This window comes from Homo sapiens, chromosome 12 (genome assembly GCF_000001405.40).
Source record: "Homo sapiens chromosome 12, GRCh38.p14 Primary Assembly".
Taxonomy (NCBI): domain Eukaryota; kingdom Metazoa; phylum Chordata; class Mammalia; order Primates; family Hominidae; genus Homo; species Homo sapiens.
Genome location: NC_000012.12, coordinates 91127439 through 91199527, shown reverse-complemented (window position 1 = coordinate 91199527; position 72089 = coordinate 91127439). Strand labels below are relative to the sequence as shown.

Genomic DNA, 72089 nt, shown 5'->3' with positions numbered 1-72089 from the left:
AAAGAACAAAGTTGAAGGCATCACACTTCCTGATTTCAAAATACATTACAAAGCTACAGTAATTAAAATAGTATGATACTGGCATAAAGACAGACATATAAACCAATGAAACCTAATAGAGAGTACAGAAATAAATCCATATAAATAAGTTAAATTGATCTTTGACAAAGGTGCCAAGAATACAGAATGGGGAAAAATATTATCTTCAACAACTGGCCTTGGAAAAACTAGGTATCCACATTCAAAAGAATGAAATCAGACCCACTACCTTATACAGTATACAAAAATCAACTCAAAATTTTTTAAAGACTTAAATGTAAGACCTGAAACTCTTGTCTTGAAGAAAACATAGGGAAAAGCTTCATGATATGTCTTCACAATGATTCTGGGATATGACAAAAAAGCACAGGCAAAAAGAGCAAATATGAACAAGTGGTAAAACATAAAACTAAAAAGCTTCTGCACAGCTAAGGAAATAATTAATGGAGTGAAAGGACAACCTACGAAGTCAGAAAAAATATTTGCAAACTACATACCTGATAACATGTTAATATTAAAAATATAAAAGGAAATCTTCCAAATCAATAGTAAGAAAACAAATAACCAGATTTAAAAATGAGCAAAGGACTTGAATAGACATTTCCCAAAGAAAATATACAAATGGCCAATGGATACATGTAAAGATGTTCAACATCATTAATCATCAAGAAAATCTGTATCAATACCACAATATTATTAGGTTGGTGCAAAAGAAATTATGGTTATGTTATTACGTTTAATGGCAAAACTGCAATAACTTTTCCACCAACCTAATACTTCACACCTGTTAGGGTGGTTGTTGCCAAAAAAAAATAAATAAATAACAGATTTTGGCAACCGTGTGAAGAAATTGGAATCTTTGTGTACTGTATTTGCACTCCTATGTTCATTTCAGTATTATTTAAAATAACAGAATGTGAAAATAACCTAAATGCTCATTGACAGATGAGTGGGTAAAGAAAATGTGGTATACACATGCAATGAAATATTATTCAGCTTTAAAAAAGAAGGGAATCCTGCCATATCCAACAACATAGACAAACCTTGAGAATATTATGCTATGTGAAACAGGTCAGACATAAGAGACAAATACTGCTTGATTCCATTTATATGAGGTGCGTAAAGTAATCAAATTCTTTGAAATAGAAAGTAGAATTGTGGTTTTCTGGAGACAGTTGGAGGCAGAAATGGAAAGTTGCTATACAATAGATATAAGTTTCAGTTATGCTAGGTGATTAATTCCTAGAGATCTGCTTACAATGTTGTGCCTGTAGTTAACAATTCTGTACTGTACACATAAAAATTTGTTGAGAGTAGATCTCATATTACATGTTCTCACCACTATATCTATATCATCTGTATCTATATCTATATGATCTATCTATTGATCTACCTAGGAACAATGAAAAGAGGAAAGCAGACTATAGCAGTAGAATTTTGGAAGCTAAAAAGAAAGACAAAGTTCACCAATTTAAAATAAATGGCATTTATGGTTTCAGCAACAGCATGTAAAGAACTTGGAAGTAACTTCCATCCTTACAATTTAAAAAATCTGAAGAAACTGAAATACAAATAATCTTTCTTGGCTCCAGGCAGAAAACTTAGGTTTCAGGGCAAAATGCCACCTAAAATATAGATAGATAGGTGAATTCGGAGAGTCACAGCTGAGATCTGCTTAACTGGAGCAAAAGTCACTGGAGTCCAACCTGGGTATAAACACTTCAATGGTAATTTTGATTGGTTGCTGGAAGCTGAATATGGACTAACATGAAAGTGAGAAACTCCTGGGTTCTGTAGTCTTAGGGGTAGACTGCACTTTCATGGGTTTTTCCTTTAGAAACTTTACCAAGTTCTCAAGTTGAAGATGTAAGTAAGTGTCCCTCATGGCTCTGGAATGGGCAGAAGATGGTCATTGTATAATAAATCTGGAGTTTTCTCTGTAACAGAGAACTACTATCCAGCGGAGAAGACATTACCAGGGTTGTATCCTAGCTGAGGGTAGTGGTTTCCTGCCAATCCAGCTCCTTTAGCCTTCCTGTTTTATCAAGGAGGTAGGAAGCTATACCAGGAGAAACATACTTGAGAAGTCCAGTAAAACTAAGAATTAATTGTAGAAGAGAATGATTTATCTCCCCCATTTCTTATTAGGCTTAACAGTGGATTACAGCTGTAAGCTTTGTGAGGCACATACCCTCTTGGAGGAGTAGTATTTAAGCAAAGTCAAGGCCAAGCAGGGAGACAAAACAAGGACAGTAGGGGAATTGAAAACGTCGTCACTTAAAGCCAAATCAAATATTGATACAGTTCAAAACCTAAGAAAATTTACATATATCCTCACACTAAAAACCTATTTACCTTCATTCCTATTAATCAATAAAAAATGCTTAGTTTTTAATAAAAAATGACAAGGCAGAAGCAAAAAAAAAAAAGTCTAAAGAGGCAAGTAAGCATCAGAACCAAACTCAGACATGACACATATGTTGGAATTATCAGACAGGAAATTTTTTAAAAACTATGATAATGTTACAAGCTCTACTGGAAAACATAGACAACATGCAAGGACAGTTAGGTAATGTAAGCAGAGAGATGGAAACCTTGAAAAAGAATCCAAAAGAAATGTTAGAAATTGCAAACACTGTAACAGAAATGAATGTCTGTGACAGGCTCATTAGTAGACTAGATACATCTGGGGAAAGAATCATTGAGCTTGAAAATGGGTCTACAGAAAATTCCTAACCTGCAATTCAATGAGAAAAAATAATTGAGGAGAAAAAAATAAGTAAGTTTTAAAATGTGGACAATTTTAAAGGTGTAACATACACATAATTGGAGTACCAGAAGAAGAAAGAAATATTTGAAACGATAATATCTGAGAACCTTCTAAAATTAATGATAGACACCAAATCATAAATTCAGGAAGCTCAGAGAACACTAGACAGGATAGATACCAAAACAAAACCAAAAACAAATCTAGGCAAATCATATTCAACTTTGAACCCCTACTTCCCCCTATAAAAGACAGAGAAGAAAAAATATCTTAAAACATTTCAGAGGAAAATGCTGCATCCTACCTACAGAGGAACAAGAGTACAGTGGAATTCTTGTCCCAAAGCAGGTGATATGGTTTGGCTGTGTCCCCACCCAAATCTCACCTTGAATTGTAATCATCCCCACGTGTCAGGGCCAGGTGGAGATAGTTGAATCAGGGGGGCAGTTTCCCCTGTAATGTTCCCATGTTAGTAAATAAGCCTCATGAGATCTGATGGTTTTATAAATGGGAGTTCCCCTGCCCAAGCTCTTTTGACTGCCATGTAAGATGTTCCTTTGCTTTTCCTTTGTCTTCCACCACGATTTTGAGGCTTCCCCAGCCATGTAGAACTGTGAGTCCACTAAACCTCTTTCCTTTATAAATTAGCCAGTCTCAGGTATGTCTTTATTAGCACCTTGAGGATGGATTAATTGAGTAGGCAAGGAAGAATGTAGTGGGATAAATATTTAAAGTGTTGAAAGAAAAAAAAAAAAAGCTCAGACAATAATTCTATATCCAGCATAATTATCCTTCAAAGTGAATGAGAGATAAAGACTTTCTCAGACAAAGAAAGATGTAAAGAACCCATGGTCAACACACCTGCATGCAAAAACTGTTAAAATTTTTCTTTAGGCAGAAATAATATTATATGAGTCACAAGCTTTGATTACATACACAAAAGAAAAGCCTCAGAGATAACAAAAAAGATAAAAATATTTTACTTTTCTTATTTTCATTTGATCTAAAATTAACCATTCCTTAAAAATAATAATAGGCACAAGTTATTGTGTGATTATAGCATATGGGTAAGTGCAATGAATGAAATGAATATCATAGGGAGAGGAAGAAGGATTTGAGAATAGTCTGTTATAAGGAACCTGTACTACAAGTGAAGTGTCGTAGTGTTATTGAATGAAAATTAGATTAGTTAAAAATGTATATTGAAATCTCTAAGGAAATCATTAATTTAAATATATATATATATATATATATATATATATATATATATATATATATATATATTCTAAGACAGGAGATTAAATGGAATTATATAAGATGCTCACTTAAAACCAGAGAAAGTGGGAAAGGAAAAAAAAGAAAAAAGGCAACAAAAAGACAAAGTTACAAACATATTAGATCTTAACCCAACTATATTAATAATAATTCTCAATATGAATGATCAAAAAACCACTTAAAATACAGATTGTCAGAGTGGATAAAAAAGCAAGACCTAACTTTTTGTTGTGTAATATAAACCAACTTTAAAAATAAATAGATCGGTTCAAAGTGTGGGCATGGATGAAGATATATCAATGCCAACAATAATCAAAAGAAAGCTAAGGTAGCTGAATTAATTTCTAACAAAGTATACTTCAGAACAAGAAAATTATCATGGATAAACGAGGGCATTACATAATGATAAAGTCCATTTTAATTTTTTCTAAATGTGTATATACCCCAAAACAGTGTCAAAAAAACATGAGGCAAAAGCTGACAAAATTGAAAGGAGAAATAGACAAATATACTATTATAGCAGAAACTTTCAACACCTCTCTCTTAATAACTGATAGATCATCAAGCAGAAAATCAGAATATATTTAAGGTGAACATCACTGTCAATCAACTTGGGCTAATTGACATTTATAGAATACTCCAATCAACAATAGCACAGTATACATTCTTCTCAAGCTCACATGGAACATTAATCAAGATTGACCACATTCTGGAACATCAAATATGCTTTAACATGTTTAAAAGATTAGATGGCATGCGAAGTATTTTCTCAAACCCAATAGGATTAAAATAGAAATGAAACAGAAAGATAGTTGGCAAATTTCCAAATATTTGAAATTAGATAACACACTTCTGAGTAACATTTGAGTCAGAGAAGATATCTAAAGAGAAAATTTAATAAATATTGGAAGTATTTAAACGTAAATGAAAAGACAACATATAAAAATCTGTGGGATGCAGTGAAAGTGCTAAGAAGGACATTTGTAGCATTAATTGCTTAATGAGAAAATAAGAAATATCTAAATTCAATAGCCTTAATTTTGCTTTAGGAAACTAGAAAAATTTTGCTTCTTTAGTTTGACTAAGAGCCAAATAAAAATAAATTGACATGATAAATGTAATTTTATACATTTTTTATATATTCTATTTTATATTGTATCCCTTCCTTTAGAGATGTTTGTAAATGTGAGAAATTCATATATGCTTTCTTCGTATGTATACTATGAAATGACTGTTCAGAACTATTATATCTTTATAGACCTTTTCTTAGTGGTAGGAGGTTTGGGTAAGAATCAGCCACATTTTCCTTCAACCCTCAAAGGGTAGCATGTTTGAAAACCCCTACAATATATTACAATTCATTATACTTTATAATAAAATGCTATAATATAGCCCATTTGGCATTTATATCCTATGAAAAATATATAAACACTCATGTATAAGTTTGTTAGCCAAGTCTATTATTTCAATATACTATCAATACAATGTAATTTGATAGTATATTGAATATAAGATGAGTTCCAATTTGAGATGAGTTCACTTCCAGATCAAAAGGTAGAACTGACCAACTGTGAGATGAGAAAGCATCATGTATTTCTTTTTGTCCAGATCTCCCATCTGAGCTTTGGGAGGCTTTTCCACTACCTCCTGCTAGTTCTGAATATTTCCTTTGGATCTTCTCACCCTCAGAGCAGTACTCTTCTAAGGGATGCTCCTCTTTGTAAACAAACTTTGTCATTTTGCAACCTGGATGGACCAGGCTATGCAGAGGGAAGTGGGATGGTGGGAGAGCACTAGAAGTTTTGTTTTATTTTTATTAATATTATTTTAATTTATAGATTATAATTCTATACATTTTGTGGTATGATGTGATGTTTTCACTATGAATAAAATGTGAATGATTGAATTAAGTGAATTAACATATCTATCACCTCACTTTTGTTGGGAGACACTAGAAATTTACTCTCTTAGCTATTTTGAAAAATATAATACATTATTGACTATAGTTACACTGCTGTGCAATATAGCTCAAAAGCGTAGTCCCCAATTGAAATTTTGTGCCATTTGACCAACATCCCTCCATTGCCTCCTCCCCATAACTTGCACCCCCAGCCTCTGATAACCACAGTTGTACTTTCTACTTCCATGAATTCAATGTTTTTTATTCCACATACAAATAAGACTATGCAGTATTTGTCTTTCTGTGTCTGGAGCATTTCACTTACCATAATGTCCTCCAGGTTCATGCATGTTGTCACAGATGACAAGATTTTCTTCTTTTTTAAGGCTCAGTAGTACTGCTTTGTGTATATATACCATTTTCTTTATTTACCTGTTGATGAAAAATTAGGTTGATTCCGTATCTTCCATATGTATAGTGTTGTAATGAACATGAGAATACAGAAATTTCTTTGACACACTGATTTCAATTCCTTTGGATATATACCCATAAGTGGGATTGCTGGATTGTATGGTAGTTCTATTTTTAGTTTTTTGATAAACCTCTATACCATTTTGAGAAGTTTGAATGTTCGGGGTCCATATGTAGTAGAAGTAACACATAAGACATAAGATTAGTATAATCTTTAGATGGCTTTTTGTATTAGGCTGTTCTTGCATTGCCTCAAAGAAATACCTGAGACTGGGTAATTTATAAAGAAAAGAGGTTTAATTGGCTTACAGTTCTGCAGGCTTTCCAGGAAGCATGGTGCTAGAATCTTCTTGGCTCCTGGGGAGGCCTCAGGAAGCTTACAATCATACAATCATGGCAGGAAGTGAAGAGGTAGCAAGCACTTTGCATGGCTGGAATAGGAGCAAGAGTGAGAGGTGGGAGTGGCAGGAGAGATGTCACATGCTTTTAAATGACCAGATCTCAAGAGAACTCATTCACCATGGCAAAGACAGAACCACGACACGAGGGATCCACCTCCATAAACCAAATAGCTCCTACCAAGCCCCACTTCCAGGATCAGGGATTATATTTTAACATGAAATTTGGGTGGGAACAAATATCCAAACTATGTCACTATTATTGGGAATCTTTTGTGACATTAAAGATAGAGGTTTGAATGATCTCATAAGGTTGGTGAACTAAGACTATGTGTCTGATATAATCCCAACAAACTAAAGGGGTCTTCAGATAGAAACCTTCCAAATATCTATACACCTGATATGTTTTAGGAATTAATTGTTACCAATGTTAAGTTAAATACAGTGTCTTGGAATTTGGTTTTAAGAGCATCAGGTTAAAGGATGTTAAATATTTTTCAAAAAAAGTAAAATCTATACAATTGGTAGTAGGTAACATGAATTTAGATGATACATAGATAAATAGTTTCATAATTATTACATATGTATTTTAACGTATCACATAAAATATAACTACTTTATAATGATAAGATTTTGCAGATTTTATCATTTAGAATACTTGAAAAAGGTTATGAAGTTGTTAACTGACTGCATTTTGAGGATTACCCAGTTGTGGGGAAATCCTGCTTCTGGCAAAAGCCTTGAGGTATGGAAATAAAAGTGGAGAGGCAACAGGAAGTACAGACAAGTAGGGTTTTGCAGTTTAATTGGTGGGTGCCTGGGGGATCATTTGTGAAACTTTGAGCAGAGCCAGTTGGTATGGTGAAATCTCAACTATGGGACCTGGCATGGCACTGGATGGACTGAGATGTCAAAAATTGCCATTCTGAAGGGATATTCAGCTTGAGTAGAGCTTGGACTTGAACCAGTGCCAAGCTAACAGGCTTTTGCCAGCAAAGACAGATTCTTCTAGCTGCTTAAAGGGATGTAACATGGAAAAATTGAATGTATATGCCTCGGGGTTTGAAGAATCTTGACCTCTACAGGGCTAATAATCAACAACTATTTATTTAGGTTTACCATGTGCCATGCCTGTTTTAGGCATGCAAAATACAAAAGTGAACCAAAGTGACAATATCCTTGCTTTTATGGAGTTTGCATTCTGGGAGCCACATCTAAGAATGCTTAGCATGATTTAACTGTGGGGTGAGCTAAATTATGGTTTTAAAACTGCAAATGAAAGTAACCTTAGGCAAATTTTGTCTGGTACTGATTTTTTTCTAAAACTCTTTACATAATATTTAAATTATTTCTGTTGCTTAAATTTAGACATTTAAGTCATTTGTTTTTAATTTCAAAGTACTCAGTTTTTGTGTTTTTTTTTTTTTTTTGAGATGGAGTCTCACTCTGTCGCCCAGGCTGGAGTGCAGTGGCGCGATCTCGGCTCACTGCAAGCTCCGCCTCCCGGGTTCATGCCATTCTCCTGCCTCAGCCTCCCCAGCAGCTGGGACTACAGGCCCCCGCCACCACACCTAGCTAATCTTTTTGTATTTTTAGTAGAGATGGTGTTTCACCGTGTTTGCCAGGATGGTCTCGATCTCCTGACCTCGTGATCTGCCCGCCTCGGCCTCCCAAAGTGCTGGGATTACAGGCGTAAGTCACCGTGCCTGGCCCAAAGTACTCAATATTTAAAAAAAAAACAACAACACTGTACAGCAATAGATATTATTATTTTAGGAAGATATTTATTAAGTTGTTCCATAAAATAGTTTTTTTTTGGAAAATATTTCTCGTAAGACCAAGATTAAAGCTTTTATTTGACTATGACAAGTTAGTTAAACTGTATAGTCACAAGATATATCCTTTCCTTTTTTTCATAAAACTGCTGTGACAAGACAGGTATGTTACTGAAGCCTTATTGTGAATACTGATTAGAGAACTTAAAATACGGCCTGTTAATAGGGAGTCAGTGTCATCCCACCACATACCTTAGCTGGTCTCCAAATTATGTCCACAGTGCATATTTTGTAAACAAACATTTGGTGACATTAGAGCTTCTTTGATGAATTATTTTTACAGAACAGTTGTACATTTTAATTGCTATGTTTCTGTGTGGTACAGATTTTAATAAAAAAATGTTAAGCCTCTCCAAATTGCACCTTTAAAGAACCATAGCAAATTCCCAGTGCTTACTGACTAAAGCCATGCCTGTCTTCCTAGAAGTCTTTCCCTTGAAGCCTCATAGTGCTGTCTCCTCCCTTGCCTCTGATAGTTTCTTCCCATTTCACTCTCCTCCCACTTAAATTTGAAAAAACAAATTCTAGCACAAAACAAAGAAATGAATACAGAAAGCTTTTTTTTTTTCTAAATTGAAAACCTCTATGATTTTACTCATATGGGGTATCTGAAATGGGCAAATTTATGAAGACAGAAAGCAGAATAGAGGGTATAAGTGGTTGGAGGTGGGAACAAAGGAAATCTGAGGTTATTGTTTCATTGATGCAGAGTCTTTAGGATGTAGTGAAACTTTTGGAAATAGATAGTGGTGATGGTTGCATGATGTAAATATACTTAATTCCACTAACATGAACACTTAAATATAAAATGGTTAAATTCATGTTATGTATATTTTTACCACAATGAAAAGCACACATACACAAAGGAGTCATTTAAACCACCGCATTTGCAATGGCATCATTAAGCACGAGTTAATGTAACATTGGTACTACCACATTTTAATTGTCAGCTAGCAGCAGTCAAGATTTGCAACTACATGGAATAAAAACAAAAAACCTTCACAGTATTTCCTGTAATCTCTCAGCAGCTTTCCCTATGTGGTTTTACTTTCCAGTGACAGGCACATAATGTTCTTATCATTCAGAGGGTTAACAAATCACCTATTTGGAGAGTGTTTTGATAGCACAAACTTCTATGGTTCTTGGCCCATGGAAAGAATTAAATACTCTGTTTCTAGTTGGATTTGAATTGTCGTAGACGATGAGTAATGCTAGAAAAGTTATTGAAAATCGCCTCCAGGAATGAAGATGTTTCATAAGAAGCCAATCTTTTGATGAAGAAAGCTCCAAAGAGATTTAAACCTGAAACACCAAATGTGATCATGCCCCAGTTTTCTCTTCTTGCCCCCATAGGCTCATAATTATAAAGGAAGCTTGCATATTGGTGATTTAATGCTTTTATAAATGATAAGCTCAGACATTATTCTATAAAGAATGGGCACATAAATTATTTTCAAGCAGCCTATTTTCTCAGGTAGTAGAAAAGGATCTATACAAGATACAGGATTATTTCCAAAAATAAAAACACTCATGATTCAAATAGCATGTTTTACTTTGTTGTCAAGTTAATATATATCTGCATCAAAAAATCATGTCATGAATTATTAGAGAAATAATCTCAAAAAGGCAAATTGCAAGGGATGAATTATTGCCTTTGAAGGAGCAACTTGAATCAAATCAAATAGTTCTCAAGGGGCTGAAACTATCTCAGAAAAAGTTCCTAAACTAAGTCATTATTTTATACTACCAACATTAGAATAAAACTTTTCATTCATTTGCCTACTTAAATTCTGCAAGGCTGTACCCTGTGGTGGAGCATTTACTTTTCCTAAGATACTGGGTAAATTGAAAGGAGAATATTTACACACCAAATAGGGGCTCTACAGTAAATACATGCTGCACAGACATGACCTGCATTTGAATGCTCCAAACTAAACAGGACATAACTTTCAGGTTAGAGTGTGAATAAAAGGCAAGTAGAAAAAGAAAACAATCTCTTAAAATCTTCAATCCATCCTGAAATTTTATTTATGTGTCATTAACTTAACAGAGTTTGTCTTATATGACAGTTCTGTTCTAAACCTTTACATATACTGACTCATCTTATTCTCATCTGAAGCAGGTACTATCCATGGAGAAGGTCCCTAAGGTCACACAGATAGCCAGTGGCAGAGATGAGAATCAAGCATAAGCAATCTGGCCCCTGGTCTGCATGCTGAACTGCTGCATTATGCTACCTTCCTGAAAAGCTAGTGAAGAGAAGAGATCTTTGTTGAAGGAAATCACAAATACAGGGTCTTTTTTGTTTTCCATATGTCAGGCATTCCACACTATTCTATTATATCGTATCTTGTGCTTGGCCTCAACTTCCGACTTCACACAGGGCATTTTTCTTTGTTGGAAAAGGAGGTAAGGCATTGTTAAAGGGTCTATTTTGGCAGGTATATGGTGGCAGGCCTGGTTTCAGCAGCATATTCAACTAACACGCAAAAAGGCAGGAGCAGGACCCAGGAAGGAGTCTTCCAGGTAATGTCTGGCTTTTATCATTCTCTTTTGTAGTTTTCCCTCACTCCCAGTATACGCAGTTCCAAAGATCACCTCATCTGTAAAATGTCAAAATTTTTGCCATCACTCAGTGCAAGAAGCTTTCATTCAACACAAGGTCCTTTCCCATGTGAAAAACCAGCCAATCGGGAAAATTCCATATGAACCTTTCCTTCTTTCTGTCATTCTATAATTCAGATTGTGTGATTCTCCAGCATTGCTCAGACCAGAGTCCCTTTCAAGACGATACATTATTTTAGTACCCTAAAAGTAAAGTTGAACTCACATAGAATGAGTAATTTCTTATAATTTTCACATACATCAAGAAGTTTAGTTAACGTAATCATTTTTGTTTGTTCTTCCTTTCCATTGGAAGCATCCTTGGAGATGAAAATGCAAACAAAGAAGTCAACTTTTCCTGCTATCACTTACAATGGCAGAAGTGTTGGTTAGAGTGGTGCAGAGGGCAGTGTTCAGAGTACGCTGCCTCATCACACATTATTTGTGCTTTTAAAATTGACTATGTACCATGGTGCCTGGTGCAGAATGAGTACTCCAAACTTTTCTTTTTAATGTATTACATCATCTTCCTGAGAAGTAGCTCTATTTTCGCCATGCTCATCTATCTTCCTTCCCCTTACTAAGATATTAATATACTGAGATTAAAACTACAACCTTCTAACTAGTTTCCTTGACTCTAGTTTCACCACTCTACATGTGCTTGCTAGATTTGATTTTCTAAAATAATAATTGGATCATGTTATTACCTCATTCAATTACCTTTGATAACATCTAGATTCAAGCATAATAATTGGCACATATTCATCAACAAATTAATATTTGATGAACAAATGAATGAATAAATGTATAAGTGCTCCATGGGAGAATTTCAAGTCCTTCCACAGTTAGACCTTACCCTCATTTATTTCATTATCTCCTTTTAGTTATTTCCATAAACATGGGACATTAATTTATTGTGTGACTTTGACATGTCAGATACCATGAGAGTTACTGAATGTTCAAAGAAATAAAGGAACTCAAGGCTTCTTTGAAAGAAAGTATCTGCTTAAGCCACATTGATTTATTTATTGTCTTCTGCTTTCCCATTGCCAAGGTTTGTTAGTGTCATTTTGCCAACATAAAAAGCCATTTCTTTCTTTTCTCTCCATGCATATTCTTTTCATCCCTCAGGATTTAGCTCAAATTGTACCTTGTTCATTATAAACACTTACCTAACCACTCAAATGTAAAGTGATCCATCCCTCAATCCCTTCTCTGACTTTCTAAGACAATTATTTTAATTACATCATACTTTACTTTGGCCGGGAATTATACATTATAAGTTTTCTGGTATGCTAAAGCTAAAATATTATTATACAAATCTATAGTTTATGCCATATCTCCTTATGCAACATATTTCCCTTGAGGCTATGCCCTTCACATCGTACTTTGTATTTCTTGGTATCTTCCATGGGGCCTGGTATAACACTTCCTCCCACAGTGGTTCCTCAGTCTATATTTTTTGATTAATTGATTGATGAGTTATTGTAAATTTCCTTGTATTTAACAGAGAGGTATGTACCTTGTGCAGACTAATGGATATTCAATAAGTGTTGATTTACTGTCCAAGTACAAACTAATCAATATTATGGAAATAATAATTAATCTTTTAATTAATTACAACTGACAAAAGAGATGCCCCAGAGCATTCAAGAAAAGTCAGGAAATTAAGGAACTGAATATCTCCTTGATACTTTTTAATCTATTTTAATTCATTACTTATCCTTTCCCTGTCTCTATTCCCATTTCTACTTTACTGCTCAGAGTAGAAATTCTTAACCTGGAGTCTCTGTTTCCTTATAAAGTCCATGAATGGATTTCAGCTGGACTTGGAGCCCAATAAAATGTTATGCATAAAGAAAGCCAGGCTGTTATGTAACAACACAAAGTCAAGGCTTAAACGAAAGCTTATCTAGCTCCAAACTATATCATAGCTTAGCTGATTTCTTCTGTTGTTAGGCAGAAAATCCACTGGACTATAAAAGATGTGCAGTCTGGTTATTGTACTGGAGTGTCCAAGGTAAAGTTTGTAATAACAAAAAACACAAGAGAAGCAGCAGCGGAAGCAACAAGTGTTGCTTGAGATGTGTCAGGCACAGTTCTAAATGTTTTATGTATTAAACTTCTTTGAACCTCACTATAAACTCATGAAGGGGATACCACTGTGGCTACTCACATTGTATAGGTTAAAAACCTGGAGAACAAAGAGGTTAAGTTACTTGTACAAGGTACCAGGACACCAAACACAATGGTAAGGGATGGAGGAATAGAGGCATGGGAAGATAGCCAAGGTAAAAGTTGTCTACACCAAATTTTCTTTCAAGCTATTCTGTATTCAAAGTGCCCTCAGTTCCACGCTAGTCATCTTTCTTGGCTAGGGAAGAACTCTGTCTACAGTGGCAACTACAGAGCCAGACAATTCACACCAGACCCAGATCTGACTTTGCAGAGTCAGTCTACAGACAAACCAGTCACATCAGGATTGTGAAGATAATCACTTGCCTCTAGACCTCTTAGAAAGTAAAGGGGTGTCAGAAGGAGACCTTTCTAAGCTCTGGCATTCTTCATATCCTTAATGGGCAGGTACAATTAAATACTTTGTATGTGATGTCAATGAGAGAGAATGGCCCTGAAATGAACTTCGACAATGTGCAGAATACAGTTAACCCTGTTAGCTAGTGGGTTGTCAGTAGAAATCAAAGTTTAAGTAGTTTAACAGTAGATGTGGGATGTGCTCTGAATTGGAATATTTCACATATCTATATGTCAGCCAGGGATTCAGGGAATCCTACCCCAAACATTCCAAGCCAGAATGACTTTAAGCAATCTGTGCACAGTGCTGTTTCTAGTCTTAAAATGGTTCCATTTCATGTTGGATTGCAAGAGACCTGGTTTCTGGTCATAGTGTCATGACCTCTTGGTGACTTAACTGCGTATGACTTTGTTGGGACATAGTTTCTTCTACTGAAAAATGAGTATGACGATAGATGTAACTTGTGATTAAAGATGCAGCTTTTAAATATGATGATGTTTGGTAAAATGCTTGAGATTTTGGAGGTGAGTTTCTTTCCAAACAACAACAACAAAAAGAAAATTTTTATTTGTTCCTGAACAAATTAAATAAAGTTTTAAAAGCATTGCAACTTGGTCATGGTTTGTAAAATAGTCTGAAAAGATGTTATCTCAAAACTTTGATAATTACTTTTCTATATGTAAGAATTTGCTTCCTCTTTCTTAAGATACATTATAGTTTAGTATAGTTTAGTAATGAAAAGTGGATTAGGCATGAGAAGACCTGGATATTAGTTTCTGCTTTGTTTCTTGCCAGCTCTGTGAACTTGGGCAAGTCACTGGGCTTCAATTTTCTCATTTGTAAAACAGAAATAGTAAATATGACTTATCTTGTCTAACTCAAAGGATTGTTTTGAAATATGTCAAGACATAATAAAAGCTTGCATTTACAGAGATTTTCACTTATAAGGATTAAGTTCTGAGTTAAGTGTTTTATATATATTGCCTTATTTAATCTCCACTCCAACACTATGAGTTAGGTAAGAATTTGTATCCATTTTTCAGATATGGAAACTGAAATTCAGAGAGGTTAAGCAAGTTGCCTGAGTTCATATAGCTTACTATCGGGGGGAAGGAACAAGATCTAAATCTTAACCATAATGGTTCTGCTTTTATAAAAGTAAAATTATCTACATAAAAAGGCATTATGTCTTTTTTTCTCCTCCTCCTCATTTTTCTTCTTCTACTTTTTCTTTAATACTTCCTTTTCTCTCTCTCTGTCTTGTAATGATGGCCATAATTTGTCATATACACTTTAGTAGGGTTAAGTTTTGATAAACAGTAAGCCAGGATTGGGGCAAAACACCAGTCCGGGTACGGTCCATAGCCAATCATTTGATTGTCTTTACTAATTTAGCAAATGTATCTTGGTAACTTAGTATATACCATGGCTATTCTGGGTGCAGGGATTCTACAAACATGAACACAATGTCATTCCTCCCTTGGAGTAAGACACGTACATAAATAATTATAATATGAGGCAGGAGTGATTATATGTCATCAAAAAGAGATAAATGCCATATAAGGAGAGTTCAGAAAGGAAATTAATAAATTCCAAGTAAAGGGGATCATGGACTTTTGCACCAATGTCCAGGGACAATAGTGCTTGCCTTTGTCTAAACTATCAGAATAACTAGATATGTGGTTATTAAATGTTAAGGAGATGCAGAGTAGGGTAAATTGTTTATCTGAGAGGCTGGGCTTAGGAAATAAGGCAAACTATAACGTGGTAACACGCCTCCCCCTCCTTAGATACCACTTGAGAATTTAATTTCTCTAAGTTTTTTTGAGGAAAAAGAATATTTACTGTGGAAGAATATACTTTGATGGCTGGAGGAGGGAAGGAAGGAGGCTGGAGGATGGGAGGGGGATCATCTCATGTTTCAAACTGTTGATTTCCAGTTTCCACCTGGTAACAGCCTAGGGGCCAGAGCATAATGATACAAGTCAAAACACAGAGACCTACACAGAGACAACTAACAGCATCCAGCAAGGGAATTATAAAAGCTCAAAAAAGATTTCCAGTGGCTAAATAAATACCTTTCCTTGTAGTTGCACTTGTTTTTCTTTTCATTTACTGAAATTTGGAAAGACACATAGACTCTATTGCCTTTTCAAAGTTCTAGTTTACATAAAAGTATAATCTATGAAAATCAAATTTTTCATATATAGAGGATGAAACTATGTTGTGATCAACTACAGGTTATCTATGTATTTTATTTAAAAACTGGTGGACAGGGAGAAAGATTTTAAACTATGATTAATGAAAGTGATAGATGACATACTTTTCATATAAAACCATGACTTTCTTTCAGGACACTTTAGAAATATGTCCAAAATATACAGAAAAACTCCACAGCATAGTGCTTGAATTTACACAAACATTCCAAGGCAAGTAGGAATCCGAATGAGTAGTTTCACATAAGGCTACTCATTTATTTTTGCAGTCCACATTTAAAACAACTACAAGATTAATTTCATTCCATTTTTCTGGACTTACACATCCCAAAAGCAAGAAAAAAATGTCATTTTGGAAGTATAATAAATGCTACTTGTAAACAAGGCTAGAAAGGGTGGAGAATGAAATGAGATGGGGGGTGGGGAAACAAACCCTTTAGTTACAATATCTTAGGGAAATGAATCTACAATAAGACAAATTTCAAATCAAGTTGCTCCACTATACTGCATAAGCAGTTTAGAATCTTAAGCAGATGCAAAAAGAATAAAGCAAATGGGAGGAAAAAAAAGGCCGATAAAGTTTCTGGCTACAATACAAGAGACATATCATTACCATATGATCTAATGTGGGTGTCAGCCGGATTGTGTTCATTGAGGGAAACCTTATTTTTTAACTGTGCTATGGAGTAGAAGCAGGAGGTTTTCAACCTAGTCACAGAGCAGCACCTACCCCCTCCTCCTTTCCACACCTGCAAACTCTTTTACTTGGGCTGAATATTTAGTGTAATTACATCTCAGCTTTGAGGGCTCCTGTGGCAAATTCCCGGATTAAAAGGTATGGTTTTCAATAATTGTCCTGAACTCTGCTACAGACTAATAAAACTTCGGTCAAGTTGCGAGCAAAAGGGATTATTTGGTGAGAAAAAGAAAAGGAAAAAAAAAACTGTTAAACTTTTATAGTTTTTATGCAACATTTTAAACAAGTATTATTTGAAAACAGAAGTTAAATATTTGATAAAATGATTGAATGCATTGTTTTATTTCTTTCTCTTCTGTTTTTGCAAAGATGCTTCTTAAAAAACTGTAACCTAACACCATGACTCTCTATATTAATGTTTTTGTGTTTGTATTAATGAATGTTTAGCTCTTCAAGAGATGGTAACCGAAAAGTATTCTGAAGTAGCATATCTGTAATTGACCTATATATTTAAAAAATGTATTTTTCTCCTGAATTTTTGATTGCTTTAAGGACTTTTAAAAGCCCAGAAGAACTGAACTCTGGTGATTAGCTGAAAATACCTAATGTATATTTCTTCAACCCCAGAAATGAACAGAAATTATCACCAGAGAAGTGAAAATAAACATTGAAAATATTTATGTTATTAAATGCCTAAGATACTAAAAACGCTGTATAATTTCTTAAATGTAAAGTGTCCCAGTCAGTATCTTCACTGCAAGTGAAATTTTAAGATACATTCACTATAAAATGAGGATGTGGGTTAATTTTCTAATTTTAAAACAGGGTAACACAGTGACCACTGATTAAGTGGGCTCCCAGTGATGTAAATACCTGTGGCTTTTTTTTTTCCTGTTGCTGTTTCTAACCAGAAAAGAGCCAAATGCCTCCTATAGTAACCCTTGTTTGTGGATAAATGCCGCCTTTATTCTTTATTTTAAAATTACATATATTATAATTGAAGTTTTTAATCATCTAGTGCTGTAGGATTTTAATTTTGTTTTGCATTTATAGCTTCACTTATCTCTTGAGGGTTAAATTTTGACTTTGAAAGTGACACCAGAGGCATAGATAACATAATGCAAATGTTGATCTGGATGACATACTTCATTTAATGGGCTTAACTAGTTTTAGGAACCAGAAATTATTATTTTTGGTAAAACATTTGTAAACTATGGCAACTAGCTTCAGTGGAGTAGTGATATTACATTAGTAATTAGCATCTTGGACATTGTCATGCATTTTTAGACTACTTAAAACAGTTTCAGTATAATTTAAACAGCATATCATCTCAATAACAATCTCTTTGGTTACTACTTGGACAGCTGCTCTTTGCTCTTTATATTTCTGATTAATTAAGGAAAGAAGGAAATGACGAAAGGAATTATCAGTATTGACAGCCCACATTAAATGTTTTAAGATGCTGGGTCTTGAAGTACCATGACACTAATTTAAAACAGATGATTTTATGGAAGATTTTGCACAAAGTTTCTGGACATGCAATTATTTTTTCACAGTACAGTCAGGGTTAAATGCACACACACACATACACTCTCTCTCTGTCACACACACATGAACACACACACATACATTCTCTCTCTCTCACACACACACACACACGAGCAAATGAAAATGAAATAAAGGTCGGTGATTGAAGTTATAAGCTGCCTGTCTATATTCAGCTTCAATCAAAAAGAATATTGTTTGGAGAATTTGTACCATTTTAACAGGAGTAAACAAACATAAATTATAATACTATTTCTCTCAGCTAATACTCAACATTTTCTTTTTGTGGGTTGTTAGTGAAACAACCAGGCATGTTCTGCTCTGGAGAAAAGATTTCAAAGTGACATCTGCATTAACTGTCGTTGCTATTTATTAAATCTGCAATGACTTTGCTTCATTTTTCTTTTAAACTTGTAAGACATTAAATATGCAAGGCTAGCAAGCTTGTGGTAAACCATAAACATTGCATTTTTAATGGGAAACAGATACAAAACCACTCCCTCAGATACAATCCAAAGGAACAGGCTGCCAAAACAAAAGTCTTCTCTTAAAGGGATACTCAGTAACTGAATGAGAGTGGGCTGCTAGAAGAAGCTTAATGTTGAACTTAAAGTGGCAGTGTGAATAATAATCTTTATGATATTTTGTTAAATGAAAAGCCACAAGCCTGTATTCAACATGTGCTGCCTTAGACACATATCAGTAGTAAATATAAACTAAGAACAAACATGTAAGAAACTGAAAAACATTTGTTTCTTCTCTAGAGAATCTAGGCAAAAATTCCCAGAAGATACCTTAAGGTTAGATCATACAAAGATCTTTCTTTTCTCTTCTCTTCTTTCTTTCTCTCTCTCTCTCTCTTTCTTTCACTTTCTTCCTTTCTTTCTTTTTCTCTTTCTTTCTTTCCTTTTCTTTCTTCCTTCTTTCTTTCTTTCTTCCTTCCTTCTTTCTTTCTTCTTTTTTTTAATATGCTACAATTGGATAATGACTCAAAACAGCTGTAAGATTCTACTTACGAACGTACAGCTTTAATATGGATTCGTCTAAGTGTACAATTCAAGGTAGAGATGATGGGACTAAATATCTGCTATGATGGGACTAAATATCTACTATGTTTTGGAGATATCAGAATGGTTTCAATGCAATTTAAAAAATATTTCATCTCCCAAATGACTTTGCTGCTATATAATCAAGTACTTTTGTTATTCAGATTTATTACGATTTTGTCACTCAGATTTATTTAGTGCACTTCAGTTGATTTAACAACATAGATTCGTGCTTGTGGAATGAATGGATAAATATGGAATACATTTATCAAAACAATACTTGTTTTTTTACAAAATGCCCTGTTAGCAAAATGAGATCATATATACATCACATAAAAATCAGAATTTTCCATATGTGTTTATTAGCTTATTAAACATAATGTTTGAGAAACTAGGAAATTGATTTATTTTTTAAAGCCGATCTTGCTTATACCAAGTTGAGGTTTTCAATCTGCTTTTTTTATATCAGAAATTCGATACTGAAAAAAAGCTAATTTTGTGTTTTAAAAAATCAGACTGATTGCTTGGAACAAATGGAATAAATCGTCTTGTCAATAAAGTGATGGTCAATTGAGTCATTTGTGTGCAAAATATTGTGCAAGGCCCGGGTACAGAACAAGGAATAATAAGACACGCCCTGAAGGAGTACATCGTCTAGTGAGGGACAGACCAAGCACGCAAAACAAATTGCAATATAATGTGATAAGTTCTTTAAAAGAGGTAAGAGCAACGTGCTTTGGGAGCAGAGAAGAGGGAGAAAGCAGCATCTTGCCTGGATGAGCCAGGGGACACAGAAGAGAAGCCCACTATCTCATTTAATCTTTACAACTCTCTTGCAAGGTCGGTATTCTACATGGCAAGTAGCTTTGATTGTCAGGGTTCAGGTGAGGACTGGGAATGGAGTGACAATGAAAAGGAATGTGGCTAGAGCTATTAATTCATACCAATTTATGAGTGGTCTGACATACAGCACAGGGACTGTGGACAGTATTGATAAGCCATAGGAAGTTAATAAATGGTTTATAGTAGAAATTAATAAGACAAAATTGAATTTTTAGACGATGACTCAGGCAGCAAAATGGAAGATGGACTGAAATAGAGGAAATATGCAAGGCAGAGATGAATTAGAAGCTCTTGTAGTAGTTTAGGGAGAGATGAGAAGGGCCTGGATCAAAATAATTGTGGTAGGATGGAGAGATGTGACTGGCTTCCAGAGATATTTCTGAAGCAGAAATTGGAGATCTCCTATGTGGATAGAGATAATTTTATCTGACCATGTGTTAAGTGAGCATTGAAAAGCCCAACATGATTTATTACCATGACAATTTTGCAAATGATTTGGATATATAGTATATCATCTTAGTTTAGACCCAAAATTCAAACAAGCAGATTTAAATAATACTCAGATTTCTCATCCTAAGTAAATAGCTGTGCAAATGATACTATAATGTACCTGATTGTCTTTCAATACATTTTTAATGCTCTGCTTCCTGATAACAAATGAAATATTATTTTGCATCTTTTCTCTGTGCTCACTGTATTGTGGCATATTATATAAGAAACGACACACAGATTAGGCAGTGCTACTCTTCTTAAATCTCTCATTTGTTTCCTAGGTTCCCTGGTTGTGAAAATACATGAGATAAATCATGAAGGCCACTATCATCCTCCTTCTGCTTGCACAAGTTTCCTGGGCTGGACCGTTTCAACAGAGAGGCTTATTTGACTTTATGCTAGAAGATGAGGCTTCTGGGATAGGCCCAGAAGTTCCTGATGACCGCGACTTCGAGCCCTCCCTAGGCCCAGTGTGCCCCTTCCGCTGTCAATGCCATCTTCGAGTGGTCCAGTGTTCTGATTTGGGTGAGTGGGATGCAGTTTCTCTTTACCTACCTTACTTGTTTTATTCTTGGGAATGGCAACTCTGAGAGTTTAGCATTTTCAGTTTTAATCTCTCTAAATTTGAGAGACAGTGCCACCTAATGAGGAGTAAAGGAAGCAGAACAGGATAGAAAGAAAAGTAGCGTTGTTGTTCTCTCTTTCTCTCTCTCTCTCCCTCTCTGTCCCTCTTCCTTTTTTCCTCCATTACTTTGCAATCTTGGACAAATCATTTTTAAAAATATTTCTGAGCTTTATATCCCTTCTTCTACAAAATAAAATTTTGAATTAAAAAAGTCTTATGTTCTAAAATTTCAGAGTAATGGTTTAATCTTAATTCTATAATATGCTTTTATAAAATATTAGATATTAAGAAAATCAGGTCAGTCTCTCTACTATTCACTTAGCCCAGACAACAGAGTTTCAACATTACTAAATTGTAAAATAATCAGTTATCAAAAGCAAAACACATCAAATTTTATGACAAAATCTTATCTTTCAAGTATCAAAATACTCCCTTAATCTCTGAGTCTTAGTTTTGTCTTTACTTTTGACATTTTGTAATCCAGCTGCTTATATTCTTTAGAAAGTTTCAAAGGAAATATTTATCACTAAGGTATGGTGTAAATATTCAATATAATTGTGTTACATATATCTTTAGCCTAACACCCTAAAGACAGTTTGATTTATCATCTTTTCAGAAAAATTTGGTCTGGAAATTCCAAGAGCATTACACTTAGAAGATAAATCTCCAGAAAGATTGAAGCTCAGTGGATGGGCCAAAGGGGAATGAACTCAGTTTACATGGCAGCTCATTCACATTCCTCCTTTTGAAGGGGTGTATTTTCTTACTGGAGATGAAAAGAAAAAAAAATCTTTATATCATGATTCCGCCATGTGTACTTCCTTCTGGAAGAAATTCCATACTATGATCAGGCACTTCTTTCAGAAGTCCTATATTTACTCAGAACATGCTTTCTAGCAGTAGTTTGCAGAAGAAAAATGCAACTTCTACAATTGGAATAAACTGCCTATAGGAACCCAGAAAAAATATAAAGTATATTCAGTAGTAACGACTGAAAAACACTTGAAATAGCTTCTTCAACACATATATTGTATAGCTATTTAAAACCCAAATACAAATGTTATATGAAGACTTTCAAAAGGCCGCAGGATAATTCCAATGGATCTATTTGTTCAGTCATTCAGAAGCTATATCGGGAACCCATCATGGATGAGCTCTGCTCTAGGCATGGGGAGAAAGGATGAGGAAGACAAATATGGCCCTAGTTCTTGTGGATCTTATGTTCTAGTGGTGGTGACTATTACTTTTTGAATTGTGTATTTGCCACAGGGGAGATTGGATTACTCTTCAGAAATTTTATAAGCATCTAGAGATGACCTGCATTATTGCCTTGGGCAGGAAAATAACAGGGTTGAAAAAAATCTGAACAAAGAAATCACCATTTGATGGATATACACAGGATAATCTTTTCTGAAGTTACTAAAATGGCGAAGTTCCCAAAAAATGTAATGCGAATTAAATTTCACTTTGCCTCTGAGAAAAAGTTAAAAGAATTTATTATTACTCTCGCTACATGTATTATCAAAAATGAAGGGTTGATATTTTTAAGGAAAGAAGAGTTGGCCAGTCACTTTAGTGAAGTTTTATTTTTTCGTAAATATAGTTTGCCTTTGCTTCCATGAAAAAATAGCTCATAAACCTTGACCCTGATGAAAGCACTGGGCCAGTTTTCCAATTCTCTGTTATGTAAAAAGGCATAAGTCAATTGTTCAAAGTGAAACAACAACAACAACAACAAAATGTAGTCTTAGGAAGCAGCAAGTTCACTGACTTGGGATCTTTATGACAGTTTTGTTGTTGCCATTGATATTGTTTTGTTTATTTTTTGTTTTCAGATGAGAAAGTTTTCTACATGTTATCTTTTTTCTAGGAGCTCAAAGTGTACATCATTCCTTTATTATAGCTAGGTTTACTGACTCATATACTAAGGAAGTAGCTAAAATTATAAAAATAATTTGTTTTTAAAACCATATTTAACTAAGGGAACTAAGTAAGTTCCAATGAGCAGTGGTCTCATGCAAGGTATTTTCAATATTTTAAAATTTACAGATGAATATTTAAATATATTATAAAAGTTTTAATCAGCTATCTCTAAGAAAATACATTTCTTAAAGGGAAATGAAATTCACTTGACTTTAAATAAAACAAATGAACTCATTTCATGTTTTTAACTATTATCTAACTCTTCCTTACTTTATGATGCTGGCAAGCTGTTGAGAGCCTTGACATCTCCATCTGCAGAAAAATCACAGTCTTAGAAATCCTATTAATCGTGTGAGGTACCTGGGTCATAGTAGCAGCTTCATGCAGTGTTAAAATTATATGATGATTATATGCAGTAACAGATGAAGAAAAAAAGAAAGAAAGCAGGAGAAATGCACCACCTCATTCATTGTAAATGCAGTATAGTTGATTTTTTAATTTGTTTTATGTCCTCTAGTGATCTAAGCATGAAGCTTGAATTATTATAATAAAGAAAATAAATGCAATGCAGTTGGGGATGGCAAATGTTAATGCTTATCTGTATCAAAGACTAACACTGTCTTCAGGATTATCCTTGGTGGATTATCCTTGGCAGACACTTAATGAGCAGAGAGAAGCTACAATGTTGAAGGACAAAAGTCCTTTGTCATCTTATTATCGAAATAATGTTTAATACAAATAAACTTTTTAAATTAAAATGTTTGACTACTTTTTACCACTAAGAAATATTCTTGGCAAAGTTAAACAACATCAAAATTTTAAACAATTCTTTCAAAGCTAAGAAGTAAAAACCTATGAAATTAAAATTATGTAATTACTCTGCAGGATAATTTGATGCCTCTGGAAAAATGCATGGACTGTTTTAGTCCCTAATTCTAATTTATCACAGTAGTATTAACACGTGCTTTTTTTTTTTTTTAAGAGGATGAGGGATTGAGACAGTAAACATGAATTCCTCATAGATATTGGCCAAGTTGTTTCATTGAACTTGTTGCAACTTACCTTGTAATTGGAACCACAATTTTATGAGACCCATATCTTGTCTTCTTTTATCTATCATGTTAAGAAATAAACCAGTTCCCTCTTAATTATAGCATTTATTTCAAAAAGCAATGTTAAAAATAAATGTAGAGTTAGCAAATTCAGAAGTCTTTCAGTTACTTTATAATAATAAATCCACAATGTAACTCATTCTTCTAAAAATCAAAAAAATTTAAAACGTTCTGATTTTGATGGGATTTTCTATTTTATATGCTTGGCATCCTGAAGAAGACAGCTTCCCTTACTTAGGTACTCTTTGGCTTAGCCATTCATCTTTGGATCAAGTGTCACCAGGTAGTATAATTTGGTATGGACTTAACACCTCATTACTGAAATGCAAATCAGTCCTGACAAGTCAAATAAGAACAAGTATTGTCTTTTGACTAGTCTCCAAAATTAAAATAATAATTCTTGATGTATTTCTTATAAACAAATTTCAGAAGAGTTAAAATGCCTCTTAAAACTATTTAATAGTGGAAAGAACTTGGGCTGTGCAGTTAAACACCTCTGATCTCAAATTCTGCTTTGCTGTTTACTACCTGTAACCTTGAAACTTTCAAAACTTTGTTTCCTCATTTGATAAATGGAAATATATCTTATTTCACTGGGTAAGAATAGAAAAATATATGCACAAATGTTTATTATAGTAACTTACATTTCACTTACCATTTCAGGCAAAGTTGGCTAAGAACATGAGGCTGTTTCTGATATTTCCTTTTATTTTTATGTATTAATGAGAATAATAGGTATAGGCCATATACTTATTAGAGACTCTCAATGACTTATACTTATTATTCTCAATTCATATTATATCATATTATACTCATTGAAAATAAGCCATATACTTATTAGAGACTTATTTAGAGTCTTATTAGAGACTTATTAAGAGTCTCTAATAAGTATATGGGTTGTCAAGCTAGACACAAAATAGTACCATCTCTCTCCACCTCTCTAAAGAGGACCACATCATCTCCAAATGTAAATAGACAAGAACAAAAAAAATTGTGCATTTACTAGGCAATTGAATGTTCTCCAAACCAATATTCCTTTGAACAAAATGAGTTTGTTTGATTTGAGAACAATGAAGTATTTGGCTATTTTATAATCATAAGTGATTCATACCCCCACACACTTAGCCCTCTAGAAATGGTGCCAGAAGATGAAACACATTTAATTTTGCCATATAGAAGCATTGCAAATAACTACTGGTTTCTAATAATGTACCTTATAATGCAAATAATGTTTTAATTTTTAAAAATATCAGAAAAAGTACAACCTTTTAAATTATGTAGTTGCTTCTTCTTCATAATCATTTTTCTTGAACTGGTGAAAAATTTTGTCAGAAGTTACCACTTGGGACATATTGTACTACAGCTTCTCGCTTGGCTGGAGAAACTGGTTTTCCAGAAGCAGACCTTATACAAGAGGTAAATGAACCATTAGACTTCTCCCATGAAATCAACCCAGAAAAATAAATTAGGACTATTTTGTAGAGGAACAGACAGAATGCTAGAGGCTCAGTTGCCTTTATCATTTATGTCTGGCTCTGCAGCAGCAGGGGTGTGAGGTGCTCCTCATTCAGAGTTTCGAATGCACCAAAAGGGTGTTTCCAAAACATGATATGGGAAGGAGGCTGTGCACAGAGTATGACCACTGGATTGCCTAAATTGACATTGGGTAGGAGTGGAGTATGGGTGATCTTCAGATGAAGCAAGAGTAATGCTCAATGTGACCTGGTTAAACAAGTCTCCTGAATCCAGGGGTTAAAGATGGAGAGGAGGAAGAGAGGGAGTCAAGAAGGTCAAAGGGAGCGTCTGTCTCCCTGACCTGAATGACAACTAACATAGCCCTTGTTTCCTTCTTGGTCCCCAGGAGGGAGAGAGAGGCAGCTGTGTGGGATCAAGGCATTTTGTGAGATTGCAGCTGTGATTCATTTTCCTTTGGAAGAACATCCCTAGCTCCAGGGGATATGGTGGGAATTGGTTAGCTAAAATATCAATTCCCTGGGTAAAAGAGGAAAACCATGAGACCCTCTAATCTTAACTTTTCTCCTTCAAAAGAGTGGAAAAAGATTACATAGTTCCTCAAAAATTAAAAAAAAAATGAGTCTGCAATTCAGTCTTAATAAAAAGAGAAAGCCCTTAGCATATATACTGTAACAGTAAAGACTCAGTTACTCTTGACTTAGTCTGTGGACTGCTTTAACTTCTGTAGCTTGCCTACTTCTGCCTTTTTTACTGTAATCTACATTTGCTTTGATTATTCTATAATAATCAATTATATATACATATCTGTGATTATACAATATCTTTTATCTTTTTATATATCTATTTTATTTTTTTTCACTAGAAAAGAAGTATTGCAATAATTTATCTTCGTACAACCTCTACACAACAAACTGCCTTATACTTTGTAGACTCTTTACACATCACTGAACGATTGATGAATGAATACACGAACATATGCATGGCTTGGTTCTTGAATTAATGCTTGGATGAATATTCTACAATATTCTTGACTCTAGCAAGCTGCAAAGAGAAGGGAACATGCCTGATTGAGAAACAAAAGTGATTTCTCAGTGCATCCTTGCTCCTTCCCTTTAAGGACAACTGTAAAACCAGGAAGCTTAGAAATTCCTTGAGTTTGACTGGAAAGAGAATAGAATTAAAGAGAAGAATCATCTATGTATGAAGCCTGGTCTAACTGATAACGCAGTCAGATTGCCATTTTTAAGATGGAAAAAGGGGAACATGCTTGCCTTGAGCAGAAAAGTTTTTGGTGGGGCTGGAGCTCCTAAATATTATTTTGGTCATTTGCCCAAAAACTGAAGTACACCACCAATGTCCCAATTATGAAGTTGAATACAGAATTATAAAAAAAAATTGTTGAAAGTCAATAAGAATAAATCTTAGAATTTGGACTCCTGCCACATGGCAGAAAAAAAGCATGATGTTTTAAGACAACCTGGCCTTTGTCCAACATGATGTTTACCAGATTGCTGACATTTTCTAGCATAACAATACTATTCATCATTGGGATAACCAAAAGAAGGGAAATAAAAAAAAAAAGAAGTCTATTTCTTACTAGTCTTTATTCAGAAATGATTTTTTTGGTAATATCTTAAGTAGTATCTTATTTGCTTTAATAAATAACTTGATTTTAAAGAAGATAAACCTCCTTACAAAAACTGGGAGAGCAAATGTCTAATCCAGGCTACCTTGAAAATAGTGTGTTTTAGTGGAAAATTTAGAATTATGTTAAATAAGGCTGCTCAATGAAAAATAAATGTAGGAAACCACTATGCTCCTGTTACTACAGCTGAGTGAATTTTACCCCAAAACATGGTGGCTTAAAAAAAAATTTAATTTGCTCACAACTTGAGGTATGGAAAATTTGGGAAGGGCTCTGAAGGGCTGTTCTCACTTGGGGTCACTCTTGCATTTGTAGTCAAATGTTACCCGGGATTTATAATCTTAAGAAGGCTAGCCTGGGCTGGACACCTGTTCACTCTCATAACTGACAGTTGCTGCTGCTGTCGCCCACAAGCTTGGCTGTTGTATCCTCTGGATTGCCTCAGACAGCCTCTCTTTTTTCCTATGGCCCCTGGCTGTCCCAGAGCAAGCATCCCAGAATTGGGTAGCAGCTGTACAACCTTTTCTGACCTAGTCTCAAATGTTATGGTGTTTCAGGCTATTGATTCCTAGAGGCATCACAAGGCCATCCTGAATTCAAAGGGAAGAGAGAGGAATTAGATGCTACCTCCTAATGGTATTGGGATAAATGCATATTGTAGAAGAGCATGCAGGATAGAAAATTTAATGTATGCCATCTTTGAAAAATATAATCATCTACATATTTACTTACATTTATATACATTTCTAATGAGAAGTTTGAGCATAATTATGTATTATGTAGAGAAAGCCCACAGATATTACATGTCCCCCATGAAGGTCATTATTTAATGATTACAAACTACATTAAGATGTTAAATAATTATAATTAAATTAATTTACAAATTAACTTCATAGTTACTTAATTCTTCTACTTAAGATTGTGAGAAAAGTATTAAGTCGTACCTTAATGACTTTGTTTTCATTATGGAACATTTTTTGGACATAAATTGAACCTGGCTAATTGATACATATAATTTAAAATGCTAACATTTTACTTTTTATATCATTTTATGAATAACCATAAAATTCATCAGTATCAATAGGAATTATTTAGTTAAAAATCACATACAATTAATACAATCATAGGCTTAAAGGCAGAATTTAAATTTGTTTATTTAAAAGTTAAAAAAATTAAGGTAGGATAACTGTTTCATAGAATACTATCTGTTTTTATATTTTTTGAAGATTAGGTTTAGTTCAAATAAGCTTTTTGCAATTATCAAAAATAATCTCTGGTCCTCGTGTATTTCTACCACAATTTACTTCCGGCTTGGTGTTTTCAGATGAGGAAATGGAGCCTGAGGAATGCTAACTTACAGATTCCGGTCATCTCTCCTTAACAGCCAAGTTGATTTTAACCCGAGCCATTCTGACTCTAATGATGTACAAACAAAGAGTAATATTTTATAGATTTGCAAAAGAGTGTAGCATTTGCTACCATTAAAATAGGGTTAAATTGACCAGGAGCAGTTTTTGAGGAGTCTAATTACTCATTGGGGATCATGTGCTTCCTAAACTGAAGGCTTATCCAAAAGCCCTGAACTTGGTAGACAAGCACCCCAAAGGCCCTGAACTTCATGGGAACAATGATGAATGCAGAAAGACCAGGAAATAACTGTCAAGACAAAAACATTTCAGGACCAAGATCTTTAGATGAACACCTTGTGCTTGACATACCTGAAAAACAGATTTCAGCCTCTAGGATAATATGCATAGTAATTGTACAGAAAAGAAAGAGTTACAGATGAATAATCAGAAAGATTATTCAGAAGGATAATGAGAGCAACACCCTCTATTTTGCTTATTAATAATAATCATAGGTAGCAATACTTGAGACGCTGCTATGCACTATGGTAGGAGATTATTTTGTAGCATAGCTTATTGAATTCTCACAAAAATTCTGTGAAAGACTTAAGAAAACTGAGGACAGAGGGTTTAAACAATATGTCTTCTAATTTTCTTTTTCTTTTTTTTTTTTTTTTAGACAGAGTCTTGCTCTGTCACCCAGGCTGGAGTGCAGTGGCGCGATCTCGGCTCACTGCAAGCTCCGCCTCCCGGGTTCACGCCATTCTCCTGCCTCAGCCTCCTGAGTAGCTGGGACTACAGGCACCCACCACCACGCCCGGCTAATTTTTTGTATTTTTCAGTAGAGACGGGGTTTCACCGTGTTAGCCAGGATGGTCTCGATCTCCTGATCTCGTGATCCACCCGCCTCGGCTTCCCAAAGTGCTGGGATTACAGGCGTGAGTCACCGCGCCCGGCCTCAATATGTCTTCTAATCTTAAAGATAAAGAAGAGGAACCAGAATTGAAATTCACATAACAGTCTTATAAAAAAATGTTATTATAGGAGCATGTTTAAATATGAAAATTCTGCAGAATAAAATGACCCCATTGGGTACCCACCACAGAGCTTCAACCAGTGTCAACTAATGCCGTTATTTTTCTATCTCCACCCACTTCCATATCATTTTGAAGCAAATTCCAGATATATGATTTTATCTAACAATACACTTACCAGTATGTTTCTCTGAAAAATAAAGCTCTCAAATAAAATAGCCATAGTTTATAGCTTATTTATATGAGTCAGGATCCAGATGAAGTACATACATTGCTTTTTTTAAAAATAGCTTCTGTTTTTTGGTTTTTTTTTTTTTTTTTTTTTTTGACAGGATCTCCCCCTGTTGCCTAGGCTGGAGTGCAGTGGCATGATCACAGCTCACTGTAGCCTCAACCTCCCCAGGCTCAGGGGATCCTCCTTCCCGAGTAGATGGGACTACAGGCTTGTGCCACCATGCTCAGCTAATTTTTTGTAAAGATGGGGTCTTGCTATGTTGCCCAGGCTGGTCTTGAACTCAGAGGCTCAAGCAATCCACCTGTCTGAGATTCCAAAAGTTCTGGAATTAGAGGCAAGAGCCACAGCACCCAGCTAAAACATCTCTTAACTCTCCTTTACACTACAGATTCACAATTTCTTCATTTTCTTTTGGAATTTAGAGGATTAATCAGATTCAGGATTAATTGTTTGTTTTTGAAAATACAAATCTATGAATGGGGATTTGTTTCTTCATTTAGAAGCTTCTAACTGATGCTTTTCCAGGAGAAATATATGCCATGTAGAGAAACTCTTACTGCTGGAGTAGTCACTCTATTAGACAGAAAAATCAGTCTTCTTGAGATATGTATGTGACAAAAGGTGCTTCACAAATATGGCAAAGACACTGAAGAAAGTAAGAGCAATTTTCAGGTGCAGATAATGGGAATGACATATTTGATAGTAAGTAGCATTCATTTATAAAATATTCCTGGAAACAGGAAAAAATATAATTATTATAACCAGTTGTATCCTAATACTTCTGAGGAAAATAAAAACTCCTATGATAGCAGGTTATAGGGAGATGGTTATAACAGAACATGGCAGAAATGATCTCAAAGCCATACTCATAAACTTTTCATCATGGGACAGCAAGGCAGATAGACTTTAAAATTAATTAATCAGAAAGGCACTTCTTGTTTTCAAAGCAGCCAGAGCAAAATGCTGATGAGAAACAGTAATTAGTCCTCCTTACTCAGGAAAAAAATAAATAAACTAACAAAACAAACAAAGACCCTGAAATGCAGGACAGTATAGTTTAAACTTATACATCTATGGCCTGTAAGAAGTTTAGAGGTGCAAGATTACTGTTATACAGGGGTGGTCAGCATGAATATTACAGAGGAGAGGGATAACGGATATGCTTCAAGGGATTGTTAGAATGGAAATAGAAATAAATGAATAAGTGGAGTTTTACATAAAATATGCATTGCATGAACAAAAATTGAGTAGCTAGGAATGAGTGTAATATGCTCACGGAATAGCTGTAGATCAGCATTAGAAAATATGCACAATGATCACATGCATAAATGGCACACCACGGCTAGGCACGGTGGCTCACACCTGTAATCCCAGCACTTTGGGAGGCCGAGGCTGGTGGATCATGAGGTCAGGAGATCGAGACCATCCTGGCTAACACGGTGAAACTCCATCTTTACTAAAAATACAAAAAATTAGCCAGGCACTGGTGGCAAACGCCTGTAGTCCCAGCTACTGAGGCAGGAGAATCGCTTGAATCGGGAGGCGGAGGTTAAAGTGAGCTGAGATGATGCCATTGCATTCCAGGCTGAGCGACAGAGCAAGACTCTTGTCTCAAACAAAAAAACAAAAACAAAAACAAAAACAAAAAACATAGTTCTGGAGTGAGGACTCAAACTATCCTGGTTCTTGATCTACTTTAGCCATGAGGCACCTTAGATAAGCTATTTAACTTCTTTGGGTTTCTGTTTCCTTACCTATGAAATGAGAAGATTAGACTGCCTTAAAATTCTCTGATTTCTGGGATAAGTAAAATTTTGAATGTTGAACGAGTTAATTTCTCATTAAAGTCAATACCAAACCTAACAAAAGAAGAGCCTGCCATCTGCTATCATAATCATTTTTTAAAGAAGGTGTATTTAAAAGTAGAAATGGAAGTGAAGGCAGGAAATGGTCTCAGATGGTCTCAGAAATTGTGTGTGTGTGTGTGTGTGTGTGTGTCTGTCTGTCTGTGTGTGTGTGTCTGAGATAATTTACATTAAAACTAACCACACTGCTTTTATTGTTTTTTTTTTATTTTGATATGGATTGCTAAAAACCTCATCATAGAGTCTACCTAATCAGCATTTGGGAACCATAGATTAGCTGATATTTAAGGACCCTTCCCTTTGTGACATTCAGAGAACTCATAATAACTAGAGTAAATTCTTCATTATACTCTGTCTCTTGTCTTTGAGCAAGCTAGTTAACACTCCAATGCCTTATCTACCCCTTACAGGTACAGCATATTACTGGGTCTGATGTCAGAACAATTATTTCAGGGGATACAGATAGGTATGCCAGAAAAAAAAGTCATGCTGGAAGCCAGGAGAGTTGTCATCTAATCCACATTTTGTCATTCCTAACTAGATAAGCTTGTTCATGTTATGAAACTTTTTAAAATAATTGAAAGTATGAGATTACCATACTGCCTTACCTATCTCATTGGGTTATTGTAAGGTAAATAATAACATATTTTCATTTTTAAAAATAAACTCTAAAACTAAATTATTAATAAAAAATATGTGAAATCCCCCCAATAAACATAAATTTACTAATTCAGAGCAGGTTGTAGAACTATAATTTTAATCATTGAAATGACTCTCCAAGAACTAAACTACAAGAATTAGAATCCTGAGGATGGTATTCCTTTTTTCTGAATCTCTAGAAATAAGATGTATATAAATTACCTTAAGTAGTTCCTAGTGTTATAAAATTTTAGGATGACAACATAAGTGAAAGTGTCAGCCATCCAGACACATCATTCTTTCCCTACACATTTGAAATTTTATCTGCAGTTTCGCATTGACAAAATGTTGAGAGTCACTAGAATTTAAGTTCGCCAATGAATAAAAGCAAGCGTAAGTGGAAATTAGGACTGTGATGAAGGTGCCCAAGAAGGAATGATAAAATGTAGTAACTACGTTCCAAATGAAAAGAAGTTTGTCTTTTCTGGGTTGGAGAACACCAATTAACAAAGATTTGGCAGAAATCTACCATTCCTAATTGCATGAAATTAGCAAATTGACATTTCCGAAAATGGCAGTGATTACAACTGTACAGTGTCATTAAGCAACCTCCTACAAGGTAGCTGTTCTGGTGTTTTACCGTTCATCACTGAAAACACTTAACTCTTGTTATTTCTATGGGAACTGTGTCTATAAGAGTTACACATTTATGTAACATATTTATGTAAGTTCAGAATTACTTGTATTTTGATACTTAAACTTATAAAGATAGGTGGTCACTGAATTAAGAACAAGATTCCACCTGCAACCCCAACTATCAATGGAGCAGTGATATTATAAATAAAAAAATATTTGGAAAAGACTCAGAAATAGGTAGCTTCAGGTACGTTTTCTGTAACTTTCATGGAAGAAATGAAGACAGTCAAAGTATGGCTACCATGGTGGTTTACAAGTATGTTTACATAAAACTCAAAATTGAAAAGTGATTTTCTCGACATAGCGGTTATTATACCCTGTTGTAATTTTATTTTAATTGAAAACAGTAAACTGAATTATATTTTTATGAAGTCACGGGCAATATCTGCCTTGGTCCTGCTATATTCCCAGGATCTAATAAATTCATGGTGCCCAAGAGGTATTCAATAAAGGCTTGTTGAATTTATGAAAAAATAATCTTCAGTACTTCAAGTTTCAGATATGATGGAGAGATTGCTTCTACCAAAGGCTAAAAAATATTTCTGATTTGTGTTATGCAGTCTTAAAATACAGAAATGATCACATTAATTTGAGTTAATAGAATATCAAATTTTTACTTGATGTCCTACTTCAATATGAAACAATGAAAAAAAGAAAGGCAAAAGGCCTTATTTAATAATTTTCTCTATTATGATTCATGATGATTTATTCAAAAATAACTGCCTTTTGTATAATTCTGGTTCATCCTTATATGACTAGCTGAATGACTACTAAAATATTTTTTAATACCAGGACCATTTGGTAATTCAATGAATTTACATTTACAAACTAAAAACAATAATACACTCAGCTAGACCAAAATCTAAAGTCCAAAAGTAATGCTTCATAAAATTAATTTCAGATATGTCATACTACCCAATTTATTTCATTCTAACTAGCCATATATCTATTGGTCATAAAATATCAACTGAAATGGATATTGTTTTGGCATTCCAATGAAAACTAAAAGAACCGTTATCCCAAAATGTTGGATAAATTTTCAAGATCCTGCCACAAGTTGATTATATGTTTATATGATTTTAACTGTAGATCTGTGACAGGGTTAGGTGTATCAAAAAGATCTTTATTACTGATGATTTGGCTAGAGTAATTATTGACACGGTATTTATGTAAAAATGTATAAATTTGCCAATCACTCGTGCTGACTACTTATCAAAATAACTACTTTTCAATACAACAACAAAGAGGTAAAACATATAGATTTGAGCCACACCCTAATGCAACACAAATGTTCCCCTAATGCAGAGGAATAATTCCATGAGGAAAATATCATGTTGAGTTTATTATTAAATACAAAAAGTCATTTGACTTGGTTGCAAAAGATAAAGCAAAAATTTTACCCTACAATGAATGTAATTCTTAGAAGAAGAAAAATATGTTGTTACTGTTAAGATGATCATCATAACATTAATTTCTTGGTAAATATATGCTGTGTGATTCTGTAGCCACATGTCCTTTCTACTCACAGCACACTCCTATTACTCTTATGCTAGGTCTGGACAAAGTGCCAAAGGATCTTCCCCCTGACACAACTCTGCTAGACCTGCAAAACAACAAAATAACCGAAATCAAAGATGGAGACTTTAAGAACCTGAAGAACCTTCACGTAAGAACTATTTTTTTTTAACTCACAATAAGATAAGACTCAAGGTATTTTTCAAAACACTACCTAGATAAGGCCAAGAGTACTATGTACCAACAAAGAAGCACATTAGTGTTTATTAACTTCACCTTTTTTTTTTTTTTTTACTTTTTTTTTATTAATTCTGCCCCAAACACTGTTTTTCTTTTTCTTTTTTTTTTTTTTTTTGAATTATGCTTCTTTTTTTTTTAATTTTTTTTTTATTATACTCTAAGTTTTAGGGTACATGTGCACATTGTGCAGGTTAGTTACATATGTATACATGTGCCATGCTGGTGCGCTGCACCCACTAACGTGTCATCTAGCATTAGGTATATCTCCCAATGCTATCCCTTCCCCTTCCCCCGACCCCACCACAGTCCCCAGAGTGTGATATTCCCCTTCCTGTGTCCATGTGATCTCATTGTTCAATTCCCACGTATGAGTGAGAATATGCGGTGTTTGGTTTTTTGTTCTTGCGATAGTTTACCTTTTTAGCAGTGGTAGGGAAGCAAAGCATCATATTTATTAACCACTAACAATTTACCTGACTTTTTTAATACATATACCCCATATATCTTAGGTATTTTCTTCATAAAAATACTTTAGATCTTAATTCTCTCTCACGTTTTCAGGAATAAAAATTGTCTTTCAAATTAAATTGTATTTTAATAGTGGAACAAAACACAAAATGGATTGATCCTAGTATTATTTTATTTCTTTGTTTCTTTTGTTTGTTTTCATGCATTTTCTAAGAGAGGTGTGAATGATGTTCTAAAGTCTCAAAGATTGGAATCAAGTGAAAAAAAGATAATTATTCATATTTCATTTAGCGAAATATAATTCTATCTTCATATATATGTTTCTTGCTTTATCTTTAGGATTATGCATGCTGTGTCCTTATCTGTATGTTTATTTTGATTTTCTCTTATCTCTCTACTCTATCATAATGTTCAGTCTATCAGTCAGGATTTCATCAGAAAAGAGATGCCACTCACAAAGGGGTTTCATGGAGGAGACTTTATTGAAACCTCTATTTGCAAAGGGGCATGGGAACCCAACAAGGCACTGTGAAGCACCCAGTCCCACAAAGGTCTAGAAGAATTTGAGGGTCTCAGAGCCATGGGAGAGCTGGGTAGTTCCACCTCTTAATTTCCTGCCTGTGTCTTGTGTGGTTGCATCTACTTCAGACCAAAAGACAAGGGCATTTGATTAATGCATTCCCCAGAGGTCAGCTTCCCAGGACTTGAAGAAGGGCCAAAAAAGGGCAAAGAATGAATATTGTGGTAGTTGGGAGAGAATATGCTATACAAGGGAAATGACCAACCCAATAAAATAGAGGTAAGCCTTGCTAAGAGAACCTTCTGTAACAGTAAATGCATTGTTTGTTCACACAGAACACCAGAATCACTATAAAATGCATTTTCTCACCCAGTTCTCTATCTGTAGAATGAGTGTGATGTGGTCTTCCATCAAAATATGAGTGCACATTAAATATAAATAAGGCAGACTTCAATGTCCAAAATATATACTCTGGAAATCTCACTGTGTCTACTTCCATTCTGGTAGACCACTCTGAAGCATTGAGTCTGGTTCTTGGCATTTTAAGAAAGGCATTCAAGAACATCTAGAGAAGGATGACCATGGAGATAAAGAATCTGGAAATTAGGTCTCATAGGCACCGTGGATGGAGAGGTGGATGTCTAAACTCAGTGTTGAGGGTCACTAGTGGCACATTTGAAGGGCCATGTTGAAGAAAAAGAATGGTATTTACTTGTTTCAACTACAAGATGACAGAATCCTCCTAGTGAGTAGAAGTTTTACAGAAGCAGATTTTTATTCAATATTAAAAATAAAAATTAAAGAATCAGAATTTTCAGACAATACAGAGACTTACCTAGTGATTTGTTACCTGCCTGTGGAGATTAGAGTTCACAGCTTCGTATAATGAATGTCATAGGAATACATTCTTAATGTTGGGAGCATAAACATACCAAACTCTAATTTCATATCTACTTATTTATTCTAGTCATTATAGAAAATAATTGAGGAAGATATGTCATGAGAATAGGCACTACTTACTAAAGTATAAATATAAATCATCTGATATACATTAGAATAAAAATATAGATACAAAGGAAATAATATAAAATAGAATAAACTGGTCATAATTATTACAGAGTTACTATAATGAAGATACCATTTAGTTATAAACTTTACAATAGCCAAGATGGGAAAAGCAGTAAACATTTAGCCATTAGAAGAAAATATACCAGATTTTTTTAAAGGAAGAAAAATTTTTTTCTAAAATTTTAAGACTCTACAAGGAACCATTTTAAAAAATGCAGAAAGGCCGGGTGCAGTGGCTCATGCCTGTAATCCCAGGACTTTGGGAGGTCAAGGCGGGTGGATCACAAGGTTAAGAGATCAAGACCATCCTGGCCAACATGGTGAAACCCTGTCTCTACTGAAAATAAAAAAATTAGCTGGGCATGGTGGCGCGCTCCTGTAGTCCCAGCTACTCGGGAGTCTGAGGCAGGAGAATCGCTTGAACCCAGGATGGGGAGGTTGCAGTGAGTCGAGATCACGCCACTGCACTGCAGCCCTGGTGACAGAGTGAGACTCCATCTCAAAAAAAAAAAAAAATTGGTAGATAAAACAGTGCCATGATCAATTTATTGACGTGTCCAACAATATAAGCACAATATGATATGAGTAGTGAGTGTTATGGACTTAAAGTAAAAGAAAAAATTAGGCATCATTATTTATCCAATTACCAGACACAGTTTTGAGAGAATATGCGAGGAAGGAGTTTTAGACGATCAGCAGAAGTTTGAAGGACTTTCTGTACAAGAAGAAAGCAAAGGCAGAAGAAAATAAGAAACAGACAAATAAAAATACGAGTTGGCTAGAGTGAAAGAAACAGCTGAAGCAATGGAGGATAAGGACAAGCTGGAGGTTCCGACCTTTGGGTCTCTTTCCGCTGATGAGAACCTTATTCACCAACTCCCCCTCACTTCACCTTAAGGTTTCACCGGGAATGAGCTGATGGGGAAACCAGCAAGGTTTTCAGTGACTATTTAAGCTACTGTTGGCATAAGTTTAAAAAGGAGACCATAAAAAATGAATATTATTAAATTTAGATTACTAAAATATTTTTAAAACTTTTATTTGGATAAGTTTGCCTTATAGCTACTGTTTTAAAGGATGAAACATTCTTACTGTCATCTCAACTTCCTGTACATTTAAGTATACTTGGAATATTTTTTAAAAAAACCCTTTATATCCTTAAGTAAGTGACATCTAGTGTCCATGACATTCTCATTAAATCTGGCATTTGTAATAATGTGTTGTTTCTTTTCCTAAGACTCCTTCTGTTTTTAGGCAGCCATCATCTTGACAATCTCTTTCTTTCTACTTCAAAGTATACATCAGATGAATAAAGAGAGTTCATTAGAGCCTTCAACCATTCAGAGGATGTTAAGCAGCTATTTTTCTCTTACTGTTTCATTCATGATCCTTTCTATCCTTGTTATTTTGCAAATAAACATCATAATTTCACCTAGCAAAGCCACACTTAAGGAAGGAGAGAAATGAAAATTTAGCAAGGATTAAAATAGAAAGAATTTAACAGAATCATGTTCCCTGTATGTGCTTCATTATGAGTGGTGTGTGTTACATAAGAGTAATTTTATACCTATATATAGTGGGAAAAACTATATAATTGTTCTATAAAATAATGGAAAATTAAGTGTGGTAATGACAACATTTAATATATTTTCTTTGAATTGAAGCTTAATAAGTTGAGTAAGGAAAATTTTTTTAATTAAAAATCAGCAAAAATTGTCAAAGACTGAACAAAAGCAAACACTTGTTTAGCAATTACTATATATACTAGGCACTATTCTTAGTACCTTATATACATTAACTTATTTAATTCTTATAACTATTCTTATGAGGTAGTCACACTTGATATCTCCTTTAAATGGGCACAGAAAGGTTAAGTTACATGCTCATAGTCACAGGCCAAATAAGACCCAGAGCTTGAGATTCTAAACTCAGAATTCTGGCTTGAGTATGTGCACTAATAATTGCCTATAAATGTAACAGTCACCAAAAAAGCCTTTAGAACAATATTTGGTACAGTGTAAGACCTACATAAATGGCTTTGGAGAAAAAAATCATATTAAAAGTCAGGTTTTAAAAACATTTAACATAATACAGATTTTTCAGATCATGTTTAATACATCTAATTATATCACACTTTCAAAATGGTCTTCTATGGATAGGAATTGAATATCTCCTTTGCGATTTTCATTAGGCATCCACAATTTTGGATGTCTTGTAATGATATATGTCACCTCACTCCACTCAGCTGGCTCTGGCTTTTCCCTGATTTTTTGTTTGTTAATGTCAATTTTTTTATGACCTTAACTCCCACAAGTTTTTGAACTTTTGATTATTAATCGCAGTGTGTTAGAATTGTGTATCAATCAACCAATGCATCTTTCAGGATTAGTTAAATGATTATGTTACTTAATAAGAAGTTTTAATTCATCGAGTAATGTGAACTATATGAGGATATACATATATTAATTAATCAGCTATTACCTTTAGAAAACATTCTTGCATTTCTGAGACTAAAAATACTCGCTTTCCTATTATAGGTCCCCTTTTGCCCCTCCACATTTTCATATATGCGAAACATATACTATAATTGAAAATGCAAAATTAGACCTTAATAAGTTATTTTAAGTTCCTTATAATTAGTTAATAAAGTGGCTTGAAATAATAAAACCATGTGGTTTTGTTAGACATACAGATAATTGAAAAAGAATAAAATAGTCCAAAAATAGGCCTAGCAATTGTTATAAGCATAATAATAATGAATTAGAGGTAATTTCTTATATAAGGAGAACTCAGAAATAAAAATCAAATAATTACCCAAAATATTAACGTATTTGTCATATAAAACCTTTACACATAAAAAAAGGCAAAAAAAAATCAGGAGAAAAATATGTTAAGGCTCTCTGTGTCATATTGACCATATCTTTATTTTCTAAATCAATTATTAACCTATATTAAAATTTAATAAACATGAGAAGTATTGGTGATCAAGCAATCTCCTCTCTCCAAAAAATACAATAAATGGTAGGAAAATAAAAAAAAAATAGTTTAACCTTTTTAAATGACAAGGAAATACAAAGAAAAGCAATGAGCTACAACATGATATTATTTTGGCCATACTCTTAAGAAACATAATATCAAATATTGCAAGGCTACGGGAAAATTTTAGTTCCTTGCATTGCTGGTGATAGCATAAATTGGTATCATCCTTTTGTAGCGGAATCCATGTTCATGATCAATGAAGATGGACTTTTAAGTTAAAAAGCTGACTGCGGGATGGATGTCTGTGGCATTGATTATTTTCAGGTATCTAGGGTCATTTCAATTGTTAGCAGTATTTATTATTTAAAAATTACATAGATATATACACGTACATATACATACATACATGTCTGTGTGTGTAGAGTGCATGTATGTTTATGTATATATTATATATCTTATTACATTTCCCTTCTCTTCATTCCTGATTTTCAGGTCCTCATATTATAACTTTTTTTTTTTTTGAGACAATCTTTCCCAGTCACCAAGGCTGGAGTGCAGTCGTGTGATCTCAGCTCACTGCAACCTCTGCCTCCCAGGTTCAAGTGATCCTCCTGTCTCAGCCTCCCAAGTAGCCGGGACTACCGGCACCCACCACCACGCCCAGCTAATTTTTGTATTTTTGATACAGACGGGATTTCGCCATGCTGGCCAGGCTTGTCTCGAACTCCTGGCCTCAAGTGATCCTCCCACCTCAGCCTCCCAAAGTGCTGGGATTACAGGCATGAGCCACCGCACCTGGCCTATACACTTCTTAAGTAAAGAAATAATACTTACTTAATTTTTTTCTGATTTCTTGCAATTTTTTAGATTTCTCTGCTATCCCTATGAATGGAATGAACAAACATGCCCTTGTTTTACATGTATGTGGAAGGTTTTGGATTTAAAGAGATGTTTTTCTTCACTATCTACAGGCATTGATTCTTGTCAACAATAAAATTAGCAAAGTTAGTCCTGGAGCATTTACACCTTTGGTGAAGTTGGAACGACTTTATCTGTCCAAGAATCAGCTGAAGGAATTGCCAGAAAAAATGCCCAAAACTCTTCAGGAGCTGCGTGCCCATGAGAATGAGATCACCAAAGTGCGAAAAGTTACTTTCAATGGACTGAACCAGATGATTGTCATAGGTACAGACATTTTTATAACTTTAAGACCAAAACTCAAGTTTTTATCTTAAGAGATTTCAACTGGGTTTTAAGTGCAGGAAGGTAAATTAGCTACAAGCTACATGCCTGGAGCCTATGTGATTTATAAGAACAGGGCCAAGAGAAATTGGGATTTTGAATCTGGACCTTACAGTGATGTTTTTATGTATGTCCTTGAGTATCTGAGAATATGGAGAAAACCCTAGGGCTGAAGTTACCCTACCACACACACAATATGCAAAGATGAGTTTAAATAGTGCTTAACTACAGATATTTTGAGATACCTTTCCGTTTTGGGGACCTGTTGTATTCTAAACACTCATAAATCATTTGCTTTAAAAATATGTTATGGCTGGGCGCGGTGGCTCATGCCTGTAATCCCAGCACTTTGGGAGGCCGAAGCAGGCGGATCACGAGGTCAGGAGATCGAGACCATCCTGGCTAACATGGTGAAACCCCATCTCTACTAAAAATACAAAAAATTAGCCGGGCGTGGTGGTGGGGGCCTGTAGTACCAGCTACTCGGGAGGCTGAGGCAGGAGAATGGCGTGAACCCGGGAGGCGGAGCTTGCAGTGAGCCGAGATGGCCCCACTGCACTCCAGCCTGGGTGACAGAGTGAGACTACGTCTCAAAAAAAAAAAAATTTCTCTAAACATATAGTAAAAATTGTAATTTTATTATTGGCTTATAAAATGCTAGATTGAAATTCTTTAACAAAATTTTAAAATACCTTAGGAAAATAATAAATAACGTAAGATGGGAATTGTAAACTTGCTTTAGTTGATTTCTGGGCAAACCTGTGTATGCATCTTAAATAATTTTATTGGTATTGCTTTCACTAATAGTCTTTTTCATAAGTCATTATTATTCATAAGTCATTGTCTGTTTGGCTTTTGTTTTAATAAGGGAAATTTTTATCCTATTTTGCTATTCTCCTGAGGAGCATGCTCTTTAACTTCACTTTTGTTTTTTAGTCAAGTTGATATTAATCCCTATTTCTTTATAGGTTGCTTGCTGAAACAGATACTACAGTGACTAGTAATATCCTAAAATTTCCTCTAAAAGCCTTGCACTTATTACATTTGTAGAACTGGGCACCAATCCGCTGAAGAGCTCAGGAATTGAAAATGGGGCTTTCCAGGGAATGAAGAAGCTCTCCTACATCCGCATTGCTGATACCAATATCACCAGCATTCCTCAAGGTGATAGAAGATTCTCCAAAACATTTTGAAAAATTTAAATTCAAAGGCTTTAATTAAAAAAAAAAAATCTTGTGGAAACTGGAATTGTCACCTAAGAGGCCAACCTTATTTCCAGCAAATTCTCTATTACTGCTAGTGTTTCATCCAGTGTTTATATTTCCAGCAAATTCTCTATTACTGCTAGTGTTATATCCAGTGATTCAGTCTGGATGACCACGGGGCCATCCAGGCTCACTGTAGAGATGGGTAGACTCCTGTTAATGTCTAGTTTAAGACACAACTTAATGCACAGTGATTTTATAATATTGTAAAATCACAAAGAAAAAGTACATTTATTTAAAAAATAGCATGCCTTGGTGTTTGTAAAAAAAAAAAAAAAGATATATGGGAGTACCTCTGAAATTGATCCAATTTTTATCTTGAGTCTGCAATAGCTTAGGGAATTTTTTTTTCCTTTTTAAGACACTCCAGTTATTAATATCTGAATGATAGTGGTAGTTGTGTGTTGTGAAGAGTGTAGATTTTGGAGTCAGTTTGCTTGAGCCCAAATTACCATAAAGTGGTTCAAAGACTTTGAAAAAGTTATTCATTTGTCCTCTATCTCTTTATCTGTCAAGTGGAAATAATACTGCTATCCACTTCATTGAGTTGTTTTAAAGTTAAATAAATAATTAGAGAAATATTTAGCATATAGATAAGTAGGGAATTAATATAACTCTCTATTATGCATTAAAAATGTTCTGAACAATCAGTATGTGTAGGCGATGTACCAAACACTTAAGACAGGGCAGGGAACAGGATATGCTACATGCCTTTAGGAGCTTACTCTCTAAAACCAAGCCAGACAAATACACAGCAATGACCACATAGCCACAAGGGTAAGTTCATTGTTCCAAGGGATTCCCAGGAGAGGCACAAAAGCCAGTCTTTGTGAATTACAAAAGGCATCAAACCACCAATAATAAATTCCTCTAACTTGCACATCGTCCCTACTCTGGGTTTTTCAGTCTCACAGAAGCCCTCTATATTATCTAGTTTTCCCCTCAGTCTGTCCCTTTCTCAACTTAGATGCCTTGTTCTTGAGTGCGTACAAAATGTAGACATTTGGCCACAGAAAACACCAGTTGTCCTTTATTGTTCTTTTACAGAAATTTCAACTCCTGAGAGTACATATTCCATAGGATGCTTTCTTACCACCCCTTGCCCTCCTCCTAGTCTTTTGAATACAGAGCATGCTTTTGACTTCCTTAGTAGCAACTACTGGCATAGATAGATACATAGATGATAAAGACTGATTTATAATTCATAAAGCACTTTCATGTTGAGTCTCCAATTTTTTGCATGTAACAAGTAATCTTTTGCTATCCCCAGTGCAGGAATGAAATATTTATATCTCAGATAGATATAAATTGGGGATTGATATAGATAGATAGATAGATAGATAGATAGATAGATAGATCTTATTAAAATTCTTGCTGAAATTTATTTCATGCAGCCAGATGACTTACATTTAGCACAATCTCAGACTTTGCTGTCCCTCTTAATGCATGCTCCAAAATATCCTTCACTGATACCTTTTATCATTTCATGATCTCTTTTCCTTTACTTTGCTATGTCTTCTATCTATCCCAGGTATTCTTTCCTCATCATTTATAGCTTGCTTTTATTTACTACCGCTTAATAGAAAAGTTAAGTAACTACAATTTATTAAGCATGTATTTAGTTCCGGGTATCATGCCAAATGCTTGTCATGGAGTCTTCTATATGATTCTTACAACGTCCCTATATAGTAGGGTTATAATTCCTGTTTCATAAAAGTGGAAAATGAGGCTTAAACAGGTAAAGAAAATTGTAATTAAGTTCTTAGAGCTAGGAAGCGGCAGAGATGGAATTGTGTGGTGCTGATGTCAGAACTCGTGTGTTTAACTATTTCACTCTGTTGGCATATTAAGTCCTCCTTTCTATTCATCGTTATGCTTATCTAATACATGATTCCACCTTGCTTAGGCTGGGATACCTATGCCTGAATATCAGCAACCTCCTGGTGATATTTTCTCCCATCACTCATGGAAATGGAAAGGCAGTAGAAAGTAGTGTAGAGACTATAAAAATCATACACTTAGATCAACCTGGGTGAGAGACCTAACTCAGTCATTTAGTTGTACTGTGACTTTAGGATAATTATTCTGCATTTCTATAACCTCAGGTTTGTTAGATGTTACATGGAGCTATTAATAACCCTGTCTACTAGGATTATTGTGAGGATTACTCTATAGAAGTAAGGCTTGTATTGTACACGCAAGTACTTGGCCCAATGTAAACCTCAATATATTTTATCTTAAAAAAGGAAAAGAAAAAAGAAAATTTAAAATAAATGAACAAACAAATAAATAAAATAACTGGAGTATGGGTTCTTTAACTCAATGCCACAGTTGCAGAAGCTAATGATGCACTTTACAAATTTGTCTATCTCAAACCTATTGCAAGGTTTTCTCCCATAGTCAAACTTCTTCTTAGCTATAACTTTACATTTGGGAAACTGACATCCCAAAAAGGGAGACACTTTGAAACTAAGTAAGGCCGATGGTTGTGATAGCAATTGGTGTACTGGAGGCACTGCATTAAAAAATATACATTTTGCATTACTTTGTAATTACTTTGTAACTTTGAGTCTTATTTATTTAACTGTGAAAAGGGATTAGTGACCAATAATTTATGTTTTGAGAGGCTTAAAGGATTTGAAGTAGGAAAAGTGCCAAGGTCAATGTTCGGTGCGTAACAGACATACAATAAATAGATGTTCCTTTTCCTAGCAGCTCTAACACAAAATATGCTACCATAGGAAACTAAGAATCATTTTCAAGTCAAATATGGACTAAACTATTTTATTAAATGGACAATATTGACAGAATTCAGTGTGATGTGATAAAAATTTTAGACAAAATGAAACCTGTGGTTTTTCAATTCTGTGTCTTTATAGACAAATAGCCAAGACTTTCTGCCAATCAGATGTTCTTTCTACACTTAACCAATTTGCTATTTTCTCTGTATCTATTGCTATTAAGTGGAACAATATGTTATTTTAAAAGCTGTATAAAATATAATACAGCCTCAGATGCTAGGAGGAAATGAAAATAAAATATTTAAACTTTTATATTTATAATACTCGATCTTTGGAAATCACAGCCATGCAAGTACTATCTAGAGGTTTAGTGGGTACTTTGGATGTAAAATTATTACCCCAGGTGCTCCACATATGGCAGATCACTTGATTATAGACCTCTCCACTCCTTCTGCATAAACATTCTGGATTTAATAGGCATAAGTAAATGTTAGCTGTTTCTACACAGACATTTTGCAGAGGTATTTGATGCTTTTATGGAAAAGTCAATTAAGGCTAAGACCAGCACAGTATATCAGTGTTAATTTTTAATGATGCTCATTAATGAAATAGACAATTAAGTTTGTACATGGGTTTAATTTATACGTAATCTCTTCATTATGGTTCGAATAGTGACTTTCCCACTTTATAATTACTATCTTTTATCAACGTCAGTTTTAGCCCATTAACAAAGGTGGAAGAGAATAATGAGACTCAGCGTTGACTTCAGTTCTTCTATTCCAAGAACAAAAATTGACTACATGATAGAAATCATCCAGGTTTTTGTTAAAGTCAACCTAAGAGAAAAATAGCAAGGGCTTCCACTACTTCCAAAAGCACACATTATTATAAAAGGGATGAAAAAAAAAGATAAAAGTAAAGCTGATTCTTTGAAACTGTGTGTCTTTTAGAAAATTGATGGCATATGTCTTCTTTAAGTTTGTCCACATTCTGTACTTATAATGTTTATCTGCTAATTTAACATCTTTAATTCCACATTCCAGGTCTTCCTCCTTCCCTTACGGAATTACATCTTGATGGCAACAAAATCAGCAGAGTTGATGCAGCTAGCCTGAAAGGACTGAATAATTTGGCTAAGTAATAATATTCTTTCATGACATTCTATCAGAACAATGGCTAGGTATATTAGTGCTTATATGATAAGAATTATAAACATGATGATTGATTTTTGAGTGTACTACATTTCACTGCTGTTGTTGTTTCTATAATCTCAAACTTCAGCATATCCAATTATTTCTTGAGAAGAAGCCAATGAAATAGTGCCCTTACTAAAACCACCAAGATCAGCTTCATATTTTATTAATACTATACTGTTTATAGATTAGTTATATTTTATACACAAAGTGTGTGATTAAATCAATATGTGCATTTAATATGTTCTAACTTATTTGCATCAAACAGAAAGTTAAGTAAATTATAACACAGTTGCTAGAATTTGAAAATCCATTAAAATGAAATCTACCAAGACAGAGAAATATTGAGCATCACACAAATTACTATTTTAATAATTATGAGATTCTCTAACCCCCTCTTCTCTGAAAAGTTTAAAATAAAATATCTCTGGGCATTTAATGTAGATCAACAAAAGAAAAGCTTTTGTTGTTGTTGTTTTTGCTGGCCCTTCTTAATGATTTTTTTTAAAATAAGTGATACTAGTACTTGTCCTGGTTTCAAACATAACTTCAATCTGGCAAACGTTTTCACTTGTCTTCAAGGAACACTATGTTCTTTTTGATCTGTACATATTGCTGACTGTCCCTACAGAGAAGCACACTATCATGCCAGATTTACTCATTCCTGTTGTTATATATAAATTTCATGGTGGATAAATAAATATAAAATATATCTTTGAATGTGTATATATATATATATGCATGTGTGTGTGTATAATCAACTCCTTTACTAGGTAAAATATTCTTTGATGGGAAAAGTGGTTTTTGATCCATGAGACCTCTGTCCCTCACAATGCCTAGCATAATATCATGCACATAAGTTTTCAAGAATATTTGTTTATTAAATATACAAATAAATGTTTGAATAAGTGAACAGTTTTTAAAAATAAACTATTAGGAATATTATGTTCCAATATTATGGTTGACCATAATTTGATGTTGGAACTTAGGATATTATAAGGAATAGGAGACTATGTCCAATCACGTTCTGTCAGATGAATCTCAAAGACAGTAACTTTGAGCCGAGACCTTAACAATAAATGGACTTTGTCCAGGCTCAGAGAGGTTGGAGAAAGCACTCCAAGAACTGGGAAGAGTAAGTGCAAAAACAAAAAATGTCCTTTCCTATAGACTTGATTAACTACACAATGCTTGTAAGAAAGGCATCCATGTGTGGTGTTTGCTTTCATTTCTGCTTTCTGTTGCAGGTTGGGATTGAGTTTCAACAGCATCTCTGCTGTTGACAATGGCTCTCTGGCCAACACGCCTCATCTGAGGGAGCTTCACTTGGACAACAACAAGCTTACCAGAGTACCTGGTGGGCTGGCAGAGCATAAGTACATCCAGGTAATGCAAAGCCACTGCTTATGTGAGGAATATCCAAAAAGCAAGACCCCCACCCTGCTTATGGGATGCTGGGAAGCAGGAAGCTCTTCTTAGAAGTTTTTTTTCCAGAGTGTCTTAGTTAGAATTTCTATGACAAAATACCATAAAAAAAATTAAATCATGAAGCACAATTTACATTAGCTAGATTTCAATAAAGTTTTTGATTTAGAAGTATGGAGATGAAACTTAAAGTCTTCTGTAATGCTGATATTTTTTTCAGTAGGGGTGGTGATGTTGGTGCCATAGTGAGTAGGGGGAGTTTGAAGCCACAAGTAAAATAAAAATTCTTTTTTTTTACTGTCACTAATTTTAATTTTCAAATTATTCAAGAATTGACTGGAAAGAGCTTCTTTGGTCTAGCTCCTGATTCTTTTTGACATGGCCTCATCATTTTTCTTTATTTCCTCTAAAAAAAAAATGAGATACGTTTGCAGAATGTGCAGGTTTGTTATATAGGTATACGTGTGCCATGGTGGTTTGCTGGCCCTACTGACCCATCCTCTAAGTTCGCCCGCTCACCCCCTACCCCCTGTTGTGTGTTTTGTTACCCTCTCTGTGTCCGTGTGTTCTCAGCATTCAACTTCCATTTATGCGTGAGAACATGCAGTATTTGGTTTTCTGTTCCTGTGTTAGTTTGCTGAGGATGATGGCTTCTAGTTTCATCCATGTCCTTGTAAAGGACATGATCCCATTCCTTTTTATGGCTGCATAGTATTCCACGGTGTATATGTACCACATTTCCTTTATCCAGTCTATCATTGATGTGCATTTGGATTGGTTCCATGTTTTTGCTATTGTAAAATAGTGCTGCAATAAACATTATGTGTGCATATGTCTTTATAGTAGAATGATTTATATTTCTTTGGGTATATACCCAGTAATGGGATTGCTGGGTCAAATGGTATTTCTGGTTCTACATCCTTGAGGAATTGCTACACTGTCTTTCACAATGGTTGAACTAATTTATGCTCTCACCAACAATGTAAAAGCACTCCTATTTCTCCACAGCCTCATCAGCATCTACTGTTTCCTGACTTTTTAATAATCACCATACTGACTGGCATGAGATAATATCTCATCTCCAGCCACAGGGAATCATTAATCTATTTTATCATTTTTGTTTGTTTCATAGACCATAGTTTTGTGTAGATTCCAGGAATACTTTAACATCTAGAAATTTTATAATTTTAACTCCTGTATTTGGTTTTATAATCTAATTTTGAGATAATCCTAGTATATGATATGAGTCTAATTCATTTTCTGTATGTGATAGCAATTGTCCCAATGTCATTTGTTGGAAATAATATTCTTTCTCCAATGAATTGTCTTGTCACTGTTGAAAATCACTCGATCATAAATGTAAGGGTTTATTTCTGGACTTTCAATTCTATTACATTTATCTATATGTCTAGTCATATGACAGTATTATACCCTTCAATTACTGTAGCTTTTGATTACGTTTTGAAATTAGAAAATGTAGGTTCTCCAACTTTGTTCTTTTTTTTCAAAGTTATTTTGGCTATTCTGGTTCCTTTGCATTCCATATCAATTTTAGGATCTACTTTTTCATTTCTGGAAAAATATTCTTGTAAGGCTTTGAAAGGTATTGTTTTGAATCTACAGATCATTGGGAAGAATTACTATCTTAATAATATTGAGCCTTCCAAGTCACAAACAAGGGTTATTTATATCTTCTTTTCTTTTTCTCAACAGTTTTTGTCATTTTTAGCATACATGCCTTGCAATTCTTTTACTACATTCATTGTTTTTCATTCTTTTTGATGCTGTTTTGAATTGTTAATTTTTTTATTTGTTTGCTGCTAATGTATAAACATACAATTGATGTTTATATATTGAGCTATCCTGGTACTATGCCAAATTTGTTTTTAGTTGCAGTAATTTTTGTGAGTTCCTTTGGATATTCTATATTCAGGATATATTATTTAAAAATAGACAGCTTTAGTTATTTTATTTGGATTCTTTTAGGTCTCCCCCTCCCCCACAACCCACCCTTTGCATTGGCTGGAATCGCCAGTGCAATGTTGAACAAAGGTGATGAAATTAGACATCTTTGCCTTATTTGCTAGTTTAGGAGGAGGGAGCATTCATTTTACCATTAGTTACGATGTTAGCCACAGGTCTTCTATAGATGCTCTTTATCAAGTTGAGGAAGTTCCCTTCTATTTCTGATTTACTGAAAACATTTATTATGAATTTTTTTCTTACATGTTTTTCCTGCTTCTATTGAGATAATCATGCGAGTTTTGGCCTTTATATTTTTGATATAGTGTATTACATTGATATTACTTTGATTGATTTTCATAAGTTAAACCAATTTTACAACCCTGAGATAAATCATGTTTGGTCCTATAGCATGAAATCATTTTATATGTTGTGAAATGTAGCTTCCTAACATTTTGTGAAAGATTTTTTGTCCATATTCATAAGAGGTATTTGATTACATTTTTTTTTCTTATGATGAATTTTGTCTGGCTTTGGTCTTAGAAAATATTGACCCCATAGAATGAGTTTGGAATCTACTTTTATTTTGTTCTACACAGACTAATACTTACGTCTTGATATTTTGTTCTCTCACTTTCAATATTAACCATAAATTGCTCACCAAACACCCCTTCCTTTACTTGCTAATCACTACTGGAATATAGAGGATGGTAAATGACAACAAGAAACTTCCAAAATATGAGAACCATAAACCATACATATAAGTGTTGCTTTCACTTTAATATTCCTTGTTTCTGTTTTTATATGACATCTACTAATTCGCTTTTCAGCCCTTACAAAAACAAAGCCGTTTTCACCAGCACATGAATGTGAATGTCCTAGTGGGTAGAACAATATTTCAAATTTTTTTTTTTTTTTTTTTTTTTTTTTTGAGTCGGAGCGTCTCGCTCTGTCACCTAGGCTGGACTGCATACAATGGCACAATCTCGGCTCACTGCAACCTCCGCCTCTCGGGTTCAAGAAATTCTCCTGCCTCAGCCTCCCGAGTAGCTGGGATTACAGGCACGTGCCGCCATGCCATGCTAATTTTTGTATTTTTAGTAGAAACGGGGTTTCATCATGTTGGTGAGGCTGGTCTTGAACACCTGACCTCATGATCCATCCGCCTCGGCCTCCCAAAGTGCTGAGATTACAGACATAAGCCACCACGCCCAGGCTTTCAAGTTATGTTTTAAGGGAGTACTTCATAGGTTTTATAGCTCACTTAAGATCTTGTTGGTGGCAGGACGCAGTGGCTCATGCCAGTAATCCCAGCACTTTGGGAGGCTGAGGTGGGCGGATCACGATGTCAGGAGATCGAGACCATCCTGGCTAACATGGTGAAACCCCCTCTCTACTAAAAATACAAAAAATTAGCCGGGCGTGGTGGTGGGCGCCTGTAGTCCCAGCTACTCGGGAGGCTGAGGCAGGAGAATGGCGTGAACCCGGGAGGCGGAGCTTGCAGTGAGCCGAGATTGCGACACCGCACTTCAGCCTGGATAACAGCGCGAGACTCCGTCTCAGAAAAAAAAAAAAAAAAGACCTTGTTGTCTTAGTGTTATATTCTAACCTTGCTTGTATGATTTCAGAGAAGTTGCTTCTTGACCTACAGAACTCATATCCTCAAAGTGAACTGTAAACTCATTTCTAACATTCTTTGTATAATTCCGGTTTTTAGGGACCCTAAGAAAATCTATGGCCAAATTACCATTATCTTAAACATGATTGTAAAACATAATTCAGAAAAAAAACTCTGATTAATTATATTGCACTGTATTCAAGTAAAACGTATTACGTAAAATATGTATTTGTTAAAACTTCCTAGGTCTATTCTAAATGCTGTGATGTTTAAATATTTAAGAATTTCTTGGAGTTTGTGATTCTTTATTTCAATTCCAGTACTTTATGCTCTCTTTTTCTTTTTCACTACACAGCACTTTCTCATTCTATATCATTTTGTTAAAAGGTGTATATATTTTTTGTCCTGAAAACATAATATTTCATGTAGACCCAATATAGTCATGTAGACCTGATATATGAAATAACATTTATTCATTCAACACATATTTATTGAACACCTGGTCTGTTCTAGTACTGGAGATACAGCCATAAACAAGCAGAACCATTCTTGTCTCATGGAGCTTTTACTCTAGAGGAGAGAAACAAACAATATCAAATAAGCATAATATGCTACATATTGATAATGCTATGAAGAAAAACATGTAACGTAATTCTGCCCCAGAGAATGGCAGAATGGGATGGTCAGGGAAGGTCTCTCTGGTAAGAAAAAACGACTTACATGAGGCAACAAGCCTTGAAGACACCTTAGAGATTATTCCAGGTTGAGTAAACGGTGTTGATAACTTAAGAAGAGATCATGCTTTGTGCATTAGAAGAGCAGCAAGTAGACCAGATGACTGGCTTTTACAGTAAGAGAAAAGGAGGTCAGAGTAGAAGGATGTCAGATCATGTAGGATTTGTAGGCCCCTTTGAGAACTTTAGATTTTATTATTCTGCATGAGATTGGAAACCACTGGAGTTCTGAGGCAAAGAACATATAATTTGGTTTACTTTCTAAAGCAATTGCTCTGAGAGCTTAAAAAAAGAATAAAATTTAGGAAGGCAAAAGGGGAAGCAGGAATAATAATCAGGGCAACTTCAATCATTTGGAAGGAAACAATGGTGACTTGGACAAGGTTGTCGGAGTAGAGGTGGAGAGAACTAGATTAAGTGTACATTTTGAAGGCTGAGCTAGCAAGATTTGTTGTTGATTATGTAGAGAGCATAAGAGAATTGGAGCTCAAGGATAATGACAATGTATATAGCCTGAGCATCTGAAATGATTGGCATGCAATTTACTGAGATGGGGAAGACAAGACTAAAGAAGGGAAAAGCAAATTTTCAAAAGGAAGGGAGAAATCAAAAGTTTAATCTGAGAAGTAGTCAGTTATTCAAAGTGGGGCCTGTCGTGGTGGCTTACGCCTGTAATCCAAGCACTTCAGGAGGCTGAGGTGGCCGGATCACTTGAGGTCAGAAGTTCTAGACCAGCCTGGCCAACATGGTGAAAACCCAACTCTACTAAAAACAAAAATTAGCCGGGCATGGTGTGTGTGCCTGTAGTCCCGGCTACTCAGTAGGCTGAGGCAGGAGAATAGCTTCAACCTGTGAGGCAGAGGCTGCAATGCACTGAGGTCATGCCACTGCACTCCAGCCTGGGTGACAAAGCAAGATTCCATCTCAAAAAAAAAAAAAAAAAAAAAAAGTGAAGGATTAAAAAATAATAAAAAAAATAAAATGTTTACCTGAAGGGCCTCAACATATTTAGAGAATAATAATTATTTTCTATCGTTTCATGTTGTAGGTTGTCTACCTTCATAACAACAATATCTCTGTAGTTGGATCAAGTGACTTCTGCCCACCTGGACACAACACCAAAAAGGCTTCTTATTCGGGTGTGAGTCTTTTCAGCAACCCGGTCCAGTACTGGGAGATACAGCCATCCACCTTCAGATGTGTCTACGTGCGCTCTGCCATTCAACTCGGAAACTATAAGTAATTCTCAAGAAAGCCCTCATTTTTATAACCTGGCAAAATCTTGTTAATGTCATTGCTAAAAAATAAATAAAAGCTAGATACTGGAAACCTAACTGCAATGTGGATGTTTTACCCACATGACTTATTATGCATAAAGCCAAATTTCCAGTTTAAGTAATTGCCTACAATAAAAAGAAATTTTGCCTGCCATTTTCAGAATCATCTTTTGAAGCTTTCTGTTGATGTTAACTGAGCTACTAGAGATATTCTTATTTCACTAAATGTAAAATTTGGAGTAAATATATATGTCAATATTTAGTAAAGCTTTTCTTTTTTAATTTCCAGGAAAAAATAAAAAGAGTATGAGTCTTCTGTAATTCATTGAGCAGTTAGCTCATTTGAGATAAAGTCAAATGCCAAACACTAGCTCTGTATTAATCCCCATCATTACTGGTAAAGCCTCATTTGAATGTGTGAATTCAATACAGGCTATGTAAAATTTTTACTAATGTCATTATTTTGAAAAAATAAATTTAAAAATACATTCAAAATTACTATTGTATACAAGCTTAATTGTTAATATTCCCTAAACACAATTTTATGAAGGGAGAAGACATTGGTTTGTTGACAATAACAGTACATCTTTTCAAGTTCTCAGCTATTTCTTCTACCTCTCCCTATCTTACATTTGAGTATGGTAACTTATGTCATCTATGTTGAATGTAAGCTTATAAAGCACAAAGCATACATTTCCTGACTGGTCTAGAGAACTGATGTTTCAATTTACCCCTCTGCTAAATAAATATTAAAACTATCATGTGACTTCATGTAATCAGGCTGAACATTTCTACAATTACTAGATGTATTAGACGTAAGTATTTTCTTTAGTTAAACCACCCATGTTAGAAATGTTTTCTGTAGAATTTATAAACAACTATCAATGCAGACAATTTAATAAGCCTGGGGATGATTTACTTACAGTAAACATTTATCAAATTGTACATTTGTGCTATCAACAATTAATAAGCAAATATGTGAAAATAGTTTCTGTCTTCTATGAAGTTAGATATTTGATGGTTAAAACCCCTATAAATCATAGTTTCATATGGGAAAAAATAATTGAAATACAGTGTAAATTTAAATAATTTATTAAGTATAGCAAATAATTGAAATATGGTGGACTAAATTTTGTCATAGAAATATGTGCAAGTTATAGTAGTGGCTCACATGAGAGGTAATCAATTCTGCTAATAGTAGCAGAATGAGTGCAGTGGAACATGAAAAACTTGAGGAGATAACAGTTGAGGTGGGTTTCCATAGATGCATAATAGTTCAAGAGCAAGATTTGGTGGGGAGGCACTATTCAAGACAGGGACTAAGTTCAAAATCCAAGACGTATGCTGGGACACACCTCTGACAGGTTGGCATAAAGGAGGCTTAATCAAACTATTTTTCTTCTTCTGAAACAGAAGCAATAATTTTCATTTACATTTGACATATCCCGAGGTAATATTAACATTAGGGAAAGTTACTCTTTTCCATCTTTCCACATTCTTGCAGGACCATAAAATCTGAATTTTCCAGTATTTTTAATAAGAGGGAAGAAACCTCTCTTTTTCTTCTCTTTTTCATCTCCCAAGAGATCCTCCTCTCATGACTACAGTTGAATAGGTGGTTTCTATTGGAAGACATTCAGGAATTCAAGGTGCATGTCCATAAATGGACTTTTTTTGTTGTTGTTCAGAGCTGGACCTTGAATGATGCATCCTTCTCTCTGTTGTAACCATGAATAATGCACCCTTCATGCTATAGCCTTTAACGATTCACCCTTCTTATTGTAACCTTGAATGATTCACCCTTTATGGTGTAGCCTTGAGTGACGCACCCTTCATGTTGTAGCCTTCAATGATGCACACTCCATGTTATAGCCTTGAATGATATACCCTTTATGCTGCAGCCTTTCTCTTATGGGGAAAAGCCTGCAGATATCCTGCTGCTTAACTGACAAGTGTGGTGAGAAATAAGTAGAAATCTAAAGAGGGGAAGACCATTTTGGACACTTATCTGCAAGGCAGATCCAACACACTTTTCCAGTAGTCAAGCTACTTCTAATTTTGTTCAGTATCAAAATGAGAAACAGGCCTGATTCTCCAGCACTCTTGTCAACACAACTTCCCCCCATATTTATATATATACACACACATATATATCTTTATATATATACACACATATATATCTTTATATATATATATTTATATATATATCTTTTTGCATATATACATATATATGTATCTTTATTTCCTTTGAAATAAAGATAAATATAGCTGATTTCTTTGGCTTCGACACTTACTATTTGCATGACTAAGGGAAGCTAGTTAACCTTTCTGTGACTCATTTCCTTGTCCATAAAATGGGAATATTAATTGTACATGTCTTATGGATTGGTGTGTGAATTCAGTTAGCGAGTGTAGAATATAACTTATAGATCAAAGTAGAGTAAATGGAAAGGGCTCAACTATGGTGTTGCTACTGCCATTGTTATTACAGGCACACAGTTCGAGCTATAATCATTTCAAGGGAAATTCTTATGTGTCAGTTCTGGATCGAGGTCTGAGATTCTGCATTTCAAACAAACTTCCAGGAATGCTGCTGCTTCTTGGTCCACACTTGGAGAAATAAGTCAGCAGAGAGTCCTCTCGTTTCCTATTGTACCATGTCTGTCTTTTGTCTCCTGCTTATTGGCCTCTGTAAGGAACTCACAGCTGCTATAATAAAGTACCAAAAACTGGGTGGCTTAAAACAACAGAAACTTACTTTCTCACAATTCTGGAGGCTAAAAATTCAAAATCAAGGTGTCAGCAGGGTCAGATTCCTTCCAAAGCCTTTAGGAGAGGACCTTTCCTTGCTCCTCCTAGGTTTCTGGTTAAATCTAGGTGTTCTTTGCCTTATGGCAGCGTGACTCTAATTTATGCCTCCATCTTCACCCTCACATGGCCTTCTCTCTCATGTGTTTGTGTCTTTTCTCTTCTTCTTCTATGAACATGAGTTATATTGGATTAAGGCTCACCCTAATTTAGTATGAACCCATCTTAACTTGATTATATCTGCAAAGACTCTATTTCCAAATGAAGTCAGACTCACAGGTATTGGGGGTTTGATATTGAACATATCTTCTGGGAGGAGACACAACTTAATCATTAATATCCACTTTCTTTTTTCCTTATTAAATGTTTAATTTTTTTGTTTTCATTAAAACTGTTGTTCGATTATGGGTGCTTCACATAAAAGGTTGGAAACTTAAAAATTTGTCTCTGACCCCTCCTGGTTGGAAAGGCCTCTGTTGTACATTTATGCTAGCCTAGGCCATACCACTTTCTGTCTTCAGTACAGCCATCTTAGTTTATTCAAGTGACACAGATTTTCCAGAACACAGTATTCATGATCTTTTAAAGCATTTTTCTTCAAAGACTTTGATCTGGCAATAAATGTTACTATGTAATTCTCATGACATAAATTAGGCATAACTTGGATCTCCTCTTCTTCTGCTCATTCATTTGTCTGAATCATCACTATTATCTTTTTTATATTCCTTTACCGTTCTCCATAATGCTTTTCCAAGAAACTGGTTTATTCCACAATTTTATTGCAGAGGCAGCTGCAGGATATCATAATCTTATCTTTATACGAAGGAAGAATTGCCTAATCCCTCAAGTAAACTAAAAATGTTTTATACAGTCATTTCTCATTCATCCAATGTTCCAGGCAGTCCCAGTCCAAGACTGCCCCTTCACACACACAACAACTCTTCACAAGACTTCACTGTCCTTCAGACTCTCCTGCAGCACAGACATTCGAGGTTGCTGAGTCGACATTGCAGTTATTTCACTCTTGATTTTGCTGCTCAATTTTAAGTTTCCACACTTATTGCTAAAACATTCCTTCTAGTGGATCTGTTTATGTATTCAAGCACACCATCTGTCACAATTATTTCAAATCACAGGTCTGTGACAGACTGTCAATTTCACACCACAAAGTATAATAGTGGAAAACAAAGTAAAATCAAGAAAGGGAGAACACTAAACTTATTAAAACCATATACAAGCATACGCATTCAGGAAACTAAAACAACCTTCAAAGAAGTTGAACAATTTTGAGCCAAAAGAAAGGGCATATGCACACCCTACCCCAGTATAAGATAACCAGAAAAGGACTGGGTGAGTTGCCTCCTGAGTATTATGACTGCCATCAATCACTTAGGCATTGGAGATCAGGAGACTCTTCCCAGGCCACACATTCTGCAGTGACTGTGAGGGCTGAATGAATGCTTCCAGGCCATCAGGAACAAGCATAGAAACACAAATCAATTTTAAAATACACTCAAAAATGTCAAAATAATCCAACTTTTTTGTCTTGATCAGATATATCTACTAGCACATATTACTTCATTTTTTCAGCCAATATTTATTAATAACCTACTGTGTGCTTGACAGTGTTCTAGTGGCAGAGACACAGCAGTGCATAATGCCTTGCCCTCTGAAGCAGATGTTGCAGCAGGAGGAGACATTCCAGGACATGACAATTAAAGTGGAGGAATGTCAAGCAGAACTGGGGAATAAGGGATGTGAAGGGGGTGAGACTTGCTATTTTATATAGGATGGTCGGAAAAAGGACTTATCAGGAGTGACATTTGAGCAGGGAGATGAAGAACTGAAGGGAGCAAGCCAAGAAAAGAGGCCCTGAATTTGGAAAATACATGGCACGTTCCAACAAGAGCAGAGAGGACAAACGTGAGCAGAGTAAAGTGAGCAAGAAGAGATAATATATGATACAAGGTCAGAAAGGTAATGACAATCGCATCCTGTAGGACTTTTTAGGCCATTGTAAAGATGAGCTTTTACTCTGAGTAAGACAGAGAGCTATTAGAGGGGTCTCGGTAGAGGAGTGACTTGATTCAACTGTCTTTGAGAGGATCCCTTTGCGTGTATAGACTGTAAGGTAACAGGAATAGGCCAAGAGAGAATATTTCGGATGCTAGTGCAATAATCAGGTGAGAGATGATGAAGACTTTGACCTGGATAATAGTAGAAAAATTGTTGAGAAGGGATCAAAATATGGGGTTTGTTTTGATGGTAGAGAGGCCAGGGATGGCTGAATGATCAGATGGGGCATGAGAGAGAAAGAAAAGAAACAGAGATGACTTCAGGAATTTTGGCCTGGGCCACTGGAAGGATGAAGTCACCATTTACTGAGATGGTAATGACTGGGAGGTTGAGCTGGAAGAACTGAGAATCAAATATCTGGTTTTGAATCTGTTCTTTTTGAGATGCATATTCAACTTCCATATGGAGGTGTCAAGGAGGATTTAGATCTAGAATTTTGGAGCTCAAGGGAAAGGGTTGAGCTGTAGACATAAATTCTAGAGATGCCGGAATATAGATTGTGATCCTTCTTTATCAGCACAGAAATGACTTGACTTTGTCCAAACTAAGCAATCATACTGTACATGTTAGCAACACATTTTACAGGGCCAATTTGGCCTTTTGCAATGTTCTGTGGTTTCTAAGATAAATAAACATATTATATGTTTCCCTCTGGATGCCTTTGCTATGATCCTGTCAGCATTTCCAAAACAGTTCTTGCTTGAACACCACCAAGGAAAGAAAAAAACCTCTTGAGAAAGAAATCATTGTTTTTTTTTTTTTTTTTTTAAATCCCTGTGTTTTGGCTTATGAGTTTAAAACTTACAAAAACAGTCTAGTTTCTGTTTTCTTCAAGAATTCACATTAACAAAAGTGTGGCTTGGTGCCTGTTTTGAATGTGAGTTGATAACTTGCTGGTGGTTTGACAGTTATAAACAAACAGTCTTATAGCATAAAGAAAGCATATTCCTGAAACTGCAGGAGGTCTCATTGAGCCTCAGGCACTATACCAGCATGTTTAACTAGAAAATCATGAAAACACATACAACTTCTATAGCTAAGGCCATTTTTACATGGAATTGCAGCATAAAATGACTCCATCTAATTCTGTAAAAGTTTATATTGATGACTACTTTATAAAGCACCCATATTGCCACTTGGTCTGACAAAGATATGTGAAAAATATAAAAAATTTCTTGAAGTAATTTATTTTTCCCCCTCTTTCCACAAAACCAGGTATGTGTGTGTGTGTGGTTATTGTCTTCCAATCTTAACATGTTTATATGACAGAAAATAAAATTTTAATCTAACCATTCATTCATTTACTCCACTAATTCACATATTTATTGAGTACTTAGAATATGACAGGAACTATGCTAGGTCTAGAGAAAATAGAAAAAAAAAGTGCATTTTCCTCCCTCTAGTAGATAACTTTGGAATGTGAAAGTGATATATTTCAATAAACTTGAAAATTGAACAAAAAGACAATATCTGAGAAGGTTCTGAAAGGAAATGAAAGTCAAAAGTATTACATACCCATTCACGATTAAAAATTATAATGTTAAACAAATTTCCTGTGGCTGTCCTGACTTCAGGAAAAACATCTGGAACATTGTAAGAAATACCAGGCCACCTACAAATCACAAGACAAAGCTTTTACTGAGGTTCAGGAAATGATAAACAAAGCTTATGGGACCAGATGTTTCTGGATGCTGTTATTTTGATTAAGATGATTCTTCTTTCACACCATCTGGATTGATAGATTAAAAAAAAAATCATTCCTTCCTAGCTTCAGTGACTCCTACTGATAAGTACACCAGAGATATATCTACCTAAGATAAATGCTAGTAGTACTAGGATTAGTAGTTTTTCGAAAGGGAAAGTTAGTTCAAAAACTCAAACTACTCGTGAATGGGCTGTACAAATTAGTCCACGTTTAAAAATTACTGTCATATTCACAGAGCCTACATTTTTTTCCCAGACACTAACATCCACTTTTAAATTCTTTTCCCAGAAAGAATGTCTCAGATGTAGTTGGCAAAAGATGAAAATCAGGAAATAAAATGTAAAAGCAATCTTTTCATAGATTTCTAGGGCACCTTAATCTTGGTCCTTTGTGACTCTCAGAAATAGTAAACTTATTTCAGTTTTGTATCCATTCTCTGAGTTTCTTTCAGTACCAATAATAACAACAATGGCAGCGTTACTTATATGCACTTATATGGCAGCTTTTGGTTTACAAGTGTATTCACTGATATAATCTCATTGCTGTTTCACAATCAACAGTGCAATAGGGTTATTTTATGATAAGAAAAAGAGACAAAGAATAAGTAATTTAAGAGGGATTTGATTAATAAGTGACTAGTGCTCTGAGATTAGATATAGACTTAATCCATTAGCCAGGGGAAACAGAGTTGAGGAACTAACAGAGTTAGGGAAGAAAAAGATTTCTTCTAGTGACTCCATGTTCTTTGTGGCATGCCCTCTACTCCTCGACTCCCTTACTCCCTCTGTCTCCCATTTATGCCTTCCATCCCCCACCATGCACAGAGAGTCATATCCTTGCCAGATGAAAGTGTTATAAAAAGCAGCTCTGGCTCAGGAAAGGAGATCTCTGGAATGGGCTTCAGCTGTTGTCTAGCACAGAGCAGGTCTCAAAGCTGAGAGACAATGTGCCTGGGGCTCTAAGCCTGGTGCAGGCAGCCTGGGTGGAGGCCTGAAATTTAGCTGCAGGCTCTGATCCAGCTTCTCTTGAGGCAGTGCAGAGCAGGCATTAAGAATAAAGCCAACAAGGTTTTGCTCCTGTCACAGTGTTACCTAGTTGCTTTGTAGTCTCAATTGTGTAATCACTTTTTAGTATCTATAAGTTCTATATTTTCATGTGCTTTAATGATGGCAAGCATTGCCCCTTGTTTCCATATTTAGAACTTCTTTGAGCATTTCTTCTGGGACCAGTCTAGGGGTGACACGTTCCCTTAGCAGCTTGCCTAGGAAAAACTTTAATTCTTCTTCATTTATGAAGCTCAGCTTGGCAGGATATAAGATGCTTGATTGGCATTATTTTTTCTTTCAGAAAGCTAAGAATAGGCCCCCAATCTCTATTGGTTTGTAAGGTTTCTGCTGAGATGCTCATTGTTAGTGTGATGAGATTTTCTTTATAAATGATTAGATGTTTCTCTCTAACTGCTTTTATTTTTTTTTCCTTCACATTGACGGGGTAGTCTGATGACCATATACTTTGATGAGATTTGTCTTGCTGAGACTCTTCCAGGTGTTTTCTTGAGCTTCTTGTATCTGGATGTCTAATTCTATAGCTATATGAGGGATGTTTTCCTGAAATTTTCCATCATATACATTTTCTAAGCCTTTTATTTTTTCTTCTTCTCCCCCAGGAATGCCTATAACTTGTAGGTGTGGATGCTTAACATAATCTCATATTTCCAGAAGTCTTTGTTCATTTTTTTGATTTTTTTTCCTTATTTTCATCTGGGTTAATTAAAAGGACGAGTCTTCATTATTATATCAAAAAGACACTTGCACTTGTATGTTTATTGTAGACTATTCACAATAGCAAAGACATAGAATTGACCTAAGTGTCCATTAATGGATAATTGGATAAATAAAATATGGTGGATATATACCATAGAATACTATGCAACCATAAAGAAGAATAATATCATGTATTTTTCAGCAACATGGATGGAGCTGAAGGCCATTATTCTAAACAAAATAACTTAGAAACAGAAAATCAAATAATGCATGTTCTCACTTAGAAGTGGGAGCTAAACAATGAGTACACATGGACACACATGGTGAAATAATAGGTAGTAGAGACCCCAAAAGTGGTGAGAATGAGAGAGGGGTGAAGTTTTAAAAATTACCTGTTGGGTATAACGTTCACTCTACAGGTTACAGGCACACTAGCAGCCCAAACCTCACCATTATGCAATGTATCCATGTAACTACCTAAATCTATAAAAACAATGATTAAAAAAAAGACAGAATAAAAGCCTGTGGTCAACCTGACCTAGGGTAGTCTTTGTTTTGGTGTTCACAAGCTGTGAGACATTAAGCATATCAAAATGAGAAACAATAATAAGGTGCCTACCACTCAAGTTATTTAGGGCCATTAACTAAGATACTGTATGTAAATAGTGAAAGACAGAATGCTTTCCCCCTAAGATCAGGAAAAAGCAAGAATGGCTGTGGTCACCATTTCTATTAAACTTTGAATAGAAAGTTCTAGATAGTACAGTAGGAAAAAGTAACAAATAAAAAGCATGGAAATTGGAAAGGAAAACATAAAATGATGTTCACTTGAAAATGACATATACATGTTCATCAAAAATACAAAGACATGAATAAAAAATACCCACTAAAACTAATAAATGAATTTAGCAAAGTCATATGATGCAGTGTTAGTATATAGCAATCAGTTTAATTTTTATTTATTAATAGAAAAGAACTGGAAAATAATTTATTAAAAAATTTATCTTAAATTCAAAAAAAGACACATGAATAAACTTAAGAGATATGTGTGATACGTACATTAAAATATATAAAATATTCCTAATGGAAATTAAAGAAATTAAATTGAGACATATACCATATACATCATTTAAAGATTCAGTATTGATAACTGACATATAGATTTATTGCAATTCTAATCATAATTTTAATTAACCTTTATATAGAAATTGATAAGCTGATTCTAAAGTTTCTATGAAAATGCAAACAATCTAATGGATACAATGCCCTTTATAAAAAGGAAAAATTGAGGACTTTCACTTTCAAGTCTTTGCATGAAGATATAGTGGTATTGGCAAAATGACAGACATAAAGATCAATTGAATGGAAAACAGTTATGAAATTAGCCCACCCAAAAACAATCTAATGATTTCCAACAAAATAACAAGTCAATTCAATTAGGAAAGGAAATCTCTTCAGCAAGTGGTGTTGACACAACTGGATATTGGTATGGGATATGTACATTGACTTTTACCTTATATTAATATTATATATACAAATTAACCCAAAATGCATATGTATAATTAAAAGCTAAAATTAAAAAAGAATTCTAGAAGAAAATAATGGAGAAAATCTTTGCAAGGTTGACATAGGCAGAGTTTTTTTAGATAACATATGAAAAGCATGAACTATCATAGAAAAAAGTAATAAATTAAAACATATCAAATTAAAAATCTTTGCTCTTCAAAAGACATCTCAAGAACAAAGAAAGAGAGCTACAGACTGAGAGAAAATGTTTACACTACATATATTTAACAAAGGATTTCTATCCAGAGTGCCTATGTGTACGTGTTCATGTGTATATGTATGTCTGCACAATTTCAAAATTTAATAAGATCAAGCAAACAGCTTTCAGAAAATGAGCAAATTATTGAATATCCACTTCATGAAAGAGAATATATAAATATTCAATTTAGCTACCACATGATTCAGCAATCCTACTGCTGGGTATATACTCAGTATATCAAGGAGATATCTGCACTCCTACGTTTGTTGCAGCACTGCTTACAAGAGTTAAGATTTGGAAGCAACCTAGGTGTCTATCAACAGATGAATGGATAAAGAAAATGTGGTATATATACACAATGGAGTACTATTCAGCCATAAAAAATAACGAGATCCAGTCATTTGCAACAACATAGATGGAACTGGAGATCATTATGTTAAGTGAAATAAAGGCACAGAAAGACAAACATTGCACGTTCTCACTTCATGTGGGATCTAAAAATCAAAACAATTGAACCCATGGACATAGAGAGTACAAAGATGATCATCAGAGGCTGGGAAGGTCAATGGGGGACTGGGGAACAGGTAGGGATGGTTAATGGGTATAAAACAAAAGAGTTAGCAAGAATGAATAAGTACTACTATACGATAGCACAACAGGGTGACTATAGTAAATAATAACTGCAAATTTTAAAATAACTTACAGAGTATAATCAAATTGTTTGCAACTTCATGGATAAATGCTTGAGGTGATGGATACCCAATTCTTCATGATGTGCTTATTTCATAGGCATGGCTATTTCAAAACAGCTCATGTACCCCATAAATATATGCAACTACTATGTACCTACAAAAATTATAAATAAAACTTTAAAAAGAAAATATACAAATATTCAAAAAGCACATAAAATCAATACCAATAGTTATCAGGGAAATGTTAATTAAAACCATAATAAGTTATTACTATGTACCTATGAAAATGGCTAAAATTTAAAACTCCTAATACGAAGTCTTGAAAATGATGTGGAGCAACTGGAACTCTCATATATTGCTGGTGACAAGGTATAATATTATAGGCACTTAAAACATTACTTTTGATAATTACTATAAGTTAAATGTACACCTACCATATGACCCAGCTATTACATTTAAAAGTATTTTTCATAGACAACGCATGTCCACACAAAGATGACTTGGACATAAATCTTCATAGCAGTTTTATTTGCAATAACCGAAACTTAGAAACAACTCAAATGTCCATTCACAGATGAATAAAATTACTTTACAAAGTAGTTTATTCATAAAATAGAACAGTACTTAGTAATAAAAGGAGGGTCAAGGGAGATATGAACTGCAAAGGAGATAGTGAAAAGTTAAGGTGATGATGGTAAGGTTCTATACAAAGTATTAGTTTTACAAGTATATACATCTGTCATAACTCATTGAATGTATTCAGGTTATGGTATATTGATTTAAATAAGAAAAGACAAGACATGGGAAATGTTAGTGCTGCGTATGAGATCTGTCTCCAGCAACATGGGCATCATGACAAAAGTAGAGGTTGTAAAGATAGAGACAGCCAGGAGTCAACAGCTGTGAAGGGACATATCCAGTGGGCTGTATAAGTCGTGATACATGGCATCTGTGTTAAATTTTCCTATTCCATGTTATGGTCTCCCTAATACCTAAATCCAAATAGTATCTGTGCTCTGTGGATTGAAGAGAAGGGTGAGTGTAAAGCGTGGGACAGCCCTAAGAAATTCATCCTTTGGTGTTGACTCATTATTACAGAAAGACCAAAAAAGATTTATGAAGAAGTTCAGGGTGTGAGGTGCAAGCAACATGAAGTAATTCTTGAAATTCCATCTCATGTGGTTTTTTATAAACACATAGGAAATTCCCCAAAAATTTCACCATCATGCAGGATGAGGTACTCAATTTATGTTTCTTGTGTGTTGAAGGAAAAGGCAACTCAAAATGGTGGGGAAACTGAAGCACATCTAGTTACCTATTGCATCTCATTCTGAATTATTTTTGAGAAACATTGGGAAGTTAGAAACAACTGATTTGATTTTTTCCACCTTCTTAATAAGAAACTAAACACAAACCAGTTCTAGTTATAAGATGACAGTAGATGTTTTAGGGGAAAAAATCTACCCCCTGGCGATTTAATACAATAAAAGTTAATTTCTTGCTCATAAAGAGTCCAATGTGAATATTCATTGATATGCAACTTGCTTTTCTGTGGTGATGCTGGGGTCCAGACTCCCTCTGTCTTGTGGCTCCACCTTCCCTGAGATGCTTGGCATCCTGGCATTCAGCTGGCAAATGGCAGATGGGAGTGTGAAAAATGAAATCCCATCTCACATACACCTTCATCTAGAAATGCCAGCCATCACTTCCACTCACATTACATTAGTGAGTATTAATCATGGCACCTCCTTTTGTGATAGTCAGGGATAGAAAGTGAAATCCCTGATGAGGAGCTGCTCTCCAGAGAAAATATTTGGTGGGTTCTTTACCAGAAGCTGCATGTTTTCAGCAACAGAATGAACTACATTATTGATAAATGTCCTGCCAGACTCCAGGAAGAATTCCCATAACCAAACTCAGGTATGAAAAAGAATTGGAGAAGCCATAAAATAATTTTCATAAAATGGGGGAGTCATGGGATAGAATTAAAGAGCCTTCCATGCATACTTCCCACTGTATTATCTTACTGCTCAAATACTGATCCTTTGCTGGCCAAAATGAGGAGATCAAAAACACTGTTTATCTAAAGTTAATTTCTAGGGTAACAAAATATTTTAAAATCCCTAAACTGTGCCTCCATTAAACTATTTTTGGCACTAGTTTTGGGATCAGAACTTCAAGAAGTTCATGTAAAATTGCATAGAAGACAGTATTTCATGTTTAACAATGTGAAGTTGGAAATAGAGAGGCAATTCATTTTAAGAATATCTTACATAGGCTTTTGTTTTCATGTTTCCTGAAAGCACCACAGATAGGCTCTTGAATCTCTAAGTTATTTGTTAAATTTCACTCTTTACTGTGTCTGGCAAGATAAGATGACCAGGTAATGGAATTAGAAACTTCCTTTTAGCTCAGCAGATTCACATTCAAAAAAGCCCTTGTAAAAATACAAAATGTTGCTCACCACTTAATTTTCCAACTTAATATCTAAAAGGATTATTCTTTAAAAGCTGGAAGAAAGGAAAGGATGTCAAGTAGAACCTGAAACTTTTGTTTATGGGCAAAATACCAGACTGGATAGAAATCACTAAAGGATGAGAAAACATTTTCAAAATAGTTACAATCTGATGAAAAGATTATGTAACATAAAGAGAAACACTGAAGGAGTGGAAAGAAAGACCTCTTTTGAAAATCATTTTTTAGGAAACAAATGTTGACAGCTCTATCTTCTATTCTAAGTTAATGCTGAATAAATTGTATATATGAAATAAGAGATATTGAGATAGAAAAAATAGAAAACTGGATGGTAGGCAGAGTTTAAATAAATGAAATATGATATGAGAATAAAAAAATGTATAGCTTCAGAAACAGTACAGAGGTGAATAAACACTACAGTAATTCAAATGGGCAACATTTCTGATATTGGTTATCTACTAGGAGGCCAAAGAAAAGACACAAAAATGAAAGAATCTAATATGATGAAAAGTAAATGTGAAAAGAGAAGTCTACCTTATGGATAATTGGTGATCTTTAAAAAGAAACTAATCTAAATAGTGCAGAAAGAGTATCAAAGGCAAAGCAGGGGGAAAAAAACCATTTTCTGTGTTGAAAGTTTAAATTTTCAGGCTAAAAGTGGGCCAATGAAGCATTAAAAACATAATAAAACCTGATAGAGTATTTGAATTTCAAAAATGAACATAAATATCAATTTAAAAAGTCACACAAATATAAATGGGGATAAACATGAATGAAACATACTCTGTACAAATAAAAAACAAAACAATGATAGTTACTTCAGACTCCACAGCACTAAACCTCAGAAGAAAACGAAGCAATATTGTCAGAATTTTAACAGAAAAAATTTTAACTCTGCCTATGTGCTTCTTTATGTTACTTTCTTGGGACTTGGATCATAGTAGGCAGTGAATAAACATTTGTTGAATGAATGAAAAAAAGGAATAATAAAAATGTGAGTGGAGCACATCTTTTCAAATCACCAGGAAACAGTTTAGTGTACTGATTGTGGACACCCTGAATGTTAAACAAGAGGAATAGTTTTTTCTCGTCAATTTTTAAGTACTAGTAGTATACCTGGATTCCAAATGTGTTTGCTGCTAACTGGTATTAGTATGCTTAGCCTTTTTCTTCCACGAGAACATATTATTTTTATGGCTTCAGGGTTGTAATAATGAACAGGTTCTTACTTACCTATATAATATAGCAGCATTTATTCATTCATTGAAAATCTAGGAAAAATTTTTGATAATCCATTGACAAGTACTATCAGTGTGCCATACAAAACTTGTCCTCAATATTGTTTTTTGATAATCTCTCCTGCTACCACCCAATTCAACACCGCAATCGCTCCCCTGGGCTGGGAAATATTCAAAGGGATTTTTCTGCTTCCATTCTACTCTCTTTCTCTCTCTCTACCCAATTGCGTCACTCAGCAGTCTCAGTTCCTTTATAAAACCTAGATTGAATCATATTACTCCATGATTAAACCATTCAAGAACTTCCCATTATATTTGGACAACAACACAAACAATGAGCCTGTACAGGATTACTTCTTTGCCCAACTCTCCGCACTTAACTCTTACCACTGACATGACAACCCTTACCTACTTCAGGATATTTATATTAGCTCTTCTCTCTGCCTGAGATACTTCCAGATCTGTGGTCACTTGTCACTTCCCTTACTACCATTTATACTAATATAAAACAACATATACTCTCATCACTTTCAATCTTTTATCCTATTGATTTTTCATAACACTCGTTATTTTTAAGAAATTATATTGTTTACTTTTTTATTACCTTTCTTCTCCCAAGTACATAAGCTCCTTAAAAGCAGAGACCCTTCCTTTCTAGTTGTGTTCCCAGAACACAGGATGATCCCAGACACACAGTTGGGCATTCTGTATTGACTGAATGAGCTAACTCAATAAATGAGTGGTTAAACAAAGGAGACTATTTGATTAGTCTTTCACTTTCAAAACAATTATTCAAAAGGTATGGAACTATTATTCAAAACTATACTTTTATTTTATGTTTGCTTTTATTTACTTCCTTTTCCTTAATTTGGAGTGATGGTGGCGGAGGGCAGGGGAGGTCGAATTAAAGGGATGTTTTGCTACTTGAGTTCTGCCAGAGTGCCTCAGAAACCTGAAGGAGTAACTTGGATACTAGAGGGCAGTGGGGAAAGCTCAAGGAGACACAGCACTACCACATTTAATATAGTCATCATGACTTCTTGTTAATATCCACAGATATCTGCACTATAAAGCAGGTGTGCTACTAGCAATTTTGATAATGAAAACTGACTCTTTCAATAAGATTACTTCCATTTTGCTATGAGCGTCCAAAGAGTGGTTCCAGGAAAGAGAAAGAAAAAGACAGGGTATGAGGAGGTAGAAGGAAGGAAAGGTAGTGAAGGAAGGCTAGGAAGGAAGAAAGAAAGGGAGGAAGGAAAGAAGAAAAAAGAAGGAAGGAAGGAAGGAAGGAACGAAGGGAGGGAAGGAAAGAAGGAAGGAAGGAAAAAGGAAGGAAGGCAGGCAGGCAGGAAGGAAGGAAGGAAAAAAAGAAAGAGAAAGAAAGGGAAGAGAAAGAAAGAAAAAAGAGAAAGAAAGAGAAAGAAAAGAAAGAAGAAAGAGAAAGAAAGAAGAAAGAAAAAAGAAAGAAAGGAAGGAAGGAAAAAAGAAAAGGAAAAGAAAAGAAGAAAAGAAAGAAAAGAAAATTAAAAAAAGAAAATAAAAGAAGAGTGATCTATTTCAACAGCTGGACCAAATTAGAAAACCAAATGAAATTCTCTGGTTTGGTTCTGGACCCAAAAAACTACAGTTGTGGTAGAACACCACATTGTTTTCAGCTAGCAAAATGAAGGAGAGTCAACTCCACAGTTACTGGGTTGTGTGTCTTGGTGAGCTAGGCAGAGCCCTTAGGAAATGGTCCTTAGGAACTATGAAGTGTCATTACTGGTGAAATGGAAATTTAGAGTTAATGAAGTTTAAAAACAGTCACCTCAAAGATTTCTTTTTGCAAACTGGGCCATGTCTTGTTTGAGGTTTGCTTATGTTTACACTAGGTATAATGTCTGAAAAGTCTTCTTTGGTCATTGGACTGTGTGTTTCTTTTAAAATAGTGTTGTTGTTTTTAAGTGAGGTAATGATTTCCAAGTAATCAGATTATGTTCTTTAAAATAAGTATAGGTATATGGATGAGGAGAGAGGTACTTGACAAAATAGATCATATTTATCATACTATATAAAAATGTAGTGGCATTCATAGAATATATAATTTTATTCATAATTTTTCTTTTCTCAAATCAGAAAGTACAATTTCATCTAAGAAAATTACCATAACTACCAGTGTAAAAATTAAATGAAAAGTTCTCAAGGTTTCATCAAAAATGCCCAAATAAATTTAACAGGTAAATATTTTACATTATTTTTGTTTGGAGTAAGAATACATTAATAAGATGAGAGAATTAAATCATAATTTTAAAAAAGGGCACATAAAATAACAAATCCCATATCTGCATCAGGAATTATTTATTGATAGAGTTGTCCAAAATTATAATACTAAATAAAAGCTAAAGGAAATTATTAGCTCAAGGAGATAATTCAATGATTTAATTAAAATGTATTTTGCTTCATTGTTTGGTGTGTATTGCAATCCAAGTGTACATTGTTATATCACTGCAGATAGAAATTATGAACTTTTGTATTACATGTTTGCTGATTTATATTCCCTGAATAGTATTGTTTCCACTTTATTATATTATACCATGTAATTTTAATAATATATATTTTATTGCTTGAATTAACTATATAGTCACTTATCTGTGTTATTCATCCTCTATTTTAGAATTTCTTTTGTTTCTTTTATTATATAGTGTTGAAACATATATTGTCCTGGTTTTAAATCACTTAATATTTTATTTATATAGTGGGATTGCTGGATCAAAGCATATAAACATTTTGTTACACACGGCTAATTAAAAATATTTCTTAAATTAGCATTATAATAAAATAAAGTACACTTATTTGATCTTGTTATTTTTATAGGTTCAAAATGATACCTCATTTTAATGGCATTTTATATGCTTGCTATTATTTTTGTGGTTATTTTTTACATAATTACACTTCATTAACTTTCTAAAAATGTTAAAGATTGTAAAGATAAAAGAGGTTACATGACCGCCCAGAAAAAGAAAGAAAAAGTACCAAGCTAGTGAAAGAACCAATACTACTGCTTGCCCTCAAGTCCTATATTCTTATCATTTATATGCAACTTTAGTGTTCATAATACATGTTAAATTGGCAAAGACAGGCTGTTAAATCTGTGGGATCCAGAACATGAATATTTTTGAAACAAAAATTAGTTGAGAAAGAGGAGTTTTAAGAGACTACTGTGATATAAAAGAATCAAACTCAAATGCTTGCATGATATGGCTTGGAAAATGTGGGGAAATTCTGGTGTCTCCCAACTTCTTCAAAGACATTGTTTCATCTCTGCACTCCCCCATTTTGGTGTAATTCTTACAGAATATTCAAGAGGCACTTAATAGAATTCAGAATCCTTTGGTGTGTATAAAAGTATGAACAATGACTAGATTAAACCAGGATCTTCATTTGTGGATTGACTCATTTAACAAATATTTGAATTCCTACCCTGTGCAGAATGTTGTGTTAGATACTAAAAGTACCATAGTGACAACACCATAAATAACAGGCATGGGCCCATTCTAATGAGGGATACATGCACACACATACATATACGTAAGAAAAGTAATCAGAAAAGTAAATAAAAGGTAAATCGTGATAGGGGCTATGACAGAAACAAAAGAGTAACTGAAACTGGTAGGCAGCATACTGAGTGCAAAGTCCAAGGGCTTATGTGAACTATGTATGGGGGAAGAGTCTGAGTTGAGTTTGGGGCGGGGCAGGGTGGGGTGGAAAAGGCTGGTGGAAGAACCACCACTCAAGGGCAAAGGGAAAACATGAGAGAAAATATTATCTATTTCAAGGCTGGTAGAACTGAAAAGTCACAGAATCTTGGAGGCTAAACTCCTGTGCCTGAGGCCTGACTTTCCTCATCTTTAATATAGACTAATTGTATTTCTCTGGGTTTTAATAAGGATCAAGTAAAAACAATATGCATGCAAGAATGTCCTATGTCATGAATCACTTGGCACTTTAGAGTCACAGTCTATAAAAGAAAAGTAATATCGTGGACATCTTTCGCCACCTCATTCAGAAAGACTTTTGATTTGGT

At 34.6% G+C, this 72089-nt stretch overlaps 1 protein-coding gene across 6 annotated transcripts, besides 1 other annotated feature; it reads left to right on the top strand.

Moving 5' to 3' along the window:
- DCN (decorin) lies at positions 16711-59044 on the top strand. 6 transcript variants are annotated; one of them, NM_001920.5, is made up of 8 exons: positions 16711-16873; positions 20943-21186; positions 34811-34923; positions 41019-41232; positions 42340-42453; positions 46339-46432; positions 47736-47874; positions 53276-59044. In NM_001920.5, exons 2-8 carry the CDS (start codon positions 20976-20978, stop codon positions 53468-53470), a joined length of 1080 nt encoding a protein of 359 aa, NP_001911.1. In that variant the 5' UTR covers positions 16711-16873; positions 20943-20975; the 3' UTR covers positions 53471-59044. The 6 variants fall into 6 exon arrangements, with proteins under 6 accessions (NP_001911.1, NP_598010.1, NP_598011.1 ...); NM_133503.4 differs by lacking the exon at positions 16711-16873 and adding an exon at positions 20049-20166; NM_133504.3 differs by lacking the exons at positions 16711-16873; positions 34811-34923; positions 41019-41232 and having other exon boundaries at positions 20882-21186; positions 53276-56251.
- Positions 55834-61641: an enhancer, noted in NCBI's record as "VISTA enhancer hs2540". NCBI's record gives its function as "enhancer in: limb[4/8]" and the evidence as "EXISTENCE:transgenic organism evidence [ECO:0001131][PMID:17130149]".

Bases quoted from the DNA above. Each gene is read 5' to 3' on its own strand.
- DCN (NM_001920.5), top strand. From the start codon at position 20,976: ATGAAGGCCACTATCATCCTCCTTCTGCTTGCACAAGTTTCCTGGGCT. The intron at 34,924-41,018 runs GTAAGAACTATT...CACTATCTACAG, and splicing joins AGAACCTGAAGAACCTTCAC to GCATTGATTCTTGTCAACAA. The intron at 46,433-47,735 runs GTAATAATATTC...TTTCTGTTGCAG, and splicing joins GGACTGAATAATTTGGCTAA to GTTGGGATTGAGTTTCAACA.